This window comes from Wolffia australiana, chromosome 6, assembly GCF_029677425.1.
Source record: "Wolffia australiana isolate 7733 chromosome 6, ASM2967742v1".
Lineage (NCBI taxonomy): Eukaryota > Viridiplantae > Streptophyta > Magnoliopsida > Alismatales > Araceae > Wolffia > Wolffia australiana.
In genome coordinates, this window is record NC_135840.1 from 15,589,846 (window position 1) to 15,661,934 (window position 72,089).

The window sequence follows — 72,089 nt, forward strand, 5'->3', positions numbered from 1 at the left end:
GAATCATTGGATGTTAAAATCACGAAACAATCATATAAGCCATTTCAAGCCCAGCTCCATTGATTAAAAAGGATGACGGATTGAGGATTTGCATTGACTCTTGAGAAATATACAAGACTACCATACAAAAATAGATTTCCTATACCCATAGTGGTTGAAGTATTGGAAAAGTTGCACTGAGCCACTATTTTCACTAAATTGGATTTAAAATGTGGCTATTATGATATCATGATGTTCAAAAGACAGCCTTCAAAATGGGCCAAGGATGCTTTGATTTTTAGACACGCCTTTCAAACTTTTGACGACTCTTGCTAAATTACAAGGGTTAGTGAATTTGACTGTTCAAACCATATTAACAAATGTTTGTGTTCACATTTTTATGACATTTTAGTCTACAACAAGATAAGGGCATAAAAGGAATCACAATTGAAATTGGATCCAAACACAGTGAGAGACAAACAAGTAAGGGTAAATCCCAAAGTCTGATTTCCTCTAAGATATAATTGAATTATCGGAGCAATGAGTGTCGGTGAACAAGGTCTCTATTGGTGCAACTAAAATTTCACTATTATAGAGTTGACCAACTCCCACTACCTTCAAACAATTACATAAATAGAGTTGGCCAAAATTTCATAGAAGGCTTTCTAAGGTTGACCAATTATCACAAAAGGTTTGTTAATCGTTGCTCCACTAATGCTCAACCCTTAACTACAATTCTTAAATGAAATGCCTTCAAATGGGCAACATGTGTGTTATTAACATTTCAAACTATGAAAAGTGATGGAGTACGCCATCTTGCCCCGTCAGAGGTGCCATTCGAGCCGCCGCCTTCATCATCGATTGCCTGACGATTTGCGTCCAGCCGACCGGCGCACTAAGGCGCGAATGAAGACACCCAAATTTGAATATCCCGGGTGAAATTATGCTCATCCCTTTACCGTGTTTTGGTTTATTTTTGCCCTCTTCATTTCATCACGTTTGTGTTTTCGATCTCGTCTAGTCGTCCTCATCGTGTAGTAACATGTCCATCTTGTCATGTGCCCCACCCCTCTTATGTTTTCCTTTTTTTCTTTCTTTTATTTTATTTGGTTGTAATAGGGTCCTCTCTTAAATACGGGCCCCTTAATGGACTATCTCTCCCTTCTACCCTGTAAGTAGTGACTCCCGATGATTCCTGACCATTGTCGTCGTCTCTCTCCGCACGATTTTGCACCACCAAGAGTCAGCATTCATCCACGGTCATTATGGACCTGACGTCAGATACCCGGGGCTCTCAAATGCCATTGATCGATTGCGAAGGTCGCTTAGCCCCCCCCCCCCCACTTAATTGTAGGTGGGAGTGGGACGGTCGAAGCCGTGACCAGGTCTTGAGTCTCTTACCTTGCGGGTTTTGACCTACACCCGACGTGAATTGACCCGCACCCCTTAGCACATGTAACCCGACGTGGAGCCCTATGCGGTCGTGGATGATTTGCGCCCGATCTTGGGGGAAGGTCGATTGCTGCTTGTTTCAGCCTCCGAGTATGTCGTTCACGACGGCTATAGCCAGATCGACACCCTCGACTGGCTACCACCTCCTCCGCTCCGGGGACGCTAAGAATCTTCATCGAAGCAAGCATGTTATATTTGGGTTCTAGAGGCCAATATCTAGATGAACAAATCAAAACGATACACAGCGGAAGACATTTCCAAATCGAATGAGATCATTTGTAATCATGAACCGAAGTAGCTTTCCACAAATCACATCCGTGCTTTCTTGGATCCCGGAGTGAGATGAGTCAACTGCTCAAGTGTGCAGCTTCTAGACGTATCTACGTGATCCTTGGCATGTCGAATCTCTTCCTTCTCATTGTCGAGCCCCGTTCTACCTCCACCGTCGTCGTTACGCCGTTCCGATCGCATCGGGCATGAAGAGGGGTGTTGAGAGAGGGGAGAAGAATGGGAAGGCCCCTGAAAAATTCTGGCCTGGGTGAATTTTATTCAGGACTTTCCCCTATTTATACTAAGTGGGTATTTTTTATAAAACCCCTAAAACTTAAATATATCTTGCGACGTCCAAAAGACCATTTGCGTGTGACACTCCAGGCCCATGTATCAGTTTAGTTAACGAATCCAACGGCCCAATACCCTTTATTGGCCTTCCAAATCATTTAACTACATCAACATATAGATTAATTAATGTCAGATCGATTTAACCCAATCGATAGGTCGAGTCTCCAACACGTGGGGTGCCAAGCTACACCTAGTGTTCTAGACGATACAAAGGAGTGTGTATCGACTCACTCATGGAACCTGTTCATCATTGGTTACCGTGTATCGACTCACTTGACGCTCCTTGGATGACTTAGAGTATGGTAAACTATCAAAATCCTAATCGGTCATCCGAGTTAGTACTAATGCATTCGGAAATCATCAGATAACTCTTCTTCGATATTTCATTACCTTGGCCAAGGACTTTATCGCATCATCTTTCTTGAGCTATCACCTCTTATACCGAGGGTGGACGATCCCATCTTGACCACTCAATCCTCTTCATAAACTTCTTGATGTATCCGAACTAAGACTGTTTGGAATCCTATGATTAGACATTCGTTGGCCATTGTCAAAGTACAACCGTCCGTCCACAAGACGTCTTTGGTATCTCAGGTCTAAGAACCACTTACACAACCGTGACGTGAATCGACCTGATTAGCATTTTGGTATAATACCATTCAGGGATTCGTACGGATCAATTGAGTGAACTCTTTCCACTAAAGAGCACCCACTATCAATCCTTAGTGTTTCCACACTAATGGCGATATGACCAGCCATACTCATCATATAAGTGAGACTAGATAGTGATATTCTAGCTGTATACTTCGATGTCCTTCTCGTGTATCCTTCGAATAGGAATGTTTAAAATGCATCCTCAAAGACTAGTGATCTCCGTATTACAATCTCATTATAATGCACTAAGTCCGATCATGTATTGTATTCATGGACTTCATTATAAGTATCACATGTGCACTATAATGAATATGTTCTATTAATGAATATGGAACGAAATGTGGAATGTGTGATTGACTTGCCGGCCACATATATTTCCCTCAGTTGTCGGGCTCGTTTGCCCTCTGAGGTTGGGGCCTATGGGCCCGCCGACAGAGTCAATCCCTTGACTTAGGGTCGACTGCCCAGGCCTATGGGCGGGCCAACTCCTCCGCTGTTGACTTCCTCTCGCCTTTGGCCTTCACCTTCGAACTCCACCGACTCGCTCCGGCGCCCGCGGCTGGTTGACCATGCTGAATCCCTCTTCGGCTCGTCTCTGCCTGCACTCGCACAAGTCGGTACATCAACGAAGATTCTACACAACGAGCAGCTCATTAACGAGGTACATCGTCCTCCCGCTCGCTTGTTATATTATTTCTTGTAGTATTCTCTCGATTGCCTCCACCGCGCTTGGGCTAGAGGTAGGTGAGAGAGAATTGAGTAAACTATGAGAATTTGAGCGTCTTACATGTACGGGTCGAGCCCGTTCGTTGCGTGCAGGACCCTAAGGATATATTCCGTTCACTGTTTTGCACGCCGTCATCCCTATAACGAGGGTCAGGAGGCCACCGTCGACGTCATCCGACATCCCCATTCGGAGCTCAGAGTTCGGCACACCTCATCGAGTCGGGGCCTCCAAGTACGACCACGTAGGATGCATCATCTCATTTGTAGTTACATACCCTTTAGGGTTTATCCATCGGACGACGTCGCTGACGATGTTTGACCCCGCTATCTAGGTAACCGAGCACTGTCTCCATACCGACTTGATGAGGTCCTATCTAGGATGTCATCCAACATCAAAAGGGCACTAGCTACTACATCAATCCCTTGTTGTCTTGATTTCTCCAAACTTCTGACATAGAAATCAACACTTCAAGTAATGGTGTAGAAACTGTTCTAATCCAAGTTTTCCAGCCAATTTTTCAGCATAGAAAGGCCCTCTTTATTAGATCCCGTGATAAATATACATAAGGGGGAACTTATAGCAACCACTCAGGCAATTAATTAATGGAAACATAATTTGCTATTTTGAAAATTCTTCATCTCAACATATCAAGCTTCATTATGTCTCCCGAATGACCAACAAGGGATCCATCAACAATATCACAAATCGTTTTCTAATCTGCTGGGCTAAGCTTTTTTTTGACATTTATTTCAAAAAATTGATTCATTTATGTCAGAATATACACATCAATGATTTATTTACATTCATTTCACAAAATATGGGGTTAACAAAACTACGCGTGGGGTTGTGTAGGCTTAGTAGGAGGAAAAAACAAACAGGAAAACTGGGTCATCAAGATGCAGATCAGCACGGTTGACTCAGGCTGAGTTTGAAGCATCATGGACACATGTGAGCCATGAAAGGACCACATCAGCTACTATTGATGAAGAACATGCACGATCTAGGCTGTCTGTCCTGTTTTTTTTTGCTCAAGACAACCTAATCTTTTTTGTTTTTATTTGAATTTTTAAGCCACTTTTCTTGAACATCCAATGATAGAATCCAACATAATTTGACATTGTGAAACATCGATATTGAGTTAGAGAAGCATGTTTATACGTGTTGGATGCTATAATTAAGAGTTTTATTTTGGACGCAATTTCACATCAATTGTAGCAGAGACAAGTTGGTAGGAAATCAACCCATTAACTCGTTCATTGTCAGGTTTGAGTCATATTTTAGATTCAAAAGACACTAGATTAGAATATTAATCACCTAAAAATATCTATCCTCCTAGTTCTTATGATTCTAACTCCCAGGTGATTAAAATACTTTTATTTACCCATTCTAGTTTGAATTTTTAGTTTACCTTCCCAACAGACTTCCTCACCTTCCATCTACATCTATAAATGGCTAATAGTTGATTAAAAAATGTAAATTTCCAAAGGGAAATCGAGTTTTAAAATAATTCAATTGATTATTTAAATAAGATAAACCTACTTTGTACATTTAATCCAACACTGACATAGATGTCTAACCACAGCGGATCAAGACGAATGCCTCAGACCCTCAGACATGTGATATTTTTCTATTATTAAATACTTCCCATTTTTTAATTATTAGAATATTATTAATATCTTTATTATATGACTGGGCCCACCATGTGTCCGAGGATGGGACGTAAAAAGCATCGTGACGTCACTGCTGACGTATCCATATATTAAACCAGTAAATTTATCTCGGACTAACGGAAATAATACGATTTGGGGACGGGACAGTAAATAATTTAAATCCAAGGGCCAACGGCGCTTTCTGTCCATTTTTCCGGGTTTCTCGCCGAATTAAACTGACAATCGACCTCTCGCAACATTCTGTCCTCATATTTATCTCTCTCTCTATCCATCCATCTATTTATCTATCTCTCTCTCTATTTATCGATCGATCTATATCTATATATCTCTCTATTCTATCTCTGGTTTAAATATTTGAATGCTTCCACCTGAGCAGACAGAAAGATTAGAGGAAACTTGCGGAGGACGGCATCGGAGGAACTTCGGGTGAGTTTACGAAGTTGTTTGTGAGCTATCTTGTCGTAGTCCTATTGGATTTGTTCATTCAAAGTACGGTGAATTGAGCGTCGACTTCGATTTTTACCTTCTTCGGTTTGATTTTTTTTTAAACTGTATTTGGTGAATGTCAGATAGTAACTCGATGATCATCGGCTTTCAGTTTTATCTGTCGATCTGCTCGGAATCATCGTCGGTTCTTCGGTCAACGTCTGGTTTGACTTTTTTAAACTGTATTTGATGAATGCCAGTCGGTAACTCGATGATCATCGGCTTTCACTTGTAGTTGTCGATTTGCTCGGAATCATCGTCTGTTCTTAGGTCAAAGTTTGGTTTGATTTTTTTTAAAAATTGTATTTGATGAATGTCAGATGGTAACTCGGTGATCATTGGCTTTCAGTTTTAGCTGTCGATCTCCTCGGAATCATCATCGAGTTCTTCAGTCAACTTATGGTTCGATTTTTTTTTTTTACCGTATTTGATGATCACTGCCTTTTTGTTTTCCTTCTCAGTCTATTTGGCGATTGAACATTTTATGAACTCTTAGTTCATCAAATATTTCTTCGGTCAACATCTGGTCCAATTTTTTCAAGTGTCTTCAATTAATGCCACACAGTAATTCGAAGACAATTGGCATTTGGTTTTCCTTGTCAATCTCCTTGCGATAATTGTTTTTTTTTGGTTCAGCATCTGGTTCTACTTTTTTAACTGTCTTTGATGAATCCCAATTATTAACTTGATGATTTTTGGCTTTTAGTTTTCCTTGACGATCCCCTCGGAATCAACGTTTGGTTGATATTTTTTTTTACTGTATTTGATGAACGCCAGATAGTAACTCGATGATCATTGGCTTTCAGTTTTTCTGGTCAATCCCCTTGTAATCATCGTTGGTTCTTCAGTCAACATTTGGTTATAATTTTTTAAATTGTCTTCAATTAATGCCAGACACTAAATCGATGATCATTAAGCTCCTCGGAATCATCATCGGTTCTTTGGTCAACTTCTGGTTCGTTGTTTTTTTAACGTATTTGATGAATGTCAGTAACTAGATGTTCATTGGCTCTTAGTTTTCTTTATCAGTCTCCTTGGAATCCTTGCTGCTGCTTTTTCAGTAATCAATCTCTTTGGAATCATCTTTGGTCTCTTATTTATCTCCTGGAGTCATTGTTTATTCTTCTGTCAAAATCTGGTTTGATTCTTTTTTTCGACATTTTTACGAATGTCAGTCAGTGACTCGATGATCGTTGCTTTCTCATTGGAATCAATCTCCTTAGTCATAGTTAGTCCCTTATTAATCTCCTTGGAGTCATCATTGATTCTTCGGTTGATTCTTCGGTTACTATTTTTGATGAATTCAAGATAGTAACTTGATGATCATTGCCTTTTAGTCTCCGTTTTCAATATCCTTAGAGTCATCGTAGGTGTTTATCAGTTTACCGCGGATTTACCGGTTTGTGAAGCCAGAACTATCTTGGTTCTACGACCTGTTATCGAGTCATGTTTTTTATTATCCTTTTATCTCAGCAAGGTTTCCAACGGGTTTGATCCTTTTCCTGCAGAATCAGTGAGTGCTGATTTGGAGTAGGAGAAGAACGCAATGGAAATCTGAGTTGTATCATCTGTTTGTCTGAAATGGGGCAGAATTTCATAGACTGGTACTGCAGGCCTGTGGAGAATGGATTCTGGAGCAGAGTTCAAAATGCCTTTGGTGTCTATACTCCTTGTGCCATGGAGTCAGTGGTCCTTTGTATCTCATACTTGATTGTGACAGCCTTAAGCATTTACCGCATTTGGCTGATTAAAAAGGGTACCAGCGTTAAGAGATACTCGCTCAGGTCTCCTTATTTTAATTATTTTCTGGGGTTCCTCGCTTTATACTCTGTTGCAGAGTCTTTGTTCAGAGTAACTGCAGGGTTATCGATTGTTGAGATGGATGGAAGAACTAAAGTGGCACCTTTTGAGGTAAACTGAAAGTTAATGGAAGTTTATTATCTTATATAATCAGTCTTCATCATCATTTCATGTGTTTTCAACGGATTTTCGAGCTAAGGTGAAGGTTCCACCCAAATACCTAAACACAGCTAGCAGTTTAATAGCTCAGATGAACTTATCCAGTTGAAAATAAAAATCTTAAGTCTCTATGTATTTGATGATCGGCAATTTTCAGATATTGTTAGATTGGTGTGAAAAATTCATTTTTTGCTTGCTGTTTTATCTATTGTTGCATTCATTTTTTCGGTTTTTACTTATAAGTAAATAGATTATGGTGTAAATAGATCGGCAATTTTCAGCTATTGTTAGAATGGTGTGAAAAATTCATTTTTGCTTGCTGTTTTGTCTATTGTTGTATTCATTTTTTTGGTTTTTATTTATAAGTAAATCGATTATGCTCCGAGAATGAGAGAGAGAAAGGAGGCATCAATAGCATAAATTCCAAGAATATATTTGAGACTAGTTCGGGGCAACTGATGTTTGGAACCCTAATGTGATGGTATTGGAGGTGGAGCTTATCAGGGGAAGCCAGATGCAAGTTCTTGTTCGGATTCAATGCCCTAAGTGTTCCCCTCCAGTGTCACTTAGATCACTGAGATCGGGGTACAGAATGTAAAAAAAAAATATAGAATTTCAACCTACGGCGACAAGAATGGAGGACTATTGAAGATCTTCATAGAGGATCAGCAACCCCTGACATAGCTATATTGAGAGATGGCATCAATCCAGGGGTCAATAGACTGAAAAGTGGAAAATTGGAGTTTAGGGATGAGGCTGGGAAAAAGTCGTGGGTGGTGGAGAGGGAGGACAATAGACTGAGGATAGTGAAGACAGAGCAGACTGGAAAGCTATAATGCTGTGTCATGACTCAAAGGGGAAAGCCACAAGGCTGGAGGATAACACGGAAAATGACTTTGAAAAGGGGTGTTCTTGTGGCATGGAGGATGTGTCATGATCCACTCATGATCCGGCAGGTTCTTTGAATGGTTGAGGAAGCGGGGTTGCAGAGGGTGCAGATGCAGGTAGGAGGCTATCAGTTCCTGCGCCATATGTGAGTGGGGTGCTGTGTGATGGGGTGATACCTGCGCGAGTGGGGTGCTGCGTGGCATGTTTCCAAGAGACGATGCTAGAAAGCTGTGAGATGAAGGATTGTGATTTGATGGGATGAGGCTTTATGGAGAGTTTCTTGGGGATATTTTTTTGAAACATTAAAAAGGAGGATTGCCTGACGAGTTGGTGACCCTCCCAGTATAGCCTTACAGGTCAATCTCGATCTATCCACACATTTTCAAACCGTCCTCTCTCCATCCACGGCCCAAAGAAACCAGGCTGCCTTAAGTCCCTCCAACTCATGGATAGCCCCCACGGTAGAAGCCGTCCTTCCGCTGAACAGCAGTTCATTCCTATGCAATCATATGGCCCAAAGTGCCATCAGTACCTGACCGCCTTCTTCCTTCCTTTTACTTCTGAAACTCTGGATTGAGCCCAAAAAGCCTCTTCTGAATTCATGTTCACCATTGATGTTTCTTGGCTGGCCCAAATTGTGGGAGCAAAAGGGCACTCAAAAAATAAGTGATAATAGTCTTCTCTTTTTGAGCATAACACACATGCTGGCGATGTATCTGAGTATAGTCTTCTCTGTAATAGAAGCCATGCAAAAGTTTGTACCTTCTTGGGGGGGCACAGAATTATGAGATAAGAAGAGGACCTGGTCCTGAATATCCTGAAGGAGAGTTATGGCTTGGGATGGAACTGCGATATGTGTATGGTTCTAGTCCTAGGGGAATCTACATATTGGTGCAGCGTGAGACAGATCTTCCCTCGAGCCCAAGAATTTTTTTGTGCCAAACTCGGCAACGAATCCTCGTTTCAATATTGGTTGAATAGCTGATTGGCTCAAGGCATCCTAAAAGAAGAGTTTCCATGCCTGTTTGATGTCAGACGTCGTCGGGGACATTGTCCGGTTGGTGTCGAGACGATGCTCTGATGCCAAGATGATGTCGGACGTCGTCAAGGACGTCGTTCGACGGGTAAATCTCTAAGGGAATGTAACTAGGTGATGTGAGGAATCCTAGGCGGACGTATGCGCAGGCTCCGACTCGTGGGGATTGGCCGAGTTCCAAGCTACGGGGGTGGGGCGATCGATGACGATGACGGTGACCTTCTGACCCACGTCGGAGCGACGACGGTGACTACGGTGTCGAACGAAATAATTCCGTTGACGCTTGCACGTAATGGACATGCTCGACCCGTACTTAGGAATCACTCAATGTGTTGTTTTCTCGATATAATCTCTCACTTTTTCTAACCCGAGCGCGGTGGAGTGCAACCGAAAATATACTGGAAGACGTAATATAACTAACGAGCAAGGGGAACGGCGTACCTTGTCGATGGCGACGTTCGTCGTCGCTGTCTTCGTCAGTGTGTGGGTGGGTGCGGGCAGGTGTGGCGGAGGTGAGCACCACATTGCTCTACAGGGCGGCCAGGGTGCAGCACTGGAGCGGTAGTCGAAGGGTGGAGGCGAGGGTGAGAGGCCGTGCAGCAGCAAGGTCGCCCAAGTGAACAGCTGAGCTCGGCGTGCACGCCGTTAGGATGGACGGTGCGAGCGGAGACAAGCAGCGGTTGCAAGCTGGGTCGAACGCGTGTGGTGCACGAGGGCACGGGCGCAGGGGAACTGGCGAGAGGCGCTGCAGCGAAGAGGGAGTGGCGCAGGTCCCGCAAGGTGGCTTGTCAGTGCCGTCGACTTGGCAAGCGGTGCGATTGGCAGCTCAACGGAGTGCACTGGCGAACAGCTGCAGCATCTTGAATGAATGCACAGCTACAACCGTGGGTCGCGCCTTGAATAGTTGCAGCGTCGGGCTGCGGTCGCGGGTTACCGTGTATCACCTGTTAACGCCGGTGGGCGCTAGACACGCGTGAGGTTCTGGCCCCGAGCTGGTGACTCAGCAGCACCGACTGATCAATGGAGCCAGACGCGAGGTCAGACGCAGGCGCTCGCTGCGTTGACTCAATGGAAAGGACGTTGCTCGCAGACGCGGGTTTGGTGCACGGGGGGATATGCAAAACCCTGGAGACGATTCGGCTGTGAGAGGCGGCATCAGTTGACTGTGCAATGGGCCCGCGCGATCGCTCGGCGGAGCTGCTAACATGCGCATGACAACAAACCAGGGACGCCTAGGCAGTCGTTGGATTGAGGTGGACCACGGAATGTGGGATTTGGCGATGGTGCAAAAATGACTGATCGGCAGGTAACTAGGTCGTCAGTTGGCGTTGCCAGCATCTGGGATCCGGCGTGAGGGCGATCCGACCGTTCGCGCGTCCTGCGCAGCTGTTAACAACACAGGAGGGCGTCCGCCCAATGGTACGAACGACCTATGGCGCCGCACGTGCGGCGGGTGCAGGTTACTGTCGGGAACAAGGAGCCGAGACTTCCGAACGGGTGGTGCGATGTGCAGTCGGCAGTAAGGACGGTCTGTGTGCACGTGCAGGGCACGCACGTGCATCTTGGCGGCGGCAGCAGCTACGTTTTTCCTTCCTCCCTTGCTGGCTCTTTCCTTCCTCCTCTTCTTCCTCTCGTGAGACCAAAAACTAAACAAAATAACTTCAGGATAATCTGGACAAAGATTTAGGGCTCCATTGTGCCCCCTTATATAGAGCATGATGGCCCTTACTGAGGGCAGGGGAGTCCTTACTACGGGCAGGGGGGGGTCTTATACGTAGGACCCCCCTTAATACAAAATTGACACGACACGATGGATATGGACACGACGAAAACAAACATACGAACACGGTAAAACAATGAATAAGCGAGCACGTGCCGATGAAAATCAAAACCTTTGAATGCATGGACGTCCGTTCACCCGAGAAATTGAACTCGGGTGTTTTCACCTTCGCCTTGGCGTGCAGGTCGGGCTGGACTCGAACCGGCGGGCTGTCGATGATGACGAAGGTGGCTCCGAAGACATCTCTGGTGGGTTGGTTGGTGCACTCCATCACTGTTAGTCCTCACATGAAGTCCCACGTCACTGTTAGGGAGTGTTGGGATGGCACTTGAGGGTGCACTGTCGGGTCAGAGGGTGGTAAAGTTGATGAGCATGCAACAGTCACTAGCACATTTCAAATACAAGATAGATGTGAGATGAAACACAACTCCTTTTTGGTTCGGGAGGTCTACATGAAAATCAGAGAGGGATTGACAGAGCAATCGACACCCATCACCACATGTTAAATTTTAGGGTGCAGATTTTTGGATGGTTGTTGATGCAGCAGTGACTTGTGACAAGAACCCTCCAGAAGAGAATGTTCTTGAACAACTTAGCATAACATGTTACGTGCATTTCTTAAAAAAATCATAATGTGCTAAGTGCAGAAAGGGCGACAAAGACTGCTCTCACCTTTTCTTTATATGCCAGCTTGCCCAGACGATATGCCCGCTTAGCAGATTGATAAGTTCTACTCTATGAAATATCAAAGAAAGAAGAAGAGAGTGCCTGGTCAACGCACCGTTGACCAGGCGATCTGACCTTAAGCCTCTGTGAAGCCACCCTATAAATAAAGGGATCGACAGACAGGTATGTCATAACATTTCTCTTGACGCAACTGCCGATTACCATATCGGGAAGGCCAGAGAGGAGGATCTAGCCGACGCTGCCTGGAGGGAGGAGCTCTTCCAGATCTGGAGGAGACGCCCAAGCTCGAGAAGGAACTCCACGGAGGGAGTAGTCGTCTCGATCGCCTGCATTGAAATTGATAGTGTATATCTTGCATTTACCATTCTTGGAACACAAGTACTATTGTTGGCGTATATCGTTGATTGGAATTCCGGTTCAGATAAGTTCGAATTGAACTTATCACAGATCCCTGGGGTGGATGTCTCCTCAGATGAGACCTTCTGGGCCTCTCTCAGGGGAGGCGGTTCCAGGAGGAGGATGGAATGGGGAAGGCCTATTGTTTGCTATGGGCGATATGGCTTTAGCATAAAGAGGTGGTTTTTAAAAGGAAGGATGACCTTGATGGACAACCTTATTCACAATGTGGAGAGACTTGTTTCATGATTTCAATAACCTTATTGGCTTAAAAGATAGTGACAAACCCTAGAGAGTTTGGAGGAGAAGAAGGGTCGATGGAGGTTGAGAAATGAGAGAATAGATTGACATAAGGAAGTAAGTGGCTTACATTAGGGTATTTATACCCTATGAGAGAGAGGAAATAAGAGCTCCTAAAGGGCTTATAGAATAGGGCCCAAGAGGAGGATAAGCACTTAACTAACACCCCCCCGCAAGCGAAGTATGGATGTCGTCCATATTGAGCTTGGATACAGCACGTTGAAGCAGCGGCCGGGACAGTCCCTTGGTGAGGACATCCGCTGCCTGGTCAGCAGAGGAGACGTATTCGAGGTCGAAGAGCCCCTCGTCCATACGTTCCTTGAAGAAATAGCGGTTGCGCTCCATGTGCTTGATGCGCCCTTGCTGTCCGGGGTTCTTGGCTAAGGCGATAGTGGATTTGTTGTCACAGAAGAAGTGGATTGGTCCCACATACTTCACGTGAAGATCGGCGAGGATGTTGTGGATCCACTGTCCCTCGGCTGCCCCATCAGCAAGAGCACGAAATTCGGCCTCGGCACTGGAGCGGGACACCTTGTCCTGCTTGCTACTTTTCCAGCTGACGAGGCTGCCAAGAACGAACGCAGTACCCGTGGTAGACCGACAATCCACAACGGAGCCAGCAAAATCGGCATCGGTGTACACCTTCACCGTCTTGTCCGAGCTATGAGGGAAGAGGAGTCCCTTGCCCGGGCAGCCCTTGAGATACGAAAGTACCCGGTGGGCGGCTTGACTGTGGATCTCCCTCGGTGAGTGCATGAACTGACTGAGCAGGTTGACCGCAAATGCAATGTCGGGCCGAGTGTGAGTCAGGTAGAGGAGTTTGCCCACCAACTGCTGATAGCGGTGAGCATTCGTCAAAGGAGAGTCCTCGCCCTTGCCCAACTTGACGTTGGGGTCGATAGGAGTGCTCACGGGCGCACACCCGGTCATCCCTGTCAAAGTCAGCAAGTCGACGGCGTACTTCTGCTGTGAAACAAAGAGGCCCCGTGAGGAGTACGCCACCTCAAGGCCGAGGAAATATCGGAGAAGGCCAAGGGCCTTGATCTCAAATTCCTTGGCCAGGGCGGTGCTAAGACGAACGGCTTCAGCAGCATCTGATCCCGTGATGAGGATGTCGTCGACATACACAGCAAGGATGGAGATCCCGGTCGGACGGTGGCGGAAGAACAAAGTGGCATCTCCGTTGCTCTGTGTACCCTTCGGCTTTCAGAACAGCGGAGAACCGGCAGAACCACATGCGCGGAGACTGCTTTAGTCCATAAAGGGACTTCCGCAGTCGGCAGACGTGGCCAGGGGGGCCGAGAGAGTAACCCGGGGGCTGCTGCATGTACACCTCCTCCGTCAAGTCGCCATGCAAGAAGGCGTTCTTGACGTCGAACTGTCGGATAGCCCACCGGAAGTGAGCCGCGAGGGCCAGGAGGAGGCGAACGGTCTCCATCTTCGCCACAGGGGAGAACGTCTCGAAGTAGTCCACTCCGTAAGATTGGGTGAACCCGCGAGCCACAAGTCGAGACTTGTAGCGCTCAAGGGTGCCATCCGCATGATGCTTCTTGGTGTGGACCCACTTGCAATCCACCGCCCGCTTGCCAAGAGGGAGGGGGACGATGTTCCAAGTGCGGTTTCGGAGTAGGGATTGCATCTCCTCGTCCATCGCCGCTTTCCAATGAGGAGAAGCGATAGCATCGGCTAAGCGGCGAGGGATGGGATCCGACTCGATGCGAGCAAGAAACAGCCGGTAGGGAGTACTCAGCCGGTCGAAGGAAAGAAAATGCGAAAGAGGATAACGGGGCGTCTGAGTGCACTGACGAACCCCTTTCCGGAGGGCTATGGGCCATCCCAACTGGTCGTCATCGTCGAGAGAGGTTGAGGATGGCTCGGCCAATGGAAGATGAGCGGAAGCAGTGGGGGAGGGGGAGTCCTCGGGAGGAGGACGAGAAACCTCCACGGGAGAATCAGATAACGGAGCAGGGGACGAAGACGCGTCATGGGAGGGAAGGAAAGGGTCATCAAGGGGAGGAGGCGCAACGGGAAGCGAGGAGGATGACTCGAGAGGGGACTGATCGGAGGAAGGAGGAAGAGGAGGAGCATGCCGGATGGCGGGAAGCAAAGATGGGAGGACAGCACGCCCAAAGCCTCGGGGGTCACCGACGGAGAAGAATCAAAGGGAGAGGGATCATGGAATGAGGAAGAAGATGCGGGAGCGGTGGGCTCCAAGAAAGGAACGGGCCCCAAGTGGGGAGCCGAGGGGGCCGCATCCAACGGGAGGCGGGATGAGGAAGAGTGGTCCCCAAAATAGGGTTCATGCTCGGCAAAGGTGACATTTGCCGAGATGAAGTATCGCCAAGACGGCGGATGGTAGCACCGATACCCCTTCTGAAGAGAGGAGTACCCAACGAAGACGCACGAACAGCACGGCGTCAAGCTTTGTCTGGCCGGAGGCGTGTCGTGGACATATGCCGCGCAGCCGAATATCCGTGGCAAGAGACCCGTCCGCAGGCACGTGTCGGGGAAGGCCGCGCTCATCCGGTCCAGGGGGGTAGAGAACGCCAGCAGCTGGGTGGGAATGCGATTGACGAGATGGGTGCTCGTCAGGACGGCATCACCCCAATACGGCCACGGGGCCTTGGCGTCGATAAGGAGCGTCCGGGCGTCGGTGACATAGCCGGCGCGACGTTCGGCTAGTCCGTTCTGCTCCGGGGTGGCAGGGCATGAAGATTCGTGGAGGATCCCCCGGACGGCGAAGAAGGCGTCGAGGTCGTTGTTGAAGAAGTCGCGGGCATTATCCGAGCGAAACCGCTGGATACCCCGACCAAACTGCGTCGCCACCATTGCACAAAAATGACGGACATTCTGCGCAACTTCCGACTTCGCGGTGAGGAGGTAGACCCACGTATAGCGAGTTGCCTCGTCCACAAGTAGAAGGAAGTACCGATGACCTTTCAAGCTAGGTTTCGGGGCAGGTCCCCACACGTCGCTATGCACCCGGAACAGCGGGACAGATGTGTGAGCCGAGGACGGAGTGAAGGAAGAACGGCGATGCTTCGCCAACTGACAAGCGTCACACATCAAGGTCTTAAGGTCCAAGCCAGAACATAATTCAGGGGAAAGACGGTGATGAGTCGCAAAAGGCGGGTGGCCCAGCCGCTGGTGCGTCATCAGGAGTCGTCCCCACCGCTGCTCGGCCCCCGTCCGAAGTGTCCGATGCACCGCGAAGCACTGCGACCGTCCCCCATCATCCAGCAACAGCAGCCCGTTCTCCCGCCTAATCCGTGTAGTCCGGCCGACCTTGTCAGACAGAAACATGCCGTCAGGTTGGAGATGAAATGAGCACTGGACGGCATCAACAAGGCGTTGGGGTGACAGAAGTACAGCCCGCAGGTCGGGAACGTGGAGGACGTTGCGGGCCACACGAAGGCCGTCCACATAGACTGCCCGATTCCAGCCACGCGCGTAGTCGCCCACCCCGGCCGTGAGAACAGATGCGTGCACCACTATGCCGGACGTGAGAGCGAACCGAGTGTTGAGGGGGTCATGTGCTCAGTGGCCCCGAGTCAAGCACCCAAGTCGTGTCCGATCGACCGGCGAGTGAAACGCCGTATGGCGCAATACCAAGTGTCGGGAGGAAGACGCGCAAATGTGCCGAGTAGGCAGTCGAAGAAGGCTGCATGGCTGCCACCTGATCACGGAGCCGGGCAAGCTCGGCTTGGATGCTGTCCAGAGCCGTGGTAGACGTGCTCGGGGCCGGGGAAGATTCAGATTGGGCCAACATGGCCTTGCTGTCCGCCTCTTTCTTCTTTCGCCAGTCGTTGAGACGTTTAGTGCACTTGTTCTTCCAGTGGCCCGGCTTCCCGCAATAGGTGCAGACGGGTGTTTTTGCAGGGCGGGCAGCGGCTGCCGGAGTCGGTAAGAGGGCCGAGGACTGCCCAGCAGCGGCAGCAGGTGCTGCCAGAAGCGCAGAGGACTCAGCCGGGTCGGAGGTGGGAGTCCCATGGAGAAGGAGATGACTCTCTTCCTCCTGGAGCTCCTGAACCAACGTCTCGAGATCCGGAGGGCCATCTTTGTTGTGCAGGGCCCGACGACGAATGGCCTCATATTCCCGGTTTAGGCCGTTGAGAAACCCCATGATGCGCAGGATAAGCATGTTCTGATAGGTCTTGCACTTGGGGTCGTCCGTTGGCAGGTAGTGGTCCACTTCATCCCACGCCTTCTTGTGTGCGAGAGCATAATCGGAGATCGACAGAGAGCCCTGTTTCAGGTTGGAAGCTTGAGCAGCGAGGGCGTAGATGCGCCACCAATCATTCTCCCGCCCGCAAAATTTCGTGGCTTGGTCCCAAAACCCTTTGACCGTTTTCTGATGGGAAAGCGGTCGCGAAATCGGGGCCAATGTGAAGGTGGAGAGCCACCCAAGGATGAACTGCTCCTCGGCGTCCCAAGCCGCATAGTGAGGGTGATCGGCGGTCAAGGGATGCTCGGTGCAGTGCTTGTACAGTTGACGGGATTTGAGGGTGGTCTCGATGAAGCGAGACCACTGCAGAAGATTCGGGCCGCGGAGAAGAGTTGATTCCGGGACCAGAGGCAACGGATGAGTGATCTTGTAGGAGAGCGGCTTCTCCGCAAAGTCGGTCTCTGTGTAAGGCATGGTCTCTATGTCGGTCTCTGCGCGGCTGACTGCGCGGCTGGCTGCGCGACTGGCTGTGCGGCTGGCTGTGCGGCTGGCGGCGCGGCTGGCGGTACAGCTGGCTGCGCGGCTGGCTGTGCGGCTGGCTGTGCGGCTGGCTGTGCGGCTGGCTGTGCGGCTGGCTACACGGCTGGCTGTGCGGCTGGCTGCGCGGCTGACTGCGCTGCGGGCTGCGCGGCTGGCTGTGCGGCGGCTGGCTGCTGCGCTGCTGGCTGGCGCGGCGGCTGGCTGTGCGCGGCGGCTGGTCGCGCGGCTTGCTGCTGCGCGGCTGTGCTGGCTGCTGCGCGGGCGGCGCGGCGGCTTGCTGCTGTGCGACGGGCTGGTCGCGCGGCAGCTTGCTGCTGCGCGGCTTGCTGCTGTGCGGCTGGCTGTGAGGAGGGAGGGAGGGTGAGATCAAGGGATCTCAAACCCTAAAGGGTGATGTCAAACCCTAGAGAGGAGAGGGAAGATCAGGAGCCCTAGAGCTCTGATACCATGACAAACCCTAGAGAGTTTGGAGGAGAAGAAGGGTCGATGGAGGTTGAGAAATGAGAGAATAGATTGACATAAGGAAGTAAGTGGCTTACATTAGGGTATTTATACCCTATGAGAGAGAGGAAATAAGAGCTCCTAAAGGGCTTATAGAATAGGGCCCAAGAGGAGGATAAGCACTTAACTAACAGATAGCGAAGGGGAGGGGGCTCTAGTCATCCAGTGTACCAAAGGTCCATAATTTCAATAGCTTCAGGTTGATGGCTATTCTCAGGTGATCTTATTATTGTATTTTTCTTCATAAAATTCTTTCAGATGGATTACTATCACCTGCCAGGTTACTGTGGGGGCTCAAGAAATATCTCACAAGGAGGCCCATGATCATCCTTGGGTGTTCCATATGAAGGCATTTTAAAATAAATAAGAAAGCCATTTGGAAACAATAGAAAGGAATAAAAATGACTGAGAAAAATTACAGAAAGAAAATTATCTTTAAGAAAAGGAACAAAATAAAGTCCATTAGATGAAGATGGATAGAGTGAGCGTATCTTGACTTAAGGAATGTTATTTAACAAGAGTAAACCAATGAAATGATGGACGAATTGAAGTCATTGATGATGTTTATCTTGTATGCCATGGCAGTTCTTTTCAGATGGAATAATCTATCGTTATATTTATGCTGCAGATTGTCTCCACAACGGTTGATGTTATTGCATGGTTCTGTTTGTTGGTTATGCTCCTTCTAGAGACAAAAATCTATGTATATGAGTGGCGCTGGTATGTTCGTTTTGTTGTTATATATGCGTTAGTGGGGGAGTGTGCGATGTTTAGCCTTCTCTTCTCTGTCAAGGAAAATTACCCCAGGTAACTAGTTTTCCAGTAGCTTAAATTAAATTAACATCTCTATTTCTTCTTCTTACGAGGAATGTTTTTTGAAGATATCTTCCGAGGAATTGGTCTTTTTATTTCTGTCCACGTTTATTCTATCTATATTTCTTCTTCTTATGAGGAATGTTTTTTGAAGATATCTTCCGAGGAATTGGTCTTTTTATTTCTGTCCACGTTTATTCAGTTGTCTACCTTAACCTAGTTGTTTCACCATCCTTCCCTTACATAGGTTGTGTAGTGTATGGAGTCTTTGAGCTGGCATGGGCATAGTTTGTGTTAATATGAACTCCCCTTTTTAATATCTTCCACTCTAAACTGAAATGAGTCTGGTCTTATCGTCCATGAAATAAAAATGACGTACATTCAACTTTTAATTTTTTGCGAACCTTATCTTTAAAGTCTGAACATTAATGACCATGGTAAATTGTGAACCTTATGTTTCAAAATAACAAATTCTGTACCTTGATAACCTTCAATTTCTTTGCTCTTGGTAATCACCTTCAATAATGGGAAATGCTTCGGTTCTTTCTGTTGAAATTTGTCAGCAGGCGTTCTTCGCTTTCCTTTATATGTTTATTTTGTTACTAAGCCCTGTATTTCACTGTAGTGCTCAAGTACCCTTATGAAATCGGTCTTTTTTTTTTTGAAAAGTACCATAATGAGATCTGTCCGCGTAGACCCAATCGATGTAATCTAGTATAAGTACTGGTTGACTCCTCTTTCTGAGGAAAACTCATATTTTGGGTTGTATCCTCTTTCTCTTGGCGGCTAGGATTAGGACAGGTAGAGAAGACAAATGAGACAAGAGTTCTCCATGTTGGCCATTCTCCTCATAGATCAGCTGGGAAGCTGACAAATTTCACGAATTCAGCATGGTTGAGTGAGGGACTGGGTTCTATATTTCCGCTCTGTTATTTTCTACGAAATATTTACGTTATCGACTAGTGGGGCCTAACTATAAACTATCGTGTTAAGCCCACCTTAAACTAAGTGATTTATTCATGGTTGTGCGTGTTAAGTCACTCCAAACTGTTGACCGGGCCCATTCCCGTTATGTATCTTAACGGGTATTTAAGCCCCAACATACCAGTGAAATCTAAAGTTATTTTTTCGTAAACCCTAATGCTATATTTCTTAGAAAGTGTTAACTCATTTAAATGTGGTAGCTGGTGGCTGAGGAACTCTGCCTCTGCAGAGCTGACAAACATGAAGCTGGTTACTGTTGAAAGTTCTGGAATTTTATGGATGAATTAAAGACGATACTTTATCTCTTTGAAATGCCTCCGTGATAAGGCGAAAAAGTTTCATGGAACTTCTGGCAACTTGATGGTTTGGATGTTATGTTGGCAACTTTGTTGATCATCTCGTGGGTCATGACGTGAGAGTTGGCACTTTCCTTCTGCTTTGTAGTCTTCTGCATGACGTGAGAGTTGGCCCCCCCCCCCCCCCCCCCCCCCCCAGAGTGTTCAGGTGCTTACCGGGGCCTATAACCTCTGTTCGTCTCACCCTCCCTCTACCCTTCCATGAACATCCCCTATGGATATCTACCAGAGATCTCTACCGAGTTTAAAACGAGACTCTGTCTCAAACCTCCTGTCTTGAGCAATCTGCGGTGCTAACATTCTTTGAACTTCCAGATCCACATCCATGTTGACCTGATATGGCCGCATCACTTTGAACTTCCAAATCGCTGATATGGCTGCCACATCTTGCATCAAATGATCTAAGCCATTACTCACTTACTTTTGATCTGCTGCCACTCAATTTGCAAGATCTTCAATTTTGATTTCTGGGTCAGACATGAAAATCCGAGGTTAGTCAGGCTCTGATACTAAAATGGTAAGGTCTCCTTAGCATGAAGAGAACTGGATTCCAAAAAGCCAAAATAGTAACCAAATATCAAACCAAAATCAATAGAGATCCAATGTTCGATGCAATGCACGATCCATAATCTCTATCTCAGGAAACAGGACAAGTAGAACTGAGATTAATAAGGAGAAAGAGATAGGGAGCTGGCCGGATTGGACGCAGTCTCCTTCCCGAACTGGAGGATCTCCACTCCTGCCGCAGCGCCAATGACTTCTTAAATTTTCCCAACAATGCCTCGATAAGTCTCTAGCTGCTTTATTTATAGCTTTTTGACCAAGTCATTAGTTTGGTGCCACACGTGCTGCTCCCGTGGCACGTGTAGAGTCCGTCGATTCTTGTTCATTCTCTGATGCGATCTATGTCACCTGCGCGTGCACGCTCTTGGATACACGCGCGCCTCCGGGCCTCGACTCTGTCTTTCTTAGTATGCACCAGAGTGTTCAGATGCCGACCTGGGCCTATAACCTCTGTTCGTTTCACACTCTCTCTACTATTCCTTGATCATCCCCGATGGATATCTACCAAAGATCTCTATCAGAATCATATACCAGATATGTGCTTCTCATTTTTGTGCGAGCTATTCAATTACCAGTCTTTTCGTAATACTTTACCCCATATTTCCAGGTGCCCAAAAATCTATGTATTAGCAAGAAAGACATCTTGATTGTTATAAAAGGCTCTCTTTCAATATTTCGTCAAAATGCGTTAAACCGATGTCACTTTTTGATTGACGCTTTGCAGAAGTAGACAACATCTGTGACAGCGTGTGTCTTCAATAATATAATTAGTTTTTGAAATATCTTTCAAAAGAATGTAATTATTTGAAACAGATCTTCAAGAATATTATAATTGTCAGTGCGTCCTCCTTCCTTTAATTATGCAGGAATGTTTTCTCTTTTAAATGTAAAATATAGTATCAAGATTTTCTTGTGCATTCTGATGACTCATGATCTAAAATTTCTCCTTGTCAGGAAAATCATTTATTTATATGCCAGTGAAGTCCTTTGCAAGGTATTTTTATTCACTGTCCTTCGATACCCAAGAGAAACATTAGCGTTGTCAACTTCTCATTAGCTTTGGGAATTCCTTGCAGATTTTCTTTGGGCTTCTTTCGCTGTTTTATGTTCCAGAGGTAGATCCATATCCGGGTTACACTACTCTTGAATCGGAAGTATTAACAAATGAGTGGGAGTATGAACCTCTTGCTGGAGATGAACATATCTGCCCAGAGAGACATGCTAATATGCTTTCGAGTGAGTATTGCTACTCTAATTAAACTATAGAATTATCTGATGATCATAATTTTCGGGGAAAAGAATAAACTTTCTTCCTATATCTGTCATTGGAAGTTCTGCCTCATGGAGGTTCTGTCTTATGGAATTTCTGTCCTCGAGAGAAAACTGATGTCTAGTAATCTCATATTTTCCTAATTTTCAAAAAAAAAATCTCATATTTTCCTATTTGATCGTATAACAGGAATATATTTCTCATGGATGACCCCTCTTATGGAGAAAGGTTTCAAAAGACCTATAACTGAAAAGGATGTGTGGAAGTTGGATACCTGGGACTTAACGGAGACCCTGTATCAAAAGTAATTTATAATTTGGATTTGGTGCCTTCTACTGTTTATTAATTAACCAGTTGTCGTAAGTTTCTGCTATATTCTTCTCATCAGGTTCCAAAAATGTTGGATACAAGAATTGAGGAAGCAGAAACCATGGCTACTTAGGGCTCTGAATGCAAGTCTCGGTGCAAGGTAGAGATCATACTCTTTTGTTTTATACGGGGCACACTTTTCTCCCTCTAGAGACAATTTTACTATCCATTAGTGGAAAAATTCTAGGACTTTATTCTTCCTGAACAAGTTTTCTTTAAATGTGCAGGTTTTGGCTGGGGGGTGTTTTTAAGGTATCTAAATGTTATATTGTTACTGCCTCAATAATTACTTTTATTTTTTGGTTTATATGATCACGACTGGTCGGGGTACTATGAATTCAAGTTTACTGGATTGCAACCAGAAGAACTTGGGAGATGGTATTTATAGTAACGTTGACAGTCTTTGCTTAATTTGTGCGACTTCTCTATGAAAATCATTCAAACTGTATCAAAGGTGGTTGGTAAATTTTTTTTTTGTTTTTTTGAAGAAAGTATTGAATACTGTTAATAAAGGAAGAAGAGGAATAAATAAGGGGGCAAAGGCTGTGTCCCTGCCGCTCTGTAATACTCTCTTCTTGGCATTGTCTCTTTTTTAACAATCTCAATCGTGCATTCTTTCATTTTATCACTTCCCTCTCACGATGCATCTCTTTTTCTCCATGATCACGAATTCTTATGCAGATTTTTCCCATGATATTAGAGTTTTACCTAAACTTTGTTGGAGTTTCCAGAGAATATGCTATTTTTTCTGTTATGATCAAAATATTGTACGGGTTCTCTAAATGCAAATGATGTTTTTACCATGGCTTTATGTTTTCATAGTTAAATAATGCGTTTGAAAACTCTTTGTAACTATATTTTGTGGTGAAATTGAGAAAAAAACAAGAAGAGAACTTGGAGAGACACAATAAGTTATACTGGTTGTTTGTTGTACCATGATGAAGTCATGAGTCCCTCTTCTTTCTTTGAACCTAAATAGTTTCTGGTATGTTGAACCTTAGGAAATCGGCTCACATCAATTAAGTTCAAAAACCTCTCGAAAGGGAATTTTTAATGTGAAGATACTCTATTATGGCACAAGATTTGTATTGGCACTTTTTAACTTGTATTTTGATATTACCCTTTCTTTGTTATTTTTTAATTATTTTGTAGATCGGCAATGATGCTTCCCAGTTTGTGGGTCCAGTAATCCTGAACCTTCTTTTACAAGTAAGTTACCGGCTGTAACTCTTGCTCTCACCTTGAGTTTCGAGTAAAATGGTGTGCGGTATTTCGATTCATTTACTTAGGAATTGCTTCAACTGAACTAACTGATTGCTGGCAGCTTATTCACATTTCCTTTCTTACAGTCTATGCAACAAGGGGATCCATCATGGAATGGCTACATCTACGCTTTCTCGATATTCTTGGGAGTGGTTTGTTCCCTACCCTTTCCCTTGTAATCTCTTGTTAATTATTCTATTCAAATTTTTTTGTCTATTTCCCTTCGTTGGATAGTCTGAAAGATTGATTAATGTTTAGCCCTGTTGCTTTCCCGTTTGTAAGTTTTGCATTTCAGTGAATTTTTATTTTCGTCTAAGCTTAGCAGAGGAATTGCATCAGTCTGAAACGTTTTCATTTGTTCTTGACGAGGGGCACAGAGATTTAGGAATCTTGCAAGACTTGTAATTTAAGTTTTCCTCGTAACTCAGCTGATTCGTTAGCCAAACCTATTGTGCATCTGAATTATTTTTTATCATCGTAGTAAAAGACACCTGCATTTGAGCTAAAGTCGCTATTTGTGGAGAATTTGGTCTTTCACTCGTCAAGGACTATCTGTAAACATTTATGTGATTCAGTGTTATTCAAGTCTATACTGGTTGGAATCTTTCATCCTAAGGATATATGATTCCGAAAAGAGATTTCTCATTGTTTATAGGGAGCTGTAGTTGGTTTGGTTATTTTGTGATATCTAGTGTTAAAATATTAGAGTCCTCTGCTAGGTGTTAAATTTAGCGCAGGATTCTGATCACCTTTGCATGCCGTCGCTCAAATTGTATTAATATCATACTCCCTTGGTTTCTCTGTCAGGCCCTTGGAGTTGTAAGTGAGGCACAATATTTCCAAAACGTTATGCGCGTTGGTTTCCGGCTTAGGTCAACCCTGGTATGGCAGTCCTTTCAATCAGTTTTACTTCCTAATTTATTTTTTGACTTGTAATGTGCGTCCATTTGGTGATAATGGTGAGGATCTCAAACATCATTCGTATCTCAACCACCTGTATTGATTGGTTTTCGGTTTTCATATTTATTATCTTGGAAGAGTCCTACGATTTCAAACCTAACTTTTAATTCATAGTGCTATTTATTTCTCAGTTCCTTGCCGATTTTTTTTGTTTAGTATTTCATTTGATCACCATTGTATGAGTAAATGTCGACAGTCTGTGACTGGAATAGTGGATCGATTATATCAATGTTTGCATTGCAGGTTGCTGCTGTTTTCCGCAAGTCCTTGAGGCTGACGCCTGAAGCTCGAAAAAGAATTGCGTCTGGCAAGATAACAAATTTGATAACTGCTGACACTGAGCAGCTTCAGGTTTTGTCCTTCATCTTAATGTTTCTAGATTCAAACTCTATCAATGCCTGTCTTTCCTGTTTTTGCCAGACATGGTTAACCATCCATCTTTGTCGATCGGCACTCACCAAAACTTGAATTTTATTTTGTTTACACTGACGGGTGCACTGATGTTGGTAGAATGACATTTTCCATGCAGCAAGTGTGCCAACAACTCCACAGCTTATGGTCGGCACCATTTCGTATCACCATTGCTATTTATCTCCTTTACAAGCAGCTGGGTGTTTCTTCACTTGTAGGGGCATTCATGCTGGTTCTCTTGTTTCCCATACAGGTACATCTCGGATGGAGTTGTGAATCATTGACTTAGATGAAAGTTATTTTCTGTTTCTATGCGTTTCCCTAGCTAAGGCCAATCCGTGAGATGAGTTTTTATGGTTCACCTTGTCCAAATGCCCACCTGTAATCCATTATTGGATTAATTTTAGAAGACAAGTATGAAATTTCATGCTAGTTAATAAAGTAAACGGTTGAACTCCAGCATATTGGATTAATTTTAGAAGACAAGTATAGACAAGCCGTTATCCAATAATAGAGACGAGTCTTTGATTACATCATCTAAAATCATTGTGTTAGTGTTTCTTTGGAACAGTGTCAACTAGAAAAGTGGTATTCGACAAAAGATCAGTTAGTAAGGATGGTAATGCATTTTCTCTCTTTCGGATATTTCACCCTACTGCACATGACAACGGGGAAGACTCCCGTTGACACCAGCATCATTCACTGTCTGCCACCTTTGTCGAAAACTCTAGAATGGGAAAAATACCACGTTCATCACTGTAACAAAGTACATTATGTGCAGTTAAGGCTGGCCCGCTGACTTAAAGGGAAACATCTTATGGGCCTCTGTAAGTTAGGCCTATAACTTTACATTCATAGAGACTAATGGAGAAAGTAGTAACTGCTGTAATCAAGTGATCAACGGATCATCGGCCGTCAGCACTCTTTGTTCAAATTTTCAAATTCTTTAACTTTGACCTGTGTTCTGCAACCAAGATATGGATCATCTGCTTCTTATAATACCTCTTGTCAGCTCATGGCTGATTGGAGGAGAGAATGAGAGGCGGGGCGGCGGGAGGAATCCCGCCACCCTGGGAGCCAGGGAATAAAACCCAAGAAAAAATAAGTGGAATAGCTCAATGTCATTCATGTTTGTTGACATTATTGTCTCCTTTCCTTTTTCTTTTCTTCTTTCTATTATTAGCTCCTTTCTATTATTAGCCCATTAAGGGCCCTTTCTATTATTAGCCCATTAGGGCTCCCTATAAAACCCCTTGTAATCTCTTTGTTTGGGTATCAAGAATTGTTCTTTCTTCTTGTCTTCATGGTATCAGAGCCAAGAAGCCAAGTGGATGATGATGACGACGGAGATGGTGAAGGCGGGGGAGAAGGAATAGTGGACATACCCGCGTTAGCTAGAGAGCACGAGCCCACGACTGGAGGGTCAAGCAATCGCCGAAGACGTTCCACTTCTTCAGGTGTAAAGCCGGGAAGAGAAGCACTCGCCGAAGACGCTCCACTTGGAAGAAGACCATAAGACAGAGGCACTTGACCAGGCATCGGTACTTGGTTGACAGAAGGTGCAACCGTAGCGAGATTGCTCTGTTGTGTTCGCTTCCGTTGAAGCTTAAAGCACGTCTCCTTGGAGTGACCCCGCTTTTTGCAGTAATTGCAGAAAAGGGAAGGATCACCTTTGGAGGATTCCTCAGTCCGAGTAGATGGACCACGAGACAAAGCTCCTGCTCCAGTCGATGTGGTCGTCACCGAGGAGCGCGTGGAGGAAGACGAATGTGCTACAAGTGCAGAAGCCGGGGTCTGGGACTGCTGAAAGCGAGATTCTTCAATTCTCGCATTGCGAAGCGCATCCTTGAAGGAAAGCTCTTTCTCGGTGTATAAGCTGAGCACGTGCGCTTCATATTCCGGGTTAAGTCCTATAAGGAACTGAAAAACCCGAAGTTGAAGAGTGTACTTGCGATCCACCGAGTGAGGGTCCGGAGGCATGTAGTGATCAATCTCATTCCACAGAGAAATGAGTTCTGTGCTGTACTCCATGATCGTCCTGTCTCCTTGACGTAGATTGGCGGCCCGATGCACTAGCTCATACAGTGTGGCAATATTATTTTTCTTGGAGTGGCTGTCAAGGGCCGCTTCCCACGGCCGGGCAGACTCAAGAGACAGAAATTCACCCTTGATACTCGGTGAAATACTATCCAAAAGCCATCGATGGACCACCCCTTCAACGTCTAGCCAGTCATAGTACTTGGAGTCCGTCTTGGAAGGCCCTTCTTCAAGTAAATGACGCATCAGTCGTCCCTTGAGAGTAATCTGGACATATTGCTGCCACTGAAGAAGGTTAAAGCCGGTGAACATCCCATCTGGAGGCATCCGAGGCAGAGAAAATGGTCCAGGTGAAGCCGACCAATTCCCCGACTCAAGAGGTGCCTCCGAAGCATTTGACGTTTGACCCACACTGGGTGGCGTCGATGCTGGCGTCACACCGGAAACCGATACAGGCTCCGTCATCTTGATCACAGAATGAAGTGTCGCACGAGGAGCACACGGCTGCAGGAACGCCAGCATCGACGCCACCCAGTGTGGGTCAAACGTCAAATGCTTCGGAGGCACCTCTTGAGTCAGGGAATTGGTCGGCTTCACCTGGACCGTTTTCTCTGCCTCGGATGCCTCCAGATGGGATGTTCACCGGCTTTAACCTTCTTCAGCAGCAGCAACAGCGAGGGGAGACAAGGGAGATCGAACAAGATAGAGACCCTCATGCTCCTCAGCAATGGAAATCGTCCTCCCCGACACCTTATCACGATAAAAACAAGTATTAGGAGTGAATGTAAGATCTTGGTTCAGATCACGAACAAGGCGGGATAAAGAAAGAAGATGATGAGCAAGCCGTGGAACATGAAGGACTTTAGTGAGGTTCATCGAAGGAGAGAGAGACACATGACCAATCCCAGCCACAGTGAGAAGATCACCGGAAGCGGGATTGGTCGTGTGTCTCTCTCTCCTTCGATGAACCTCACTAAAGTCTTTCATGTTCCACGGCTTGCTCATCATCTTCTTTCTTTATCCCGCCTTGTTCGTGATCTGAACCAAGATCTTACATTCACTCCTAATACCTGTTTTTATCGTGATAAGGTGTCGGGGAGGAGGATTTCCATTGCTGAGGAGCATGAGGGTCTCTATCTTGTTCGATCTCCCTTGTCTCCCCTCGCTGTTGCTGCCGCTGCAGTTCCCCTTTCGGCGTCTCATGAGCGTTTGTGCCTTCTCCATCGACGCCTCGGCCATCCATCCTTTGCTACTCTTTATCGTTTATTTCCAAAACTTTTCCAAGGCCACTCTGTGGACCGCTCTGTTTGTGATGCTTGTCGAATTGCTAAACATCATCGTACTACGTATCCTATTTCTTCTTCCCATTTGACTCCTTTTGCTCGTTCACACCGGCGTGTGGGACCCTCCCCTGTTCATAGCACGTCCGATGCTCGGTGGTTATGTATATTCATTGATGACGCTACTCGTTTCACGTGGGCCTATCTCTTGAAAAATAAATCAGAGATCTCCCTTGTTATTCCTCAGTTCTACTCTCGCATTCAAACTCAATTCTGCACTTCTATTCGTCGCTTCCGCTCCGACAATGCCCGAGACTATGTCAATTCCACGTTAAGTACTTTCTTCCAAGAAAAAAACATCATCCATGAAACCACATGTCCTTACACCCCCCAGCAAAATGGAGTTGCAGAACGAAAATTTCGTCACATTTTTGAAATGGCTCGGAGCCTCTTATTTCACATGCATGTGCCAAAGTATTTTTGGGCTGAAGCTGTCCTAACTGCCATTCATCTTCTCAACCGTCTTCCGTCTCGCGTACTTAACTACTCTACTCCCATTGATTGTCTCCAGCATTCCTTCCCCAACATTTCTCTCAGACCAATCTTACCTCGTGTCTTTGGGTGCGTTTGCTTTGCTCCTAACCACCATCTTGGTCGTGACAAGCTTGATCCTCGGGCCATCCAATGTGTCGTCGGCTATTCTTCTACTCAAAGGGTTATCGATGTTATCATCCACCCTCTCGTCGATTTATTGTCACCAAGGATGCTACCTTTGTGAATTCACTCCGTATTACCCCTCTTCTTCTCCACCTTCTCCTTCTTTACCACCTCAATCAGATCCTTGAATTTCTTATTCTTCCTAACTCATCTCCCTCGTCACCTGTCCCAAGTCCTTCCTTGCCTGTTCCTCTCGAAGAGCCTCCATCTGATATTCCCATGAACACCTTGTCCTCTGATCCTCTGCCTGCACCAATCCCAAATCCACCTGTCCTTACTAAAGATCCATCCTCTGCTTCCAGAACCCTCCTGCAGAGTCCCCATCGGATCCCTCTATCCCACTAAGTTGTGCCCCTTTACCTATACGCCGTTGCCATGAAAAAGCGCTATGGTATCACTCTTGTTCGTCGCAAGCCTCGTGTTCCTCCTACCCCTGAAGTTCCCTCATCCTCCTCATCCACTCCTCTTGAAAATCCTTCATTAGCACTTGTGTCTTGCCCTCATCCTTCTCCATTGTATCCATTAGCCGCATCCATCTCATCTCATCGTCTTTCCCCATCCTACCACGCTCTTCTCACCTCCCTTGACACTATCTCCCTTCCAAAGACGGTGGACGTAGCACTCTCTCTTCCCCATTGGCGTCGGGCAATGGAGGAGGAGCTACAAGCACTTGCCCTAAATGACACATGGGATCTGGTTCCACTACGCGGACAAGCACTTGGTTGGCAGTCGTTGGGTTTATGCTGTAAAGCACAATTCCAGCGGCTCTATTGAAAGGCACAAGGCACGTGTTGTGGCGCAAGGGTTCACCCAACAGTATGGCATTGATTATCAGGAAGCGTTTGCCCCTGTGGCCAAGATGAACACTGTCCGGATTCTCTTGGCTCTTGTCGCGATCGGGGCTGGATATTGCAGCAATATGATGTCAAGAATGCTTTTCTTCATGGTGATTTGACTGAGGAGATCTATATGGCCTTACCTCCTGGATATGCCTCCTTAGTGCCGTCTACTCCGAGTTCAGTTGTTTGTCGCCTGAAGAAAGCGCTGCGGTTTGAAGCAATCTCCTGCGTGCTTGGTATGGCGTTTCACCATGGCCATGAAGAACCGGGGATACCGTCAGTGTAATGGAGATCACACGCTTTTCTACCGTCATTCCACGTCCGGGAGTGGCTATTCTTCGTGTACATGGATGACATTATCATCACGGGTGATGATACGAGTCCATTACTCAGCTGGCTATGTATCTGTCGTCAGACTTTGCCATCGTCATCTTGGCCCATTACGATATTTTCTTGGTATTGAGGTGGCTTATTCTTGAGTGGGATTTTCATCTGTCAGCGGAAATATACAGTGGATCTTCTTTGCGAGCTGGGAAAGGAACACTCCAAGCCTATTTCGACACCGATTGATGTGAGTCATCGACTTGGTGCGGATGAGAATGAAGATCCGGCTGAGCCCGGACAATATCAAAGACTTGTGGGCAAACTGCTCTATCTCCCCCACACCCGTCCGACATTGCATATACAGTGGGTGTTCTAAGTCAGTTTATGCAGAACCCTCGAATGAGTCATCTTCATGCTGCCCATCGCCTCCTCCGTTTCTTGAAGGGCACCATTGGCGTGGATTAATGTTTCGTCGTCACAGTGGTCTGCGTCTAGAAGTCTACACCGATGCCGATTATGCATGATCTGTGGTTGATCGTCGGTCGACCTCTGGGTACTGCACCTTCTTGGGAGGCAATCTTATTACTTGGAGGAGTAAGAAACAGAAAGTGGTCTCTCGATCAAGTGCTGAAGCGGAGTTCCGTGCCCTTGCGCATGGTCTTTGTGAAGCACTTTGGATTACCCAACTGCTTCGTGAACTAAGGTGTCCGGTTTCTTCCCCTGTTCAGCTGTTCTGTGACAACAAATCGGCTATCAGCATTGCTCATGATCCCGTCCAGCATGATCGTACGAAACACATTGAGATCGATCGACATTTCATTAAAGAGAAGCTTGAGTCGGGAAATTTCTGCACGCCATATGTTCCGTCAGCTGAACAGCTTGCAGACATCTTCACCAAAGGGCTTCATGCCCCTCGGTTTGAGGAGCTCTGTTCCAAGCTGGGTGTGGAAAACATCCACGCTCCAGCTTGAGGGGGAGTGTTGACATTATTGTCTCCTTTCCTTTTTCTTTTCTTCTTTCTATTATTAGCTCCTTTCTATTATTAGCCCATTAAGGGCCCTTTCTATTATTAGCCCATTAGGGCTCCCTATAAAACCCCTTGTAATCTCTTTGTTTGGGTATCAAGAATTGTTCTTTCTTCTTGTCTTCAATGTTCTATCTGCCTAAATAGGGAGATAGACTTTTACGCTTTTACACAAAACCCCCTGAAAAATTAGGGAAAGAAATGTTACCCTACAATCTAATACCTCTGATTAATCCCCGTGCTGGCTGGACCTAAGAAACCTTTTATCAACATCATCTTCTTGCTGGACTTGTATTCCTATTCATGTGACTGAGTTTGCCTGATTTTGAAGCACTATCCTCTGGAACAGCTGTCTACAAAGGATTCTGCTCTGCAGACTAGGTTATTACTCTGGAGAGTATTCTAAAAATTCTCTGAGGATTGAGAAAGACGGTATTTGAAGTAGCCCAAACAGCCCTCATAAGGGCCCATTCAATCATTGTCGGGGAAAGTTCATAACTTTTGGGCCCACCAGAAAATTAAAGATGAAAATTAGTTTACCAGAAGACATCAGTTGAATGATCAGTTTTCTTCTGGGCAGGAGTTACCAGAAGACTGTATTCGGCTATCGTAAGGGGGAAGGTTCTCCGTATTACGAAATTCTTGAGTCTTCGGACATTCTTGAGTCTCACCTTGTTCCTCTCCACACTTCTTTTCTCAATGAGGCATCTATCAGAGAATTCTTTGTAAGCTATTCCCTTTGAACTGAATTCGCTCCGTGTTTCCTAGAGTGAGACTATTCCATAGCTGGCTTGTATCTACAAGTACCTGACAGAACAGGGTTACTTTGCAGTTGCTAATGATTTGTCAAGTAGTTGTCTATTTTATAATTTACCCAAAGACTATTGAAAGCATAAGTCTTTTTATTGAAATGTTATTTAAGGTGGTCACCCGACACAGCGGTGACCACATAGAGTTACATGTGAAGGAAAGCGTAGGTCTTCATAACCAGGTATCAGCTGTTCATACTGCTTGCTTCTATGAAAACCCCCGAAAAATAGTTAAATTTATTTCAGCTGGACTCTTGAGGCCTGAATTTTTTTGGTGATATGTCACAACAAACTCCGGAAAAAAAGACAAAGTGGTTATTTGGGGCCGCCTATTTTTCTATTTGCTGTTTTAATTCATCTGTGCATTTAATGTGGTTATTGTTCGACCCACCGAAGCCCCTAGAAATAATGGGAAATTATTTATTCCAATTTTGGTATGCAGGTTGATTGTATGATTAGATTTTCACTAACATTCTTTTTATTCAGACGTTTGTTGTAGGAAGGATGCAAAAACTGTCCAAGGAGGGACTGCAGCGAACTGATAAACGGATTGGTCTGATGAACGAAGTACTGGCGGCCATGGATGTGGTCAAGTAGGCACATTATGATTTTTTCACTTTGTGAACGTAGTCTCATTAATGATGTATCTCTTTCAAAACATAATAGATACTATGCATGGGAGAGGAGCTTCCAATCAAAGATTCAAAACATTCGAAATGATGAACTTTCCTGGTTCAGGAGAAGTCAATTATGGGCAGCAGTAAGTGAAAGCTAGACGGGCTTCCTCGCCATTATATTTTTTATCTTTTTTGATCTATGTAATACCAATATTCTTACAAAATTAATTTAACTTTTGAAAACCACTATTTCTATTTTTTTGCAGTGCAACAGTTTTGTCTTGAACAGTATACCTGTTCTTGTTACTGTTAGTTCATTTGGATTGTTCACCCTTCTTGGTGGGAATCTGACTCCTGCAAAGGCGTTTACATGCCTTTCACTGTTCCAAGTGCTCAGATTTCCTCTGTACATGCTTCCAAATTTGATGACCCAGGTCCGTTGAGCATTTTATTTATAAATGAAAGTCTGGTGACTTTGCTTAATATATTCATTTTTTTTATCATCCCTAAGGTTTTGGGGACTCTTCATGATTTTCCAGTGTAGGCAAGTTTTAATCTCAGTTCTCTTCACTAACCCTGGGATTTGTGGTAAATGACAAGCTCAAATTCTATCTAGCTTTGATAACGTACCACATAAATCTAAGAACAGGGCGACAAAGCATTTATTTTTCTTTATTTTAATGCTGCACTTGCGTCTTAATGTGATGATTTTTTTTTGTTTTTGGCAGGTTGTAAATGCAAACGTGTCTTTAAAAAGATTGGAAGATCTTCTTCTCGCTGAAGAAAGAGTGTTGTTACCCAATCCACCGCTCGACCCAAAACTTCCTGCAATCACTATCAAGGATGGATTTTTCTCTTGGGACTCTAAGGTTTATACATTCAGCTCGTTAACATTTCATGTTTCCTTAATTCTGAGAGTTTAAAATAGTAAGAGCAATAGACAATCTGAAGTTGGTAGACAGATTTGTTCAGTTATACAGCGTGAATACAAACAGAATATACTAGAAGAAAGGCATACACTCTCTTGTCCATAGGGTCATATCTTACGGTTTGAAATTATAGTTTAAAGTCATTTTACTTATTCGAAAACTTTCTGTCGTGTTGTTGACATGGCGTTTCCTTGTCACCTCACCTATTTCCCCTTTTCATTGCATGTTAACACTTCATCCATTTTCAAATATAAATAAAATTTTCTCTTGATTTCCTCTCATCTACATTTTTTGTTTAGTAGAAAAATGAAAAATAACTTTTTATGTTCAGTCTACATTTATCCTCCTTTAATAGGAATAAGAATCCCTCACATTGAATATATCAAGTAAGCTGAAAATATGTGTCCTGTCAAACAAATGCACTGGAAACAGCCCAGTGGGATGGTTTACCACATTTCCAATACGAATGATCTGACATCAAACGCTTTACCTGCAACTTTCCCTTACCAGTCTCCCTTGGAAATTAATTCACTTCTTGCAAAGGCAAAAGCAAGTGGGACGGCAGACAATGCTAACTTGGCCGCCGCATAATCTTAGAAACTTCACTCATAACTGAACACCTCCAAAAAGGCCCTGACCACCATGCTCAGCTGTCCTGGAATTCGAAGGATCTCAGCAATGTCCTTGTGCTGCAATGCGATCAGAACTGTATTTGGCTGCTCTACCTTTGTCTACATCCAAAACCCCATGATGCAAACTTAATCGTAGAGCTTTTGAGTTTGCCTCTAAGACTGCTGCATTTGATGCTCAGTCTCTTGAACATGCTGCATGATTTTCAAGAGAACATTCTTGGGTCCTATAACTCTCAAACATATTAGCATGTAACTATCTTCTGTTTTTATCAGATTCTTCACTTAATCTATCATTTGTCTTGATGGTGTCTGCTGTTCGGCTTCTGCACTCGCATCGATAAGCTATAGAACCGATCAACATAACAAAAAAAAGAAACTAGGAACCATAAAACTGAAATACATATTCACGAGTCTCCCTGTCAAAAGCCCTGGATATTTAGAGTCTTAATAAATTAAATGGGGAAAATAAATGCTTATTTCTTATGCCCTTGTGAAGATAGTATAGGCAACTTTGTATGCGGACACACCAATTAATATTACATTTTTTTTTGCACGGTGCTGTTACAACACATTATGTTTCATCATAAAACCTTCCATTGTTCTCCACTCAATTGAATGCTGCCTCGTGTATCACAGGCAGAGAGGCCCACACTGTCAAACATCAATCTAGATATACCTGTTGGGAGCCTTGTGGCAGTAGTGGGCAGTACTGGTGAAGGAAAGACGTCTCTAATATCTGCCATGCTTGGAGAATTATTGCCAGTACCAGACACCAACACAACCGTAGAGATTCGTGGTTCTGTTGCTTATGTCCCACAAGTGTCGTGGATTTTTAATGCCACAGTAAGTTAATATCTTTGTTACATGAATAACTCTGGTCGAATTTGCTAATTTTTACATTGACTTTACAGGTCAGGGACAATATACTGTTCGGGTCTGATTTTTATCAGTCACGGTATGCAAATGCCATTGAAGTGGCAGGCCTTGAACACGATCTCGAGCTGTTGCCTGTAGGCCCTTAGTCATAAATTTTTTTTTTTATTTTCTTGCGTAGGGTTTGATTGCATTTTATGATTATTATTTTTTTCTTTTTCAGGGAGGAGATCTTACAGAGATTGGAGAGCGAGGGGTAAACATAAGCGGTGGCCAGAAGCAGAGAGTCTCCATGGCTCGGGCTGTTTATGCAGATTCAGATGTATATATATTTGATGATCCTCTGAGTGCACTCGATACTCATGTTGGTCGATTGGTAAGACATCCGGTGCATTAAGTTTTACCTTTTATCGTAAGTATTGGCCAGAAGAACATTGGGGTCTAATTTTTTTGTCAGCATGTCGTTGATTTTTCTTGTGTGAAAGAAAGAATGTTGTTGAATTTGTAGTACTGTGAAAAGAACATTAAAAACTAATGTATTTAAAAACATGAAGTCCAAAAACAAGAACATGAATCGTTCTCAGTGCAAAAGAAAAAAATTGGTCCATTGTGCAATTCTCTTTTCATTATTCCTATTTTATCATTGCAGGGAGAAATATCTTTTATTATTTTCGTGAAAATAATGGCTCCTTTGAGCTACTCTTTGAGCTACAAAAGAATAGAAGATCAAAGATTCTGAACCAGTTTTTATTATTTCTCTCTGAGTCCACTTCTCGTAGTGTGAAATACTAGCTATTTTCATTTTCAGGTATTTGACAGATGTATAAAGAATGAATTGAGACAGAAAACGCGAGTGCTTGTCACGAACCAGCTGCATTTTCTCCCATACGTTGATCGAATTATTTTGGTCCATGACGGTACAGTTAAGGAGGAAGGGACATTTGAGGAGTTGAGTTCTCACGGAGCTCTATTCAAAAAGTTGATGGAAAATGCGGGGAAAATGGAAGAGTCTCTTGATGAAGATATGGAGAACGAAGACAAAGTTGAAGATGCCGGTAAAGTTCCCATAAATGGGGAAAAAGTGAAAAAGGAGGGCGTTCCAGGGGTCAAGAAGGATTCAGTCAAGACTAAAGAAGGGAAATCTGTGCTTATCAAACAGGAAGAGCGTGAAACTGGAATTGTCAGTGCGGGTGTACTCTCTAGGTACTTGATCATTTTCCACTCGCTAGCTGTCTCATTTTCATTACTGATTTCTTCAAGTAATGTCGTTGAGGTATGAATTCATTGCATTGCAGGTTGTCTTTAATTATCCAATTGCAAACTGTCTTTTTTTCCCTTATTTTGAGATTTCACAGTTAGTTTCTGCCTACCACAAATGCATAAAATCATAATCTAAAAAAAATCACTGCCATTTTTGCTGATAAAAATTTAAATCCCATGTCTGATCCACATGTCTCACTTGTTTTCGCTTTAAACAACCAGGTACAAAAACGCTCTGGGAGGTCTGTGGGTGGTGATGATACTGTTTGGGTGCTATTTCTTGACTGAAGTGCTTCGAATCTCGGCCAGTACTTGGTTGAGCATCTGGACGGATCAGGGAAGTCCAAAAACGCATGGTCCTGGCTTCTACAATCTGATCTATTCGCTCATCTGTTTGGGTCAGGTATGCATCGTGTGATTTCTATCATTTACCAACTTTTCCTTTAATTCCTTGATTGATCGGTTGGTCTTTTGAATGGTTAATCATGGTTCTGTGTGGGTCACCGTGCCTGGGTGCTGTTTCCATTGTTTTTTTATTAACTATGAAAAAGTTGTGAAATGATTTTTTTTTGCATGGCTAACATGTGAAAGTTCAAAGTTACTAATTGAGTTATCAATCGATTGATTAATTGACTCAGGTGATAGTCACACTGTCAAACTCGTTTTGGCTGATCACCTCGAGCTTATATGCTGCGAGAAGGTTACATGACGCCATGCTCAACTCAGTATTGAGGGCTCCAATGCTGTTCTTCCACACAAATCCTCTGGGGCGGGTGATTAATAGGTTTGCCAAAGACATGGGCGACATTGATCGAAACGTGGCCGTGTTTGTGAATATGTTCCTTGGGCAAGTGTCACAGCTGTTCTCCACGTTTGTTCTTATTGGCATTGTCAGCACACTCTCGCTCTGGGCGATCATGCCACTTATTATCCTATTCTATGCTGCATACTTGTACTACCAGGTTGGCTGTCTCTCATCTCCGTCTTAAGCTATGCATAGTTCACTGCAGGCAATGCATATTTTTCTTTAGTTCATCTTGATTTTTTGCGAGTTTCTGCTGAGAAATTTTTGATTGTTAAAGATAGTATTCTGAAATTTACTGATCTCTTCAGAAACTGCATCTCAATAGATGATCATGCATAGAATCTTTGCTGTTGTGCCTCTCTTCACTGTCTTCAACCGCTGCTTGATCACCTTCATCTATCGAGAATAATTCATAGATCAACTTTTTCCCCTGTGATCAGAGCACCTCCCGAGAAGTGAAACGGCTGGATTCGATCACCAGGTCGCCGGTTTATGCACAGTTTGGGGAGGCACTGAATGGTTTGTCAACGATTCGGGCCTTCAAAGCGTACGATCGGATGGCCATGATCAATGGCAAGTCGATGGACAACAACGTTAGGTTCACACTGCTGAACATGGGCGCCAACCGCTGGCTGGGCATCCGGCTGGAGACTCTTGGCGGGGTCATGATCTGGCTCACCGCTTCCTTTGCAGTCCTCCAGAACCAGCGTGCTGACAACCAGAAAGCCTTCGCTTCTACCATGGGGCTGCTCCTCACCTACACCCTCAACATCACCAACCTCTTGACTGCAGTGCTCCGCCTGGCCAGCCTCGCAGAGAACAGCCTCAATGCTGTGGAGCGAGTCGGAACATATATTGACCTGCCGTCGGAGGCCCCGGCAGTGGTTGAGAACAACCGCCCGCCACCCGGGTGGCCGGCCGCAGGCGAGATTGAATTCCAGGACGTGGTGCTGAGGTACAGGCCTGAGCTTCCTCCTGTGTTGCATGGGATTTCTTTCAAGATTGCAGCCAGCGAGAAGGTGGGGATTGTAGGGAGGACTGGTGCAGGGAAGTCCAGCATGCTGAATGCGTTGTTTCGGATTGTGGAGGCGGAGAGGGGACGGATCTTCGTTGATGGCTGTGATGTGTCAAAGATGGGCCTTGCTGATCTTCGTCAGGTGCTTGGGATTATACCCCAATCGCCTGTTCTCTTCTCCGGTGAGTTTCTCTTCGCTTACTATCCTCCGTCTTAATTAGCCTTCACAAAAACTTGGTTTTTTCCTCCTTTGCTGTCATATTTCTGGGTCTAGGACTTGGCTTCTTTCTTCTTGAATTTTTTGCTCCCTTTGAATTCACTGAGTGTCCAGGAAATCTGATTTCTGTGATCCAATTTACACTGAGTTTCTCCTGAACAAGATTCTTGAAATTTGTCAATGGAAATTAAAAATTCCTTTATCTTAGATTCTTCTCCGAATAATATGTTTTTTTGGAAAAAAATCTTGATATTTTTCGATAATCCATGAATTCAATGTCACCTGGCCAGGTGATAGATCACAGAATCTGTATTTCTCGACATTCCATGACTTCTACAGAATTCCAAGATCACCCGAGAGTCGTCCTGAATCTTTGCCACGATCCTTCCTCTCATTCAGCTTTGTACCATTGTATGGACTGTTAGCTAGATTTCTATGATATTCATATCTCATCGGAGAGATTTCAGTGGCGAGTTGAACGCGACAACGTACCATTTTTCTTTTCCTCACTAAGGTTCTGATCCGAGATTTCTTGAAAAAGTTTATATTTTCATTCTTGTGTTCTTCCCCAATCACTAGGATTTTAATTTTGTGTTAATTTCTTCTTGACATTTTTTTGATATTCCATGAATTCAATGGGCCTGGCGGGGCGACATATCACTGAAATCAGATTTTCTCAACATTTCCTGAATATTTGCCTCGTTTGGTGCCTACCGTGCTTTGCTCTCTATGTCAAGAGTTCAATGATCGCCATATCTTCTATTAGAGATTAAGTGATGATTGAAAGCTCCAATTTACGCTGGTTTTTTTTTTTCTGAATTAGGTTCTTATCTAAGACTTGTGGAAATTAGATTTTTATTAATCTTAAGTTGTCCCAATATGAAGATTATTTTTTTTGGGGGGAGGTCTTCTGTTTTCTTTTCCCATTTTTATGGGTAGGGTTTTTATTCATCTCTTTTACCATATCTCATTGACAGGAACAATTAGGTTCAACCTGGACCCCTTCAACGAGCACAACGCTGCAGATCTTTGGGAAGCGCTGGAGAGAGCCCATCTGAAAGATGCCGTCAGGAGGAACCCTCTGGGTCTCGATGCCGAGGTCAGGAAAGCAAACTCAAAATTAATTTTCTCTCCTTCCATCCTCGTCAAACAGCCCGTCTTTATTTGAATCAACGTCCCAGGTTTCGGAGGGCGGGGAGAATTTCAGCGTTGGCCAGCGTCAGCTGCTCAGCCTTGCCCGTGCTCTGTTGCGAAGGTCGAAGATCCTCGTGCTGGATGAAGCCACTGCCGCTGTTGATGTAGCCACAGACGCGCTCATCCAGAAAACCATCAGAGAAGAGTTTCGGTCTTGTACAATGCTCATCATTGCCCATCGCCTGAACACCATCATCGACTGTGATCGAGTCCTTGTCCTCAGTGCCGGTCAGGTGGGTCCCTTATTCCTTACCTTTGGAAGAGACTTTTAATTGGAGGTAGACTTTTACTTGGATGAAAATGATAAGGGACGATGACAATGCTGATGATGAACAGTCATTGTCGTTGTCATTTGTCCGAATCATCCGATGACCAATTCTTCATCGCCTAATCATTGTTGTCGTCATTTGTCCGAATCATTCGATGACAAATTCTTCATCGCCTAGTCATTGTCTCATCATTCGTGTGTCATTCATGTACAACCAAAAATGGATGACAATGAAAGGTGGAGTATCACAATAACAATGCTGAATCATCGTTGTTGCCATATGTCCGAATCATCCGATGAAAAGTTAAGCTGTGCATCATCGTCTTGTCATTCATCTTGTACATAAAATGGATGACATTGATGAGTCGTCTCCTTTATCATTGTCTCCTCATCATTTCATATTCATCTCGTAGCTAAAATGGAAGAGAATTGGTCATTCGACAGTCCTTTAAAAGTTAACAATTCTTCGCCCAAGGAATGCGTGGGGATTTTGTCCATTTTGGGCCCAGTCATGCTCTTTCTATGTAATTAATGGGAGCAGGTGAAGTTTGCATCAAGCCATTTGTCACTTCAGGAGACATGTTTTTACAAGTTACAAAAAACATTCAAGTTAACTGTGATTGATGTCCTGGGAGACCAGGGTATTCATCCCAGTAAGGATTAAATCATGTCTCTTATTGGTTATGGAGCTTGATCCAATGCATCCTGTTGGAATCAAACGCTTACCGACTGTGCTAAAAGCTATAGCTGATAGCAAGGGCGCAACTTTTCATCTTTAAGCAGGATGTTGTTCTTCAACACATCCCAAGATGCAGAATTTAATTAAACCCGAAAATGATCGGATATACCAATCTGATGAATGACACTGATCAATTACGGATGCGCATCATGGAAGCCTGTCCTTTTTGCTCTCTAAATGGCTTCTGAAACCACTTTCAAAATTGTCTTGTTCTTGTAATCATAGTGAAAGATCATGTGGCTGTGTTCTTTTCGTCTTTCTTGCCCATTCTCCGCACCACTCATACCTTGGACTCTTTTTCTGGTGATGTTTATAATGAATTCATCTGGACAGGTGGTGGAGTTTGACTCGCCGGAGCCTCTTCTGTCCAACGAGGAGAGCGCCTTCTCCAAGATGGTCCAGAGCACGGGGCCCGCCAACGCCGAGTACCTCAAGGTAAATAGTTTACGTGTACCGGCCCACGGGTATAGTTCCGGGTCGTCCCGGACGTGGACGAAGGACAGGATGGGACGAATTTTGTCCCGTCCTACGTCCGATGTTAGCTCAGGGACGAAGGACGGTACGGGTTTTCGTCTACCGACAGAAAAACGGACCCATCCAATAATCTTGGGACGGTTTTTTGTCCTGTCCAGTCCTCTGGGGACGAATTTTTGTCCCGAAATTCGTCCCGGAAGAAAAAAAACCCATTTATACTTTTAATATATTAATATAGTTTTTTCTAAGTATTTTAAGGGAAGTATGGAGGAGAGAGAATGCAAATGGACTTATGTACAATTAATTCTGAGCGGCGTCAGTTTGCACGCGCAGAAAAAAACACAAGGACCTTGATGCAAATTGTCATAGCAAGGCCACATGGCGAGATCTCAGCCGTCAGATGTGAATCCGGCTGTTTTTCGTCCACATCCATCCGTCCATCGTCCGAGACCTCCGGACGGGCGGTTTTTTCGTCCCACGGGACGAAACCGTCCCGTCGGGTGGTCCCGGGGATGAATTTTCGTCTCGAAATTCATCCGTATCCTCACATCCGTTCTGTGGCGAAAAAAATCGTCCTGTCCACGTCCCTGAACTATACCCACGGGACGAGTTTCTGAAGGTTCGACTTTGGCAGGGACTGGTGTCCGGCGGGGGACGGCGGCGGGCTGCAGCACAGTGGGCTGCAGCGGCCCAAATGGCAGTGGGCCTGGCGCTCTCGTCCTCGCAGGGTAATCTCACGATGATGGAGGAGGACCATAGCATCGTCGGGAGGACCCACGAGGCTGTCGTCACGTTAAGAGGCGTGCTGGAAGGCGAGCACGACGTCGCCATTGACGAGGCCCTCGAGAGGTACCAAGTCCCTGGAGAGAGGTGGTGGTCTGCGCTCTACAAGACAATCGAAGGTGAAACAGGAGATAACTTTTCTGGTTAAATTTGGCTGGAAGTTGTGGATTATAGTCTGACTGACGTTTTTCTTGTTGCTACGGACAGGTCTCGCTGTGATTAGCCGCCTCTCGCGTAACCGCTTCCACCAGCTGGACGCGGATGGCAGGTCTGTTGACTGGGGCGACCCACAGATCTAAGAGACGAGGATAGATTCGAAAGCTGCCTCTTCGATCGGCTTGAACTGGAGAGCGAGAAAATGGGAGTTAGATGCCGCTGCTTCCATCAGACCCATAATTCTAGAGAGAGAAAGAAGAGATTTAGCAGTGAATGAAGTCTCCCAAGACTTGACTGACTATCTCGCTTTCTCTCTAGCTTGAGGGGCGATGCACATGTTTTCGTAGTTAATTATTCGGTATTGTTGAATTCCAAAAGGCATCAATCTGGCTAGGGAAGCCATAGATTGCTTTGCTCTATCTAATTTAAGAACCTAAGATGAGATCATTTTTCTAATGCCTGCAATGTCTTAGCTTATTTTAGAGCTTTTGCTTATTACATAATAGCATGAAGAACATAATGCATAATATTAAATGTCATAAGGATAGATAGTGACAAGGGAAGTAATTTACAATATCAACTTATGGTGCTGCACCAATGGAATATCCCTTGTGGGATAAGTGTCCATTGATTTTTGTTCTAAATTAAAGATGTGGTTCAAAGTGAATATAGTATAATATTGGCAGGTGATTTGATCCACAAGCATAGCAAAATGTAAAACCCCAAAGTAGGATGCTATTTATAATTACAAGAATTTGAGCCTGCATGTGAGGCATAAAAGTATCTAATGGAAGATCAAAAAGTCTTAGATCTTGACAAGACAAAAGAAAAGGCAGGTCTAAGATTAAAAGTGAGCACATAGCTTTACAGATGTGGGAACAAACAAAGCACTTCAAAATTATACCTGGATGTGGAAGAGGATAATCATTAAATTAGTGCAACTTATTGTCCTTCAATCCCCATATGGGTTTCTTACAAAGGTTCTTAGTTTGGTGCAAGTTTAATTAGCTTTATAGGAATCTGGAAGAGGTAGAGTTGAAGCTACTTTAATCATCAAGAATATCATAGTGGATCTGACATTTTTTTATTCTATGAGGATGACGCCATTTCTGATCCACTAATCCAATACTATGTGAAGAGTTTGCCCACCTAATGCAAAAGGAATTTGAAATTTCTCATGGGAGAATTGAATAATTTTTGTGGACTTCACATTATTAATAACAAAAGTTCTCTCTACGATAAAGTGTATAAACAATTTTGGAAAAGTCCAAGGTAGAGGATTGACAAGCTAAAGGCACGCCCATGGCGCCAACGCAAGGAATGATTGTATCCTTGCGTGGCCTCCTTGTCCCTCTTTCGTTGGGCACTCTCCCATCCTGGAGCAAACAGAATGGTAAGAAGATCATCCTGGATTGATGACAAGTGCTTATCGCGTAGAAGACAATGATATTCAATGTAAAAAGAACTGCATGGATATATCTAGTGGCCATACATCTGTGAGACTCGTGATGACTTGTTCAAGGAACCAAACAGTAGCATATTTAAATTTGTATAAGGGGGTTTCATCATGGATGATTTTGAGAACTGGGTTCAATTAGTCGATCATGGGCACGAGACACCCCAACAATAAACAATTTCACATGTGGAGTATGTAGATAGTGGAATGTGTTGTGTGAAACTCCTATTGGTTAAATACTACCAATTGAGTTGCTTGTTTACATTGAATACATTTCTTATTAATATTTATAATTAAAATTCCATATCTTCTCTCCAAAAATCTCATCATTATTTGTTTACCACTAATGTTAAATTGAAGCATTATTTTATGTAATATGCTTTCTATTATTTTCAAATCTCGTATGAAATTTATGGGGACATTGGCTTAGCGTATGAATAATTTGATAAAGTATCAATCAATTTAAAACATTCCTTTCCAAAGGATAAACCACATAAAAGTGTCAACAAATAGTATCCACTATTGACATCATCAACTACTTATATCATTACTCCATTGTATTTAATATTGAATTATGGAGATAAATTTATGGTGTATTAATTAATGGTTTTGTGTATCTTTCAAATAAGATGATATAACTAAGTATACACATGGGAAGACAAATCAAATCATATATATGGAAGAGAGGATAGAAAAATATGAGAATGAAATTATATTCTGATAAATGATATAATCAAAAGAATCATAACTTTGAAAACCACCAAAAACGGGAAAGTGAAGAATTTTCAATTTTTCTGCCACTAATTAACAATTACTTAGTTGTAGCTGCGTACTCAAGAGAGGGAGGGAAGAATGAGCTGGAGAGAGAGAGAGAGAGAGAGAGAGAGAGAGAGAGAGAGAGAGAGAGAGAGAGAGAGAGAGAGAGAGGGAGAGAGAGAGAGAGAGAGAGAGAGAGAGAGACAGAGAGAGAGAGCGAGAGAGAGAGAGAGAGAGCGGAAGAGAGAAGAGCGTGAGAGAGACAGAGGGAGAGAGAGGAACGACAGAGAGAGAAGAGCGCGCGAGAGAGAGAGGGAGAGAGAGGAATGAGAGCGAGAGAGAGGAGAGCAAGGAACGAGAGAAAAAACCATGAGGGAGAGAGAGAGACAAGACAATGAGGAACGTCAAAAAAAACCGGACCAAAACTGCACAATTGCACCACACAGGACCTTGGCCGATGTGCAGTGTGATTTAATATTACACTGTTCGATGTGCGGTCTGAAAATTTGAACTGGACCGCACATCGGCCTAAAATCACACCAGTTGCACCAAAGGACCATCCCTAGTGGGGAGAGGGGGGGGGGGGCAGTTTCAAAAAATTAGCACAATCACACATCTTTGCACTGCACAGATGCATGTGCGGTGTACGGTGCGTTGTGCGAAAATAGTAAGCAGTGCGCTGTGCGAATTTCGTGCTCCTCTGCACAACCGCACACTCGACCAGCGGGCTCGGACTTTATTTTTCAGTGTCGGATCCACATCGCTCTTGGCAATGGTCGAGGATGCTCACGAGCAGTGACTGTCCCCCATCACATTGACCCTCGAGATGAGCTTTTGGGTCGTTGGGGGCTTGTCCATTGCCAAGACCCCTCGTATCGACTATCTGGACTATCCTCTTGGGTCAATGAGTTTTTCGTGGAACTTCTCATTGATTTCCTTACATGAACGCATCATCATTTTGCATTTTCACAACACATATTGCCCTCTCCCTGTTCAATCACACGAGCCACTAGATCTATGCACTTCGTGTTACATTACTTATAATGATAAAAAGGTTTCGAGATATCTTGTAACTTCAAAATGTTAACGCAATATCTTTAATAGGAGACAAAAGTAACCAATATATATTAAATTCCTTGATATTTCAGTCAAACGGAGTTCATTATTCTCAGATGATAGCGCTCTTATTATCGAAGCATGTGCAGTCACTGGAATATCATAAAATTAAAAAAAAACACTACAGAAATAAAGAATTATTCATAGATTTCATTGTATAAATTACCATAAAATGCAGTAAATGGTTGTGAACCTAGGCGCCACTGTTACAGTTGATCTTGGAATCTATATATCCTTAGAATATAGTGGACTTATATCTCAGCTGGCTCATAAAATTAATGGTATCTCGTTATTTAAGAAAATAAGTCAAAGTAAAAATTTAAACCTTTAAAGCTGATTTTTTTAATACTATGGATACTAAAATAATGGGAGAAATGGGATTAAATTATTTTTTCAACTGCTTCTATTCAAATTATGGATTGACAATGGCGTATCAATTATGTAGAGATCATAGATGTCTGACTATGATTGTGGAGCGAATGACACTGTATGATTTAGGAAATGTGATGGAGGACCACCCGTCAAGCAAGTCCAAGCTTGTTGTCAGCCGCGTTGTGGAGCCCAAGTCGACGTGCAAAACCAGAGCTTCCACTACCAGGCTTAAAATTGCTTCCGCATCGTGTTGTTTTATTTTCTGTTTGTGCTGCTTTACGGTTTTTACAGAGGTCCTTCTGGTTTTATGGAAGCCCTCCTCGCATCGCTTGTTTTTATTTCGTCACCTGTGGACTGTAGGGAGGCCCCCTCCTGCGTGTGTACGTGCCTCCCCCATGAGAGTCTTGTGTTTTGTGCCTTTTGGTTTACACGTTTGAGGGGGGGAAGCCATACATGGCTTCTTCCCCTTTGAAGTACCTTTAGGGGGGAGAAGAAGCCCAATAAGCCTCTTCCCCCCCCCCCCCCCCCCCCCTCTAAAGGAGCCCATTAGGGCACTCCTAACACCCCCCCTTTATTTCACTATAAAGGGAAGGGGGAGGGCCACGATATAAGGAACTTGTTTTTTTGGAAGAATGAGAAAAAATGAATGTCATTTTTTTATGAATTGCTCCCCTTAGGAAGTTAGGGTTACAGCTCCATCTCACCACGATCGCTCTTGCCCCATCCACCTCCATCCAGGAAGACGGGAAAACCTCTTACGCCCAACGCAGTTGTGGAGTACCACAGTTCCAATCCTTTTCCTACTGATAACATAAAAAACACGCATGATACATGGCATAGACCATCAAGTACGAGAGGCTAATTAGGTTAGTTTTACTTAAAGTATCCGGAGTTTTCATCATATTACCAAATTAGCCATGAATGATCATGCCTTGATTTAAATGATGGCATCATGAAGATCTAAAGATATAGTTTTGTAATGAACCAAAATTGCGTCATGACAAGTTAGCAATCACAAAAGGAATATAAAAGGGGAAAGCTAATGAGTTTTAGAAGAATTAGAAGTCCGAATGTGTTGGGTGGTGTTTTATTTCACAATGCTTCTGTTTCCTACAATAAAAAAGGGGTTTCCAAGAAAATGGAGCAGAGTGGTAAGTTCGTAGGCAGCATGCGCATCTGGAATAGAAGTGTCAAAGTAGGCGCACACCGACAACAACATGACAAGGGGAGTAGCATAGAGACAATTATTCAAACAATTACCACTGAATTTGATTTTAATACAGGCGCCTTATGTGGAATTAGTCCATATGGGACTAAATCCTTCCCGCTGACCACAATGTAGCACCTTATGATTATTTTTGTTTTTGTCTTGCTTATGCTGGGAAATTGTGCTAAAGGGGGGCGTGGCAAAAGTTTTCGGACTAAACTTGGTCGGAATATATCTGACGGCTGCTTGTGGGTGGAGAGATCGAACGACCTGGAAGAAGGAAGAGAGGCGGGAAAAGAAAAGAAAAGAAAATAAAAGAAAAGAGGAGGCAAACAGAGAGGGGGCGAGATTTTGAGCTACAGAAGTAGAGGAAGAGGGGGCGGAGAGAAATAGGCATTCTCCTTCATCGTGAAATACTTCCTCGCCGAATCTGTATTCATGTTTGGAACTCGCCAAGCTCCAGGCAGAATGTGTGGAGTCATGAAGAAAGATTGAGCTGAGGAGCATCACTGAAGAAGAAGGTAACTCGAAGACGCCGAGCTACCACGTTGACCTTCGACCCGATCTCTATCGACTGCAATGTGAATCACAAACTACAACTAGTTGGTAACTTTGAATGTTTTAGCACTCGAGTTATTAGTTTATCCTTTAATTCATGTGAGTGGATTTCAGCGACAAATAGCACACTTGAGCATTCATTTCATAATTAAATTCTGTCGTTCAACTCATAGAGACATAAACGAGCAGTCAATCTAAGTTCACCCTTCCTTGAGGTTCGATCTCTAACTCACATCTGCATTACTATTAAGTTACACAAAAGGGTGAGAGTTTTATTGTATAAGTTGACATTACACAACGATCAAATCAGCATTTGAATTTCAACTTATCAATTGGCGGCGTTGCGGGGGAAGGGGCAACAGCACATAGATTGATTTATTTTCTGTTAAGGAAGTGTTAAGAATAGAATATTTCCGTGTTGAACTAATTATTGTGTTGAGTGATATTTATGAATGGTAGAAGATCTTTAATCAAGAAATCATTCAAGAGTGGTGGAAGATCTTTAAGCAAGACAACGACAAGGATGAAGAAATGGAAAATCAGCAGGATCCAGGTATGAATGAAGAGCAAGGTATGAGACATATGAGGATTAGGGAATTCTCTGACCCATTAGAAAGCCAGCCTTTTACTAGGGTCTCAGCTCCTATAGCAGATAATGTGGTATTTCAAATTGATCCGCATCTACTGCAGTTTCTCCCAACATTTTACGAAATATTTAATGAGGAACCTTACGATTATTTAGATGAAATTAAAGATATCTGTTCTGCATATAATTATCGTGGAGTGACTCAAGAAAGCTTGAAGATGAAGTTATTTCCGTTCACCTTAAAAGACAAAGCTAGAGAGTGGTTCAAGTCCTCATGTCAAGAATTTACCTCTTGGGGTGACATGGAAAAGAGCTTTCTTAGGAAGTTCTACTCATTTGGTAAAACTAATACTGATGCAGGATGACTAGGGGATGACGGGGACGGGGTGATGACCAGTGCTGGGTAGTGGAATGATGAAGGGATGGGAAGGATAAATCAGACCACAAATCACACGATCGAATTCAAAGATTTAAATCCGGTGAAAATAATGATGGTGCAGCCCCTTTCCTCATCGAGGGCGGGAGTACTGTCTTACAACCACCGCGGTGAAAACAAAGCAACGCGTTCAATAAATCTGAATGACGATTACTAGAGGATTCAAAGACCTATTCGACTAGTCGCTTGAAGATTCCAAGTCCAATCAAATCCGACGGCGGTGGAAGAACAGTCGAAGAACACTGAAAGAAGAACACAGACACCAAAGTACCTCGACACTAGATAGTGCATGAAGAGGCTGCAGGAAATTCTCGATGCGTCGTTGGCGGGACGATTAGCGTGCGCTTCGACAGGGTGTCGCGGATCCAACTGCGCAGTCAGTTGGCGGGGGTCAAGGGGGGAGTCGCCCCCCTGCGGGGTGCGGGGCATCGCCCCGACACCTAAATGGTATACGCGACGACCAGTGGCCGCGAGGGCATTCGGGGGCATGGCGGGCGTGCGCTGGCGGTCGAGGACTCTACGGGCACTGGCGTACGAGGCGCAGCTGGTACGAGCAGCCGAGGGGCGCAGGTGGTCAGGCGCGGCCGGGCACGCGGCGGGCGCGGGCGGCCAGATGCGTGGTGGGCGCGGGCGGCGAGCGCCGCGGTGGCGCGGGCGGCGTGTGGCGGGCGCGAGCGGCTGGGGGAGGGTGCAGGCGGCCAGGGTGCAGGGCGAGGGTGGTGGTCAGTCAACGGGTGGGCAGCAGGAGTGGTCCTTCCTCGACAGCGGCAACGGCGACTGCAAGAGGCGGCGACGGCGGCTTGGGAGGGGACCACTAGGGCAAACTTTCTTTTTGAAGAAGAAGACTTCAATTCAAAAGAAAATTCAGTAAGTGTTTCTTACAAATGTGGCCTACATATAGGCCTTGGAGGAACGAGAAATAAAATAAAGTGGACAACGTGTTATCGTGTCACGTCAAGGGGCAGTCCTGGATCTGGCGTTGATGACGTGTCATTACACGGGACATGTTGTGTGTAAGTGGAGACGCGTTTGATGCCGACGCGTCTGGTGCCGATGCGTTGACTTGGTCGTTATCACGATGGTTCTTCAGTTGATGTTGGTGATGAGTCAGGATGCGGGGCGTCTCTGTTGATGGTTGCGATGCGTCCGAAGATGATGCGTTGACGTCACGCCACCAAATACCATTAGGAAAGAAATTAGAGACTTTACCCAGGGAACCGATACTTTTAGCGAAGCGTGGGAAAGATTTATGTCTTTAACTAGGAAGTGTCCGCATCACGGAATACCTCAGTGGGAATTATCCCAAACCTTCTATGGAGGCTTAAACAACGCAGAGCGGAACCTAATTGATATAGCGAGTGGAGGAGTCTTTGTAGAGGCATACGTTAATGATGCCATTCCTTTTATAGAAAAGTTGGTGGAGAGATGGGCATATCAGCAGAGTCTCTCATACAATTGTAGAGGTACAATATCTAAGAGAGGAGGATTAATCGATGTTAAAGTAGTAGAACTTGATATCCGTTTGATCAAGATGAATGGTTGTGAACCACTCAACAGGATAGAGTTATGTAAACTCTGATTTGGCCACGTGGAGTGACATTTAAACATTTGTTTCTTTGTAACAAATATGAGGTCTTATAAATGTCGATGAACTGTTTGATGTTGTGCATGAATGAGTAAGTCGGAACGTCCACGGACATTTTTTCATCTTTCTTGTTCCCTTTTCTTCTAAATCCAAATCTCTTCCATTCCTGAGTGATCTTACCTTCTTCCATAAAGCCTTGTTCACTCTTCTGAAGCCAACATGAGGGAAAGGGATGGCGTGTTTCAAAGAAATAGAGAGAGATAGGGAGAAGTGAGACATCCGTTGATGGGAAACGGTTCCCTCTTTCTTCTCTCTCTTCCTCTCTCTTTTCTTTTCTTCTCTTGCACGTTTCTTTTTCTCCCTCCTTCCTCAACTCCTTTCTTTGACTTTTTCTTCTCCACTTCTTCTCTTTCTTTCTATCCGTCCTCTCTCCTTCTTAACCGCCTACAATTATTGACTATTCCACCTTTCTTTTTCTCTCTAATTTTCTCTCTTACTCTTTTCTCTCATAACTTCCAATTTGACTTTTCTCATAACCTCTCCCCTCACCTTTCTCCACTACTTTCTCTATGTGGAACCACCCTTCTCTATACCATTTCTCTTCAACCACCATTCCAAATTTGACAGTTTATTTTCCTTGTAACTGCATGTTTCCTTCCCTTTAAAAGGGCCATGAGCCTGCTTGTATGAACATCTTTTGCTGAAGAATTATTGTGAAGTTATTTTGTAAGAAAAGAGTGATTCTTGGTGATTTCCTTTGGCGATAATGGCAACGGGCAACGGATCGACAACAAAATGAGCTCGTAGCTTGTCTACTTCAACATCGACAACTCCTCTTGGGTTTCTTTGATGGCGCAGCCCCAACGACAGCCCCTAACACCTTCGGAGTCGTCACCGTCGTCCCCGACAGCACCAGCTCCCGCCCCGGATACGTCTTCGGAGATGTCACCGCTGCCCTCGACAGCACCGACCGTCCGCGTTCAGCCCGCTCCGCAAGCCAAGGCCACGGTACGCACGCCCGGATTCAAGTATTCCAGGTAACAGACACCGTATCACTATTTTTATGTCGTTTCTTTACTCGTTGTTTTGCTTCCGTTTTTGTCATTCGCCATTTTATACTCGTCACGATCGCATGTTAGGCGAGAGGATAATCCTGCCTGGATTCCTTCTCCCTTCTCCCTTGTTCATTCCCTTCTTCTTTGTTGTCCATCTCCTTGGTCCTAGGTCGTTGGATTTCCCTTTATGTGTCCTTAGGTTTTTTTTCCTTTTATCTTCTTCTTTTGGTGTAAGCAGGTCACCCCACTTCCCCCCCTATATAATGGAAGAGGGTTGCCCTAAGTCAGGCACGATGTTTTTTTGAAGAAGTTGAAACTTTGTTGTTTTGAGAGCGATGGTCTTTTCCTCGTTGAGCTAGGGTTCGACCAGTGAAGCAGAAGAAGAAGGAGCAGAAGAGGAAGGAGAAGAAAGAGGAGAAGAGGAAGAAAGCAAGGGAAGGGAAAGGGCGTCAGCGCCGCTGCCCCTCCGCGCCGCTCGCGCGCGTCCCGGCGCGTCACTGTGCCGCTAGGGCCCGCCGCCCGCGTGCCCCGCACGGCCGCGCGCCGGCAGCTCCGCTGGGCGCCTTGCTCCTCCGCGCGGTCCCCGCGCCGCGGATTCCCGCCCGCGCCGTCCCTGGACCCCCCCTTCACATCTCCCGCAGGTGAAGGGCACCTCCCGGCATCCCCCCTATCCGTCTGCGTTCTCCCTCCGTGCAGGGAACCTGAGTGACGCCGTCCGTCCAGCCCTGTGCGTTGCACCCTCGGAGGCACCTCCGCTCTTGTGCTGTCCGCACAAATCAATCCTAGTGCCCCGGCTTCCACCCCACAGCTCCCACGACCTACAGCAGCAGCTCACCGCCCGCCCGTGCTCGGGTTGCACCGTCACGTGTGGGAGGACCTCGTGCGTCAGCGTCAAGGCTCGCCACTGCTGCCGGGTCTGGTCGTCCACGAGCCCTCTCGTGGTCAGAAGCTCCGTCGCGTCCCCACCTCGGAGTCACGCGCACCCTAGTGCTGCGGCTTGCCCGGTGCGCACCCGCCACGCCTCGCGCCCCGCTGCGCAGCGTGATAACGCCACGCCGCACGCCTTGCCTCGCCGCGCCCATCGCCCGAGCTGCACCTTGGGGGTGCGCCGCCACCGCTGCCTTGTGCTGTGCCCATTTGACGCACCACGCGCCCGCGCCGCGCTGCTCCCAGCTCTCCTCCCCGGTGCTCCTCCCCCCGCGCTCGCCGCCCGTGCGACGCCAGCCACCTTGCGAGCGCCTGCCACAACCGACCGTCACCGACGACCTGCACCGAGCCTACTTTGACTACTCGGATTATCATCGGGCGAACACTAGGTACACTTTCGTTTGCCTCCACCACGCTCGGGTTAGCCGTAGGTGAGCGAGACAGGCGAGTGAAAACTTACGTCCATTTGAGCGTCCTACCTGGTTCGGTGCGAGTCGGGTTCGCCTGTCACGCGCGGGCATTATCGGCGGGGTATACCCTGTTCGGCGCCATAGCGACCTTGTCCTTCCGGACGAGGGGCAAAGGGTCCACTTTCCTTCTCCGGGCGACCCCATCGATTTCCCGGACGTCGGCTTCTACCTGCTCGTCGGCAGCTGCGCGTACTACACCCCCCTCCCGGGTCATTTCATTGTAGCCATCTCTGCAGGATTCTCGTGCCCGACGAACCCTGAGCATTCGTCGCGCACCGACGCACCACTGACACCAAGTACGAACCCTCGGTGTCGGCAAGACTTCATCTCGGATGTGGTCCTGCATCATTCTTCCTCCTCTTTCTCCATACTTCCCTCTCCATAATTTACCTATCCACGTATGCCCACCATTCCCCATCATTGAACACTTTCCTTCAAATTAACCCTCCATTTTCCCCTAGTTCAACTTGCCATCCTTCTTCTTCATTTCACCAATTCCCACACCGTGTCCCATCCAATTCCTCCAACCTCACACTTCACCTCCACTCCTTGTATCTTACCCATCAACCTTATCTTGTGCCAATTAAATCACACATTTCCTTTTATCCATCTTTCCACACCTTCCCCTCTCTCCGTTTGAGCATCACTCGTGGAGCTGCAGTTCAACGTAATTCAAGGCCATTCAACATCAAGATACTCAAGCTATTGGCTCCCATCTCTCAGGTATCTTGAGAAACCTTAACTTTTGAGATATATATGGTTCATGATAATTATTAATTTTCTCAAGTGAAAAAGTTGCTTAGAATTTCCGTGTTATGTTTTAAATGATCATTTCAAATACTATATTCCCATTAGTTATCACGTTATTGTATTACCAAAGTGCCTTGTAGAGCCCTGCTCCATTTACGAGATCCCTTCCTATAGGATTATACCGACTTCGGATCACCCTCAAGGATACATAATTAACAACAGATTTGTGTTATTTTATTAAATTCACAAATCTATTTTTGTGTCCCGCATCATCCGCTGTGTCTCTCGTAAATATGTATGCATTATAGATAGTTGATAGATAGAGAGTGAGAGAGAAGGAGAGGGGGGAAGACCAGAGAGATTCGCCGTGTCTCTCGGAGAGAGAAGAGAGATTAAAAGAGAGCAAGATGGATAGCGAGCGAGAGAGATAGTGACAGATGAATCAAGATTGCGGTATAGCGAGTGAGGAGACGAAAAACAAGAAAGAGACAAAGAGAGAGAGGGAGAGAGATGTTGGGTTCTAGGGGCCTTGACTTGGATGAATAAATCTAAAACGATGCGCAGCGGAAGTCTTTTGCGAATCGAACGGCATCAACAAAAACATTGAAACGGTGTACCTTGCACGAATCTCATTCGTGATTTCTTCGATCCCGGAGTGAGACGAGTCGAGCTGCTCAAGTGTGCAGCCTCTAGACATATCCACGCGGTCCTCGGCGCGTCGGATCTCCTCCTTCTTGTTGACGAGCCCCGTTCTTTCTCCGTCGGCGTCGTTACGTCGTCCTGATCACATCAGGGATGGAGAGGGGGTGTGGGGAGAGTGGAGAAGAAGGGAAAGGCCCTTGAACAATTCTGGCCTGGGTGAATTTCGTTCAGGGCCTTCCCCTATTTATACTAAGTGGGTATTTTTCATAAAACCCCCAAAACTTAAGTATATCTTCCAACGTCCAAAAGACCATTTGCGTGTGACCCTCTAGGCCCATGTATCAGTCTAGTTAACGACTCCAACAGCCCAATAACCTTTATTGGCCTTCCAAATTAATTAACTATATCATCATATAGATTAATTAACGTCAGATCGATTTAACCCAATCTATAGGTCGAGACTCCAACACGTGGGGTGCCAAGCTACACCTTGTGCCCTAGAAGATACAAAGGAGTGTGTATCGACTCACTCATGGATCCTGTTCATCATCAGTTACCATGTATGTATAATCCCTCATCCACTTGATGCTCCTTGGATGACTTAGGGTATGGTCAACTGTCAAACCCTAATCGGTCATCTGAGTTAGTATTGATGCATTCGAAAATCATCGGAGAACTCTTCTCCGATATTTCATTGCCTTGGCCAAGGACTTCATTGCATCGTCTTCCTTGAGCTGTCACCTATTATACCGAGGGTGGACGATCCCATCTTGACCACTCAATCGCCTTCGTGTACATCTTGATGCACCCGAACTAAGACCGTTTAGAATCCCATGATTAGAGACTCGTTGGCCATAGCCAAAGTACAACCGTCAGTCCACAAGACGTCTTTGGTGTCTCAGGTCTAAGGACCACTTACACAACCGTGACATGAATCAACCTGATTGACAGTTCGGTATAATACCATTCAGGGATTCGTACGGATCAATTCAGTGAACTCTTTCCACTAAAGAGCACCCATTATCTATCCTTAGTGTCGCCACACTAATGGCTACGGGACTGGCCATACTCATCATATGAGTGAGGCTAGATAGTGCTATTCTATCCAGATACTTTGATGTCCTTCTCGCGTATCCTTTGAATAGGAATGTTTAGAACACATGCTTAAAGACTAGTGATCTCCGTATTACGATCTCATCATAATTCACTAAGTCCGACCATGTATTCATGGACTTCATTATGAGCATCACACGTGCACTATAATGAATATGTTCTATTAATGAATATGGAACGAGATGCGGAATGTGTGATTGGCTTGCCGGCCACATATATTTCCATCAAGAGATAGGTTCGCCTGAAGAACGGTCCACACGAAAAGACATGAAGCGATAGAGAGATCAACCGCATGAGAGGGGGAGAGAGTAGTGCCAAGAGAAGTAGGGATGGATAGAGCGATGTGGGAGGGATAGGAATAAAGAGATAGCGAGCGACTGACAGACAAAGAGCAGGGAAAAGAGAGAATGATAGGGGGATCGAAAGTGGGAATAGAGGAGCAGAAACAACGTCAGGTGGATCCTAGGATAAAGAACACGCGATATGCTGGGAATGAGAGGGGGACATTGAGGAGAGGGGCCCCAAATGAAGGACAGAGAGAGTGATAAGGACAGAGATCGTGAAAGGGAATAGAAGAGAGACAGTGTGATAGAAGTGTAGGAGGACAGAGAAGTAGCAAAGGAAAGAGATTGAGAAGATGAAGAGGTTGGGATAATAGAAGGAAATCCCATAATCTAAACTTTACGAAGTGTTCGACTATTTATAGGGGAGTAAGTATAAATGCATTTAATAGCCGTGTCAGCCACATCGCCCGTTGCCATGCTGTCGGGAATGCTGGCTGGTGCTGGCGGTCATGTCAGAGCATAATAGTGGACGTCTGGCACCTTGGGACAATGCGGGCGCCGTCATAGTGCGACGTGTCTAAGCCTGACAAGTTTGAGACTCGAGGCTTGCGACGGCGTTCATGCAAGCTTCTGGAAGCGTCCCAATCACTTCGTTGGTGGAGCAGATGGGTAGGCATCCTTGTCGTGTGGACAGGTCATCATTATTTCTAACACAGTGAGGTAGAAAAGAAGCGAGAGAAATTGAGAGATACATGGAGCGACTCATGGAGAGGCAGAGCACAAGGGCGGGACAGAGTGATGGAGATCGAGAGGAAGGCGGAGGGAGCCAGAGGAAGAACAGAGAGAAATGGAGAGATAGATGGAGACACTGATCTGGGGGCACCGAGATAGACATAAACATAGAGAGGGAGAACTCTATAGTGGCAGACGAAGACAGAGGGGATCCAGAGAGAGACCAGGGAGCGGTGAAATGAGAGACGGAAGAGCGAGGGGTGACATTGAGTGACTGGTGAGCAGAGAAAAGGGAGGAATAGAGGAGGTCGCATCGAGAGACCAAGAGATCGAGAGACTGACAAACACAAGGAGAGAAAGAGAGCAAGCGCGAGAGAAATAAAAAGCGACAAATAGAGGGGCGAACGAGAGAGAGAGATAGTTATCAGACCAGAGACAAGAGAGTGGGAGCGAGAGAGAGAGAAGTAGGGATGAGGGGGATCGAGAGAAAGGTCGAGATAATGATTAAAAGACGGAGAGAGAGGGGGAAGAGAGAGAGAGTTAGGAGAGAGATTGGAGAGAGAGACAAGGGAGAGACAGTTGGGGATTTGTCGGCCCCACCATCGTGGGAATGCGGGAGAGGGGGGGGGGCTTGACGAGAGGGCGCGGGAGTGAGGTGCACCCTCCTTATCTTGTCCCTGTGTGAGAAAATGGCCGATTGGGGCCTATTTCTCTGTTATTTAAAGGGGTGTTCATCCCCGTTAAGCCTAATCCAAATTTTTAGCTGTCAAGTTGCTTTTTGTTCATTTTTCTTGTCGATTCCTCTCTTATCCTCTCTCTCTCTCTCATGGTTTGTCTTTATCACTCCTTGGTGGTTACTCTGATGACGGACGTCGTCAAGACATCGTCCGGTCGACACCGAGGGTAGTGGTTCGGTATCGAATCAGGATCTTGATTGGACGACGACGTTCAACATCGTCCGAGCAATGCGGATGAACATGTATAAATGATGACGTGAATGCGAGAAATCCTACGTGTAGTACGTGCGAGTGCCGAGATGCGGTGTTGCCATTCTAGAGACGACGGGGTCGCTACTAGTGAGGTCAAACAAACCTCCTAAACCTCGCCCGAGAGGGTTGAGGGCGAGTATGTCGTCCAACGGGAATATCCCGCTAGTATGCTCACACTCGTCGGGCTCGCCCGACTCGTACCAACCAGGTAAGACTCTCGTTGAAATCGTCGTTTTCTCAACCTGTCTCACTCTCACCTACTTCTAACCCGAGCGCGGAGGAGGCAAATCGAAAGTATACTGAAGAAAGTAAGAGACGTAAAGAGCAGCAGAGTAGGGGTACCTCTATCGCGCTGGCGACAGATATCTCGTAACAGGAGTCCGGGGGAAACAACAAGGGACGCGGGCGATGGTTGGTGACGCGGATGGGGGCGAGGTGTCTGAGGCAGTCGGGACGGTGGAGCGGTGCCGGCTACAGGGCGAGCGTCGACGTTGGCGGACGGTCGGCCAGGCACAGTCGAGGGCGGTCAGTGAGGAGGCGCGGTGATTGGGCCTGGCACGGGAGTGACACGGCCGCTAGGTGCAGCGTGGGCACCGGGCGCGGACCGATCTGACGACACGACGCCACACAGCGGCGTCGAGCGCGGCAGCAGCTGGTAGTCGGGCGACGTGGAGTCACTGGGGCGGCGGTCTCGGCGCGCGCAGGCGGCGATTCGCGCGGCACGCACCGTCGGCGAGACATGCGGGGCACGCAACCAGCAGATTGCGCGGTGCGCGGCAGGGGCGGCCGCTGCGTGGGGGTGCTACGGGCGACCAGTGCGGAGCCGTTGAGCGGAGGAGCATGCGGAGCGGGCCGGGAAGGCGTGCGACGGTGGGTGACGGCGCGCGGGCAAGACGTGCGGCGCTCGCGGCCAGCAGATCGCGCAGCGCGCGCAGCCAGCAGATGTCGCGGCGTGCGGCAACGGCGGTCGCTGCGTGTGGGAGCGGCCGGAGTCGTAGAGCGGTGGGGTGTGCGGAGTGGACAAGGGAAGGCGTGCGGACGGCGGGTTGCAGCGAGCGGACCGTCGATGGCGTGAGGGTGGCAACGGAGGCGGAAAGTGACGATGGCAGGACGAGAGGACGAGAGGCGGCGTGACACGACGGGTGGCGGCGAAGGAGACGAACGGGCGTGGGTACGGAGGGCGGTGACAGGATCTTCCCTCTCCTCCTTCCTTCCTTCTCCTTCTTCCTCCCTCCCTTCTTCCTTTTTCTTCTTCTTCTTCTTCTTCTCTCCTCCACGAATGTGACTCTTCAAATTCCACGTTATAACTTAATAGAAAATTCAAGAGTGAGTCTTGGGGGCGCCCACCCCTCCTTATATAGGAAGGATGAAAATGGGCCCCCTTAACAACAAAAGAAAAGGGGAAATGAAAGGAAATAAGGGGGCTTGTAAGGCCCATTAAGGTAGGTGGGAGGGGAAGATGTCCTCATATGGGCTCTTCCCCTCACTACAACGACAAAATGAAAGACTAAGAGCGAAAGAAAATAAGAAACAGATAAGTAGAACGATCCAAAGATGAAGGTGGCGCGTCATCACGCTGAATATCTGAACTCGGGGTCGCGTGTCGCTGCTGCGGCTCGTTGTGTCGGCTGGACACGTGTCGGTGGCGTGCTCGATGACGGTGCTGGCTCCTCGAGTGACGGCTCTGCGATGTCAGACGGTGCTGCGCCATCATGCTCCCTTGGCATGGGAGTTGAAGAAGGGGTTACTCTACTTCGCCACACGAGAAGCCAGTGCCCTGTACCTAGAGCCATGGACGTTGACGTCATGCTGGTGACGTAAGAAGTTCTTATTGTCTGTTTCTATACGTCAACATTTATCTCATTCGAGTTGATTCTGCATTTCGACCATATCATCTTGGGGTTTGGATTAATTCCATCTGGGTTTTTGCTTCTCCAACAATTGGTATCTGAGCTATTTGGTTGTTTTATTCGGTACAGGGCACTGGCTTTATATGGCGTTGTCTTCATCTCATTTTGATGTTGAGAAGCTAGACAGGTCATCGAACTTTAACCTGTGGCAGCAGCAGGTGTATGATATGTTGATCCAACAAGATTTGACGTTGACCTTGGATGGGCCGAAGCCTCATAATGTTACGGCAGCTGATTGGCACAATTATCAGCAGAAGGCCACGAGCACCATTCGGTTGTGTTTATCTGATAGTGCTCTTTATCATGTTCTCGGCGACAAGGATCCAGCATCGATTTGGGATAAGTTTGTGAAGCACTTTGCATCGAAGTCGATGAGGAGCAAGTTGGCGTTGAAGAGACGATTGTTCGGGTTGTGTATGGCTGAAGGTGCTGATTTATCTGGTCATATTGATTGTTTTAATCAATTGATTACAGATTTGATGAAGATTGAGCAGGTGTTCTCCGTCGAGAACAAAGTGATATTTCTGCTTGTTTCTCTTCCCGAGTCATATGATCACCTCGTGACAACCTTGTTGCATTGAAGCAAAGCGCCAGGTCTTGAGGAGGTTATCACAACCTTGACGGAGTATTATCAGCGAAAGAAAGGAGCTGAAGATACTCATGGCGAGGCTCTCTACGTGAAGAATGGGAAGGAACTTGGACGCTAGAAGGAGAAGGGGAAGTCGGGAGAGAAGAATCATCGGTCCAAGTCTCAGACCAATTGGTTGATGACCGTGGTATATCACAAGTGTCATGAGAAAGAACATCTTCAGAGAGAATGTCCAAAGTTGAAGAATGAAGTTGGAACGATGAAGATCCGGATGTTTGATGGAGCAATCAGAGTATTGGGAAATGTGTGGCATGTGCCAGAGCTACAGAAGAATTTAATTTCCCTCGGCTATTTGATGGCCACACATTCAAGGCCGCAGATGGACTATTGAAAGTTTATAAGGGAGCGCTCATTGTGATGAAGGGGGTACGTCTACGAGTCAATATTTACAAGCTTGAAGGGAACACTGTCATAGGTGGAGCTGTAGTTGCTACACCACATGAGCCGATGATGGACAACACACTCTTGTGGCACTTGCGCTTGGGCCACATGAGTGAGACTGGTATGCAGAAGTTACATGCACGAGGTCTGCTACCCGGGGTGAGGTCCTGCAAATTGGATTTTTTCAGGTATTATGTCATGGGCAAACAACGTAGGATGACGTTCGAGGTGGCAAAGCGTGAGACTGTCAGTGTCATGGATTATATTCATGCTGATGTGTGGGGACCTGTTGATGTGATGAGCCGTGGAGGTGCTCGGTATTTTCTGACCTTTGTTGATGATTTTTTCAGGAAAGTTTGGGTTTATTTCTTGAAGCACAAGTCGGATGTCTTCTCGCGGTTCAAGACTTGGTGCGCAAGAGTTGAGAACCAAACGGGGAGACAGATCAAGGTCTTAAGGACTGATAATGGTATGGAATTTCAAAATTCTAAATTTGATCAGTTTTGCACAGAGCTCGGTATTCGGCGTCATTTTACGGTGAAGTGACCCCTCAGCATAATGGCGTTGTAGAATGCATGAACCGCATCATTACAGAGAGAGCAAGGTGTTTGCGGTTGAGTGGTGAATTGCCTAAGGAGTTATGTGTAGAGGTAGTTTAGATGACGACATATTTGGTCAATTGGTCACCGAATTCTACTCTTGGTGGGAAGGTGGCTGAAGAGGTATGAACTAGAAAGCCTGTGGACTATCCATGTTGCGTGTATTTGGATGTCTAGGTTATGTCCTTACACCTGCTGATGAGACATCGAAGCTTGATCGAAAGTCCAAGAGGTGCATTTTCTTGGGGTATAGCGACACAGTGAAAGGCTATCGGCTTTGGGATCCGAAAGCGCAGAAGATTGTTTTCAGCAGGGATGTGGCTTTTGATGAAAATCACATGGTGAAGCCTTCCAATGAGCAGGGAGGTGAGAGTTCTGGTGGCGGCAATGTCCAATATAAGACTTAGGTGGCGGTGGAGAATGTGCAGATTCCACCCAATTTAGTTGACGGTGGAGGATCGACTAATGAGACCATGGAGAATTCTAAGAGCATTGTTGTTAGGCGGGTGAGGCCGGAGACGAGGCCGCTTGCATGTCTTAATGATTATGTGACTATTGCTTTGTTTGAAGGAGAGGGAGAACCAAGGTCTTTCAAGGAGGCACTCAATTGCCCCGAGAAAGAGAGATGGTTGCAGGCGATGTCTGAGGAGTGTGCATCCTTGGACAAGAACCACACATGGGAGTTGGTGGAGCTTCCAGCGGGGAAGCGAGCTATTGGATGCAAGTGGGTGTTTAAGAAGAAGGTGCCACTTTTCGATGCAGAGCAGCCATCATACAAAGCACCGCTAGTTGCAAAGGGCTTTGCTAAGAAACAGGGACTCGTTTATAATAAGATATTCTTACCTGTTGTGAAACACACATCTATTCGCATGGTGTTAGCCATTGCTGCGCATGAGAACATGGAGTTGGAGCAGCTGGATGTGAAGACGACATTCCTTCATGGTGATTTGGAGGAAGTGATCTACATGCAGCAACCTGAAGGCTTCGTTGTACCGGGGGCCGAGAACCTTGTGTGCAGGTTTAAGAAGTCCTTATATGGGCTGAAGTAGGTCCCGAGGCAGTGGTACAAGAAGTTCAACTCATACATGGTGCGTATTGGCTATTCTAGGTGTGAATTTGATTGTTGCATCTGCATGAGGATCTGTGATGATGGTTCTCCTATATATTTAATGCTCCATGGGGATGATATACTCATTGCTTCGAAGAATTTACATGAAATTGCACGGTTGAAGGCATTGTTGAGCAGGGAATTTGAAATGAAGAATCTTGGAGCTGCAAAGAAGATCCTTGGAATGGAGATTGATAGAGATCGTGTGAATGGTCATCTATGGTCGACTAAGAGGAGCTATCTTGGGAAGATTGTTGACCTGTTTGGCATGAGGGATGCTAAAGCAGTGAATACTCCTTTGGCTAACCATTTCAGGTTGTCCGTTGCTCAGAGAATGTGGCCCACGATGTGCACAGATCTGGTGCAGTGCGTGCGCACGGGAGGGCGAGCGTGGGCACAACCGGGCAGTAGTAGGAATTCTTGAAAAATATCAAGAAGACGTTAACGTTGATGGAGGTGTCACAGTCGTAGCAATGCGATCAGCAATAACAGAGCGTGAAACTGTAGTTGCGGCGCGAGCAGGTGAGTGCATGCGTGAAAAAAGAACACGGTGAAGACGAGCTACCTATCGGTGGCAGATGTGGTGTTGATGGCACTCGCAGAATCAATCCTGACGCAGAGTTGCACAAGCGGTATTCTGACGACACTGATGGGCCAAGAATCCACACGAGCGGTAGAAATTCTTGGTATTTCTGATCGAGAAATGATCAAGAACCATCCTCTTGGGGGTTCAACAAGAGGGAACGGCTAATGAGGGAAGGAGAGGCTGGCGACGATTTCTCCCCACGGTGTCCTCGATGTAGATGGAGGCGAGGCGAGCGATCTCTCCCACGTACTAAGCTAGGAAAGAAAATTATCTCCTGGAGGAGAGGGTGGGAGCCAAAATGATAAACTCAAATTCAATTTTCAAATCAACTCCAAAACGTCCTCTTGGGCATGCCGACCTTTATATAGGGTTGAGGGCATGCCCAACATGGCTGGAATGGGAAGGAACCGTCTCTTGACGAGCGGCCTTCCCAAAACAACAAAACTACGAACGATTCAAAAGGACGAGGCCCAAACACACGGATAGGCCTGTCCATAATTCGAAAAGAAATTACATTCAAATTACGAGAAAATAAAATATGCTCGTTGATGTGTCGTTAAGCGGAATACTTGAACGACGGGTCGCGGGCATCGGCTCGTGCTGCTCGAAGTGGTTGCTGGCATCTTCCCATGTCGGTGGCGAGATGGTCCCCCACCAGGGGCTTGACCAGACAAAACCCACCTCTAAGAGAGGCTGCGGGAATCGAGGCACACCCTCCTTAGCTTGTCCCTTTGTGTGAAAATGGCCCATTTAGGGCCCATTTCTGTGTTATTTAAAGGGGTGTTCATCCCCCTTGAACCCTAATCTGAATTTGCAGCCATCAAGTTGTTTTTTGTTCATTCTTCTTGTCTATTCCTCTCTTCTCCTCTCTCTCTCTCTCCCCTGATTTGTCTTCATCACTACTTGGTGGTTACTCCCTTGGCTTGGGAGTTAAAGAAGGGGTTTCTCTACTGCACCACACGAGAAGCTAGTGCCTTGTACCGAGAGCCTTGGACGTTGACGTCACGCTGGTGACCTAAGAGGTTCTTATTATCTGTCTCTATGCGTTAACATTTATCTCGTCCGAGTTGATTCCACATTTTGACCGTAGCATCTTGGGTTTGGATATATTTCATCCGAGTCTTTGTTTCTTCGACAGAGACTGAGGAAAGGGATAGAGAGAGAGATGGAGAGGAGGAAGACAGCGATAGGTGAGAGAGAGAGATAAAGAGAGACACAGAGACAGACAAAAGAGAGAGAGAGAGTAAGGTGAGAGACAGAGAGAAAGGAGAGACAGAGAAAGGAGAGATAGATAGTGGCAGAGAGAATGGGAGTTGCTCAATGATGCCACCAGCATGCGGAGATGGCAACTACAATGACAGGGACAACGAGGGTGAATATGGTGGCTGTCACTATTGCGATGACAATAAGAACGATGATAATGAGGATGCTGTGCTGCGCCATGCGAAGAATGCGCCAATCGAGGATCAGGTAGACGGCTGTACAAGCTGTACGTTCTCATCACGAATGAATATGAAATACCGATTAAATACTCTAATCGTACAGGCTGCATTCTATTATTACATTCTGCCTTTAAATCATACAATGCATTCAGTGATGACTTCTTAATTAATTATTTTTATCCTATAATATTGTTTTGCCCTCTCTTCATCTGATTAAGTAGACCTCTCAAAAAATAAGTTACTCTATTCAGCCACTATTTATGTTAATATTTAGCCTTTTGTTTATAGACATCTACCTCATGAGCACGCATAAAAATAAACAACATTGCTCTGCTCAATATCCAAATTCTCATATCTGTTACTGCTTTCCTCGCTTTGGGTTATCTTACTAAACCAACTAATCCTATTCATGTGTTCCCGAAATCTAATATATATCTAATTAGCATATTTATCTCTTTCTGTCGTACATCTAACTTATTGGTCATAACATATCAATATTTGTCTTCACCTCAATTTTATTAGTTGAATATTTAACATAACCCTTTTCTTTACATATATTGACAATATTTTAATTACACTCAATTATTTTATTGCAACACTCTACTTCTTATTTATTCCAGATTTCTGTTGGAATACTACCCCTAGCGGTAATATAAATATATTGTATAGTATCACTCCTTATATCTTAGTTTCCCTAATATCATCCAATATCACTTATTATTACATAGTCTATCAAGGTTTTTCTTCCACTTATTAATTGCTTTTATCTTTTACTATATTACTATCTCTATTATTATTTATCACCTCCCATATCTTTTTATCGTACATAATTCTACTAGTTACCGATTTCATTATCCTATTATTGCCAAGCGTAAATCAATCTCTAGATTCAACATAAAAGCCCTTGCCATGTGGAGACAACCTCACTCCCACTAGACATATATTCAAGTGTGATCCCAGAACTATCATAAAATTAATTTGATTTGGGAAAGCTCAATCACAACTGTATTACAAATACTCATGCGCAGTTCACGTCTGTACATGTTAACTTGCTGTCTGTACACATCCACAAAGAGGTCAACTTGCTGTCTGTACATGTTAACGTCAAACGAGAAAGAATGACCAACTATTTCTTATTGGCCTAACAAGTTCCACCAGAAGAGAAATGCTTGGCTGCATGAGTCACACTTGCTCGGGTATCGTATATTAGAAGAGAAGAGAGGAGGAGAAGAATGCAGTTTGAAATATCAGGAAATAAGAAAGAAAGAACGATGAGAAGAAAGTGGCGAAAGAAAACGTCGTGAGTTGGAATACTACCAGATGGAAAACTTCTTAACTATTCCAGATGTCTGTCGGAATGCTACCTCTAGCGGTAATATAAATAATGTTGTGTAGTATCACTCCTTATATCTTAGTTTCCCTAATATAATAAAATATCACTTATTATTACATATTCTCTTAAGGTTTTTCTTCCACTTATTAATTGCTTTATTTTCTACTATATTAATGCCTCTATTATTATCTTTCACCTCTCATATCTTTTTATCTTACTTAATTCTACTAGTTAATAAATTTAATTATCTTATTATTGCCAAGGTAAATCAATCATTATATTTAACTTAAAACCCCACTGATGGTGCACGACATCTCGACCTGTTGAAGGCGTCATCCGAGCCGCCGCCATCGTCGTCGACTGCCCGCTGATTTGTGTCCAGCTGACCGACATGCCAAGGCGCCAACGAAGACACCCGGTGCCGACAGCCCGGGCGAATTATGCTCGCTTTTTATCATGTTTTGATTTCTTTCGTTTTCTTCGTTAGTCGCGTTTCAGTTTTCTTGTCTCGTCCAGTCATTTTGTTGAGTCAAGAACCATCCATTTTTTGTCCCTTGTGTCTTTGTCATTATGTCTGGAAGGGTCCGTAGTCATTTGGACCCCCCTCCCTTTCCCCGTCTTTTTATGCTTTATTTTATCTTGTTTTTCTAATGGGGGGCCCATTCTATGAGGGCCCCTCTTATTGGACTACCCCTCCACACCACCACACACCACCACTCCCCCTTGGGACCCATTAGGGACCATTAATTTCCCTACTTAAGGGAAGAGTGGTACCCTAATGCACTTAGACCAGGAAGAATGGTATTGTGTTGTTGTTTTTTCTATCTTGGTCTCAACGTGAGCTACAGAAACAGGGAAGAAGAGCAACGGAAGCGAGAGTGAAGAAGAAGGAAGGCCTGAGTAGTGGGGACTGGGAAGGAAACGCTGCCTATTAAGTTTCCTTTTGTTCCCCCCTCCTCCTTGGAATCGTCAAGGCGCCGTCGCTTGTGGTGGACATGTCATCGCCAGGTCTCCTGACGGGACTCGCACCGCGGTGCAACTATGGTTCGCGTTGCGTCGCATGAACCACAGATGGCAGCTCGATCAAGCCCCTATATGGTGCCAAATCATCGTGGGTCCCTTGCACCGCCGAGGGCGAATTCACTCCGCAAAGCGCTGATCCACGCCGGTGATCGGTTGATCGGCGCCTTCGACGGTTGCAACTAGACAGGAGTCAGTCTACGGACGGGGGTCACGCCGTAGATGGGAGTCAACCCGTGGGTCGAGGACAACGCCTGCCTCCGGTCAATCCCACCCTCGAACGGTTGCCCCATTGATTGGTCTCCGCATGTCCGCATACAGGAATTCTTCCCAGGGGACGTTTTCCTCCATTAGAAGCTAGTTGACTGTGCCCGCTAACAAGCGTTTCCCCACCCCCACCCCCCCCCCCCCACCGTACGACCGGGGGGGGGGATACTGCGATGTGAATCCAGAACATCAGTTGACCTTCCCTTCCATTTGCCAGCAAGCACCGGCAATTCCTAGTGGGTGGTCACGTATCGGGTTAAACCATAGCACTGCTGGAGATTCCTGATCCACCGTTAGAAGCACCCGACGACCGAGAAATGAATGCATTGAACTGCCGCTGCACCGAGCTCTGTCGTCAAGCCCTCGACCGACCTCAGGGCCATCCGGACCGCCCGGATCCTCCCCGACTAATGGTCGCCTGCCCTCCAGCCACTGCCAGTTGAGTCGTTTTCAGCCATTTGGTCATCACGCCATCGGTAGACACCTCCTTCATCAACTCTCGCTCTCGACGCCTCGCTCCCATCCCTTCCCACCACTCTTGTGTCCTTCCCTAGTCGAGCCCGCCGATCATCTCCGGCTCCTCTCCACCCGCCATTCGCGTTGGTTGCCACAACGATGAGGAACCTGCACAATGAGTCGCATGCCGACGAGTACTTCATCTCTCCGCCGCTCATTATATTACTCATTGCATTGTATTTTTGATTGACTTGACCATGCTCGGGCTAGAGAGGAGAGAGAGGGAAGTTGAGAGGTAACTACGACTATTGAGCGTCTTTACTGAAATGGACCAGCCCGTCTGTTACGTGCGGCTCCCTACGGATTGATTTGGTTTGGTGCCGTAGTCGCCTTCGTCCCCTCTTACGAGGCTCCAGAGGCCACTGCCATCGTCTTCCGGCAACCCCTTTGAAGCTCCGAGTTCGGCATTCTCCCTTAAGTCGGATCGGGGCCTGCAAGTGCAACACGTTGGACACATCATTTCACATTAGTTACATAACTGTTAGGGTTCTATTCGTCTGACGACAAAGCCGTCGACGTCTGACATCACTATCTCAATACCCGATCATCGACTCTATACCGACCGGACGATATCCTAGAGGACGTCAGGCATCAAATTGGTATCAAAGCATCACCTCGATACGGCACGGACCACGGCACCATCGTCGTTCTGCATCAAATTGGCATCAGAGCATCGTCTCGATACCGCACGGACGACGACACCGTCGTTGCTCTGCATCATCGATGCCATGTAGAGACAACCTTACTCCCACTACACATACATTCAAGTGCGATCACTGATAAGGTCAAATAAGGGTAGTCATTTGCATGCATTCATCATCCTAACTGCCCTAAAATTTAGTTCAACACTACCAAAAACTATTATTTTACATAATAATGAGATCATGCCTTCCACTTTTTCCAATGATTAAAAAGCTAATTTTTCTACTCAATTGAGGTTTCCATCAATGCTCTCGCATGTATTTAACCAAGTTACATAGTTTGGGATTTTTGTTTAAGAGGATTTCAGGGATATTTCTAAACCCCACTAGACTTAATGAGTCAAGTGGGATATGAATCTAACAATTTCCCTAGTATGTTTACTTTTCAGATCAAAGGTTGACTTTTGGTGGTCATAAAATTACTAAATTTTACGAGGAAGTCAAGACATAAGTCTTGAGGCTTGGGACAAAGTTTCAGATCAAAAGGAGCTATGAAGAAAAAAGATGCATGCTAATCAGTGGAGCTGACTCAGCTGATAGGCTTGTCGTGAAGGAGCTTGAAGAAAACCTTATAGAAGGTCCTTGGAGGCTTTGAGGATGATCAAGACACTTGAGGAGGAATCCAGTTGGAAGTTACTGTTTGGAGGAGAGCCCAGGGTCGGGATCCGGTTCAGGATTCATGAGGTGGAACCCATCCATCCATCCATCCATTCCAGCTCAAATCCAAGGGCTAGGGATGATTTGTAACTAACTCTAACCAACTTGTTTTTTCCCCTCCAAATTCGACCTGGAGGGAAAGAATCTGATTGGTTGGGGTCTGATCACCGGGATTGAGGCCTCAAGAACTCAACCCTGGACGTTTATCCATGATCCAACCACCAAGAATGACTGAAAAAAACACATGTAACCCTATAAAAGCCCCCCCCTCACCCTCCTTGAGGGCATCCAAGAATTGAGTATTGTTTTTTTCCACTTTCTCCCTTTGTTGAGCTTGTTCCTAGGTCCACCTTCATCTTGAAGGTGCAAGGAGTCTTCTGGGAGCGTCTTGGATCTTGAAGCCAGTTGGTAGGGAGCTGAAGAGATCACCTTGGGCCCCTTGGGTGTGACAAAAAAACTTCCTTTCTTATTCTCGTTCCACCTCCTTCTAGACTTTTCCTAAGCTTCTTGGCTATACTTATCAGGTAGCCAACGTCCTAAGCTTTCCAACGCCTACTCACACATGTGAAAACGATTTCTGGAACTCCAGATATCATCATTTTGGTCCACCGCATGTGAGAGCACCTCGGCCGGCGCAACCAGTGGCGGAGCGTCAAAGCCCAGCGCACAAGTAGCACTACCACCCGCACATTCAGCGGCGGAGCGGCCACGACTGCTCTCTCTCTCTCTCTCTCTCTCTCTCTTTCTGTCTCTTCACTCAAACTGTCGAGAATCGTTCACGAACTGAGTTAACTCAGTTCGGTAACGATTCGGACAGCTCCCTCTCATCCGGTTCATCAACTTTGAATCGGATAAGGGAATTACAATCCAATTAACTTCAGAATTTTTATCTCTCTCTAAAGACGATTAAAATTCTGAAAAAAATCTCAAAAATAATTCTCTCTCTAGGATTTTCATAGAAAATTTACCACATCTAGTAAAAATAGTATTCATCATTTTTCGTTGAAAATAAACCTTCTTAACAAATAAAAACATTATCAAAGAGACTTATAAAATCTGAAACTTAAAATTCGTATTGAAATTCATCCTAATAAGCTACCTAGCTCCCTGAGGGAACGACCCTTACTAAGTACTACTAGTAAAGTAATAAAATTGTTGATTGGTTCCTTAATAACCATACAACCAACCTAGTAAATGCTATATTCATCATCAACTTGAACACCTAGTTTGGACCAATCAGTCACATAACTGCCATAAATTTAATTTGATTTCGGAAGGCTAAATCGCAACTGCATTACAAATACTCATGCGCGATTCACGTCCACCAGCGACACATCCACGAAGAGATCAACCTGCTATATGTACATGTTAACATCGGGCGAGGAAGAATGGCTAACCATTTAATATTGGCTTGACAAGTTCCGCCAGAAGAGCAATGCTTGGCTGTTCGAATCACACTTGCTCAGGTATCGTATACTAGAAGAGGAGAGAGGAGGAGAATAATGCAGTTTCAAATCTCAGGAAATAAGGAACGGCGACTGATGGGAAGAAAGTGGCGGAAAAAAAAACCTCTATTCTCTATACTTTCAACCAGAGCTCCCCATATAAAGTAATACAGGTATGTGAGCCCTTGAGTAGGGCTCACAATGGTAACCAATAGTTTACAACACATATAGTTGTCAAGGAGTTAGAACTCATGCGACATTTGTTCTTAACGGCATAAGTTGCGTTAGTTAATGTTTTTGTTCGGTGACTTGTGCCCTTATAAATTGCAAAGAAGGTGCAAGGAAACACCAGCTTCCCACTCAATGTTTTCGGTGCTAATAGAGAGGTCGTTTCTTATCTGTTTGTGTTGGTCCCATCGATCGCAAAAAGAACACCAGGAGGCCTTCACAACACACGCGTCTTTTTATTTGAGATGGTCTCCAATACGTATACACGTTTTCGAGAGGTTTTTCCCTACCAACCTACTCTCCCATCCTGAACTCTCTCTCCACACTCTCTCTGAAACTTCCCCTTCATACTTTTGTTGGTTCAGTCCCCCATGGCCATATCTCACTGCCCCAGATCATTGGCGGGATAGGGTTTCCTCATTTGTGGTGAGCATAGATCGTACCGGAACCCTTTATCGCGACAGATGAAAGTGTGGCGGAAACTAATACAGCACTTGATTACGGCGATGAATCTATCAGAAAAGATGAAATCATTAAACAGATTCTAGCATGAAGGCTTCTTTGTGGTCATGAATTTTGAGTATACTCCTTGCTGAGTTCAACTACTTCAGAAGCTCTAGATTTTTATTTACATCAAAGATACACATGGTCTAACAGTGACAGTAAACAAGGCAAAGCTGTTCAAATTTTGTAGGAGCGGATCCAGTCGGGAGCCTCTGTTGGAGAGCATACAACTTGCATCAACACGATCAGAGCGAAGATGCAGGAGCGAGGTTCCCCCCCTCAGTCTTGGATTTGGAGCTACTCAGAATGTCAACTTCTATGTCACGTAGCATTCGTAACATTCGCAATCCCATGTAAAGTCTATATATTTCTGTGTCGATCAAGACTAAATACATCTACTATTAGTATTCCCTCGACTTCCAACTGAGGTTCTGTAGTTCGTTTAAGGAGCAGATGCAAGGTGACAAATGCCAAGGTTTTTGGTCACGAGGGCGAGTTTTCTTTATTAATAGACATGTTGTGGAACTTTCTTATGGAATTTAATGGGTCAACTTTGGATAATATGTTAGTATAGTTCTCGGCATAAATATTAATTTAAAATGTTGCAGTGCCTTACATTGTTGTGAGGTATTCGTGGACCAAGGCACCATGAATGTAAGGTCTTGTCCAATAAAATATCTGAATATCACAACAATATAGAAACAAACTTTAGATTATGCATGTAGTCAGAGCACACATATCCATGTAATAGACTGGTAATGTGTCATGGCCGGATGCTCTGTTCGCGTAGTAAGAAAATCAAACATATTTACGGTTCGTGTAGTAAGAAACTGAAACATATTTACGGTTCCGTGAGGAAAACTTGTGTTATCGAGAGATATATACAATGGGAAATACATCGAACGGCACACTTACAATGTAGATTGGTATCTGATTAACCTACGTATCATGCTCCACGACGATTAATTGAATATTTTATTGTGGTTCCATCTTTCTAGGAGTCAAATTTATTTTAAGGGTAAAGCCAGCAATGCCTTACTAGGTGCACGTAAGATACACATTCAAATGATGTTCGATCTGTCCTGGAATCAAATCTGCCGGGATATATGGGGACGCGAGTGCTTATCCTCCGCTTCACCTCTGAGGAGAAAACCAATATAACGATCTACAATGATTTATATGCGTACAATTGTTTCTTTGCCGCTATTAAAAACCTAACCCTTAATCTCCGATGATTCGTATCATCAGCTTTCGTCAACATTGTTTGACGGGTTCTGCTAACAGCTTGTGCCATCAAATCACAGTTTAAAGGACATTTCACATGGCTAGGAACAATCAGAAGGACCAGGAGTTTATCAAGTGACGTGCTGTGGAATACAAACTATTAATACCGTGGACAGGTACGAAATCATACAATTGAGCATTAACTTTAAGTAGGATACTAATCTAAGAGCAACGACGCAATTCCTTGTGAGTCGTGTTTGCACCAACGTGACCTATCAGTCTCTTCCTATTTCATTGTGTTACTGTCTGTAAATTTTGGTGAAGAAATGCATAAAACGGCTTGAGGACCATTAGTGTTCGGCGCCCTGGCCTTGTTTCGGGAGTGGAGAGATGTTTGCCCGGTTGTATGATGTCAAAGACAAATCTCATCACGCGGAGCCCCACAAAGAGTTGACGGCCCGTAAACTTGGAATGAAAACCAAAGTTGGATCAGCCTTACTATCCAAAGGAAATCAGGATACAAGGCCGCGGTTGGGGAAAAAAGTACGTCTGGCCGGACGAGCCAGGTCATACTTAGAGGACTCCGAAATCTAACCCGCGGACGACGCCCGCGAATGCGTCACCACCCATGCTAAGGCCTCCTGACGAGGCCCATGGCCTCA

General features: G+C 45.4%; 1 protein-coding gene across 2 annotated transcripts; it reads left to right on the top strand.

Annotated features, from left to right (window-relative positions):
* The first annotated feature begins 5,403 nt into the window (after window positions 1-5,403).
* On the top strand, window positions 5,404-42,279 carry LOC144704137 (ABC transporter C family member 2-like). 2 transcript variants are annotated; one of them, XM_078576399.1, is made up of 30 exons: window positions 5,468-5,529; window positions 5,939-5,991; window positions 7,098-7,500; window positions 18,470-18,648; window positions 21,513-21,552; window positions 21,635-21,794; window positions 22,018-22,132; window positions 22,217-22,297; window positions 22,425-22,449; window positions 23,350-23,406; window positions 23,547-23,612; window positions 24,268-24,342; window positions 24,664-24,771; window positions 24,950-25,084; window positions 32,348-32,454; window positions 32,528-32,621; window positions 32,745-32,912; window positions 33,207-33,347; window positions 34,676-34,882; window positions 34,951-35,049; window positions 35,136-35,288; window positions 35,721-36,115; window positions 36,395-36,575; window positions 36,811-37,134; window positions 37,418-38,174; window positions 39,187-39,308; window positions 39,391-39,636; window positions 40,744-40,845; window positions 41,519-41,786; window positions 41,875-42,279. In XM_078576399.1, the coding sequence occupies exons 3-30, from the start codon at window positions 7,171-7,173 to the stop codon at window positions 41,964-41,966; spliced, it is 4,827 nt and encodes a 1,608-aa protein (XP_078432525.1). In that variant the 5' UTR covers window positions 5,468-5,529; window positions 5,939-5,991; window positions 7,098-7,170; the 3' UTR covers window positions 41,967-42,279. The 2 variants fall into 2 exon arrangements, with proteins under 2 accessions (XP_078432524.1, XP_078432525.1); XM_078576398.1 differs by lacking the exon at window positions 5,939-5,991 and having other exon boundaries at window positions 5,404-5,529.
* The last annotated feature ends 29,810 nt before the right edge of the window (window positions 42,280-72,089 follow it).

Coding starts and splice junctions, on each gene's coding strand:
- LOC144704137 (XM_078576398.1), top strand. CDS start 7,171: ATGGGGCAGAATTTCATAGACTGGTACTGCAGGCCTGTGGAGAATGGA. Junction 7,501..18,469: donor CTAAAGTGGCACCTTTTGAG/GTAAACTGAAAG, acceptor TTTATGCTGCAG/ATTGTCTCCACAACGGTTGA. Junction 23,407..23,546: donor TCCTGAACCTTCTTTTACAA/GTAAGTTACCGG, acceptor CCTTTCTTACAG/TCTATGCAACAAGGGGATCC.